The sequence below is a fragment of the Phalangium opilio genome, unplaced genomic scaffold, assembly GCF_054372755.1.
Source record: "Phalangium opilio isolate 3A_F unplaced genomic scaffold, DU_Popi_V2 ptg000061l_1, whole genome shotgun sequence".
In the NCBI taxonomy this organism is placed as follows: domain Eukaryota; kingdom Metazoa; phylum Arthropoda; class Arachnida; order Opiliones; family Phalangiidae; genus Phalangium; species Phalangium opilio.
Window position 1 is genome coordinate 7,614,259 of NW_028324178.1, and position 72,089 is coordinate 7,686,347.

The 72,089-nt window shown below is 35.3% G+C and overlaps 1 protein-coding gene and 5 long non-coding RNA genes across 21 annotated transcripts; 4 read left to right on the top strand and 2 right to left on the bottom strand.

The window, feature by feature from the left end:
- Positions 1 to 9,720: 9,720 nt before the first annotated feature.
- Positions 9,721 to 11,584, top strand: LOC149664250 (uncharacterized). Of its 2 annotated transcripts, XR_016368359.1 has the most exons (4): positions 9,721 to 9,998; positions 10,176 to 10,294; positions 10,440 to 10,580; positions 11,120 to 11,584. It is a non-coding gene; the product is annotated as an uncharacterized LOC149664250 (long non-coding RNA). The 2 variants fall into 2 exon arrangements; XR_016368358.1 differs by having other exon boundaries at positions 10,176 to 10,580.
- Positions 11,585 to 22,818: 11,234 nt separating this feature from the next.
- LOC149664251 (uncharacterized) lies at positions 22,819 to 23,248 on the top strand. Its single transcript, XR_016368367.1, has 2 exons — positions 22,819 to 22,851; positions 22,930 to 23,248. It is a non-coding gene; the product is annotated as an uncharacterized LOC149664251 (long non-coding RNA).
- A 1,122-nt stretch (positions 23,249 to 24,370) lies between these two features.
- On the top strand, positions 24,371 to 30,582 carry LOC149664252 (uncharacterized). Of its 2 annotated transcripts, XR_016368365.1 has the most exons (6): positions 24,371 to 24,509; positions 24,586 to 24,671; positions 25,003 to 25,166; positions 25,237 to 25,353; positions 29,217 to 29,339; positions 30,379 to 30,582. It is a non-coding gene; the product is annotated as an uncharacterized LOC149664252 (long non-coding RNA). The 2 variants fall into 2 exon arrangements; XR_016368366.1 differs by lacking the exon at positions 30,379 to 30,582 and having other exon boundaries at positions 25,003 to 25,131; positions 29,217 to 29,338.
- Positions 27,398 to 36,989, bottom strand: LOC149664253 (uncharacterized). Of its 5 annotated transcripts, XR_016368364.1 has the most exons (7): positions 36,631 to 36,988; positions 34,860 to 34,935; positions 33,463 to 33,576; positions 32,279 to 33,143; positions 30,125 to 30,223; positions 29,202 to 29,282; positions 27,398 to 27,507 (listed from the first exon to the last, which is right to left on the bottom strand). It is a non-coding gene; the product is annotated as an uncharacterized LOC149664253 (long non-coding RNA). The 5 variants fall into 5 exon arrangements; XR_016368361.1 differs by having other exon boundaries at positions 27,399 to 27,507; positions 29,793 to 33,143; positions 36,631 to 36,989; XR_016368362.1 differs by lacking the exon at positions 27,398 to 27,507 and having other exon boundaries at positions 29,191 to 29,282; positions 30,125 to 33,143; positions 36,631 to 36,983.
- Positions 36,990 to 48,032: 11,043 nt separating this feature from the next.
- On the top strand, positions 48,033 to 58,677 carry LOC149664254 (uncharacterized). Of its 2 annotated transcripts, XM_089841924.1 has the most exons (12): positions 48,033 to 48,152; positions 51,230 to 51,368; positions 51,480 to 51,587; positions 53,627 to 54,010; positions 55,062 to 55,124; positions 55,191 to 55,323; positions 55,391 to 55,678; positions 56,212 to 56,387; positions 56,559 to 56,885; positions 56,948 to 57,031; positions 57,242 to 57,364; positions 57,547 to 58,677. In XM_089841924.1, exons 2-12 carry the CDS (start codon positions 51,254 to 51,256, stop codon positions 57,741 to 57,743), a joined length of 1,998 nt encoding a protein of 665 aa, XP_089698050.1. In that variant the 5' UTR covers positions 48,033 to 48,152; positions 51,230 to 51,253; the 3' UTR covers positions 57,744 to 58,677. The 2 variants fall into 2 exon arrangements, with proteins under 2 accessions (XP_089698050.1, XP_089698049.1); XM_089841923.1 differs by having other exon boundaries at positions 56,212 to 56,885.
- LOC149664255 (uncharacterized) lies at positions 57,956 to 62,757 on the bottom strand. 9 transcript variants are annotated; one of them, XR_016368373.1, is made up of 6 exons: positions 62,484 to 62,757; positions 62,187 to 62,305; positions 60,835 to 61,390; positions 59,735 to 60,756; positions 59,498 to 59,556; positions 57,956 to 58,893 (listed from the first exon to the last, which is right to left on the bottom strand). It is a non-coding gene; the product is annotated as an uncharacterized LOC149664255 (long non-coding RNA). The 9 variants fall into 9 exon arrangements; XR_016368372.1 differs by lacking the exons at positions 57,956 to 58,893; positions 59,498 to 59,556 and adding exons at positions 61,906 to 61,981; positions 62,061 to 62,101 and having other exon boundaries at positions 60,438 to 60,756; XR_016368374.1 differs by lacking the exon at positions 59,498 to 59,556.
- Between the last annotated feature and the right edge of the window lie 9,332 nt (positions 62,758 to 72,089).

Here is a 72,089-nt window from a genome sequence, read left to right on the forward strand (position 1 = left end):
GATATAAGGTTGGGAGACGGTTTAGGTCCCCACTTGTAAACCTGAAATTAGCTCAAAACTTAAGTGTTAAGCTAAAAATAGGACTGATTACTTCAATTTCATTCTGATAATCAATATTTTAACTATAAAATTATAATATACATGAAATTTGAAAATGTGTGTTTAAAAGACCCCACTTGTCTGTTGAAATGACAGTGAAGGTCCCCACTTGTAAATTTATCGAGTGTGAAAAATGAAATTGAAATACCTGATGGAACCATATAGGCTTCGACACTAATTCAAAATCTAATAATTTATACACAAATGTCCCCAGATATAAGGTTGGAAGACGGTTTAGGTCCTCACTTGTAAACCTGAAATTAGCTCAAAACTTAAGTGTTAAGCCTTTAAAAGGTCCGATTACCTAAATTTCATTATAATAATCAATATTTAAACTATAAAATTAAAATATACATGAAATTAGAAAATGTGTGTTTAAAAGACCCCACTTGTCTGTTGAAATGACGGTGAAGGTCCCCACTTGTAAATTTATCGATTGTGAAAAATGAAATTGAAATACTTGGTGGAATCATAGGGGCCTTGACACTAATTCAAAACCTAATAATTTATACACAAATGTCCCCAGATATAAGGTTGGAAGACGGTTTAGGTCCCCACTTGTAAACCTGAAATTAGCTCAAAACTTAAGTGTTAAGCCTTTAAAAGGTCCGATTACCTAAATTTCATTATAATAATCAATATTTAAACTATAAAATTAAGATATACATGAAATTAGAAAATGTGTGTTTAAAAGACCCCACTTGTCTGTTGAAATGACGGTGAAGGTCCCCACTTGTAAATTTATCGAGTGTGAAAAATTAAATTGAAATACCTGATGGAACCATATAGGCTTCGACACTAATTCAAAATCTAATAATTTATACACAATTGTCCCCAGATATAAGGTTGGAAGACGGTTTAGGTCCCCACTTGTAAACCTGAAATTAGCTCAAAACTTAAGTGTTAAGCTAAAAATAGGACTGATTACTTCAATTTCATTCTGATAATCAATATTTTAACTATAAAATTATAATATACATGAAATTTGAAAATGTGTGTTTAAAAGGCCCCACTTGTCTGTTGAAATGACAGTGAAGGTCCCCACTTGTAAATTTATCGAGTGTGAAAGATGAAATTGAAATACCTGATGGAACCATATAGGCTTCGACACTAATTCAAAATCTAATAATTTATACACAAATGTCCCCAGATATAAGGTTGGAAGACGGTTTAGGTCCCCACTTGTAAACCTGAAATTAGCTCAAAACTTAAGTGTTAAGCCTTTAAAAGGTCCGATTACCTAAATTTCATTATAATAATCAATATTTAAACTATAAAATTAAGATATACATGAAATTAGAAAATGTGTGTTTAAAAGACCCCACTTGTCTGTTGAAATGACGGTGAAGGTCCCCACTTGTAAATTTATCGAGTGTGAAAAATGAAATTGAAATACTTGATGGAACCATATAGGCTTTGACACTAATTCAAAACCTAATAATTCATACACAAATGTCCCCAGATATAAGGTTGGAAGACGGTTTAGGTCCCCACTTGTAAACCTGAAATTAGCTCAAAACTTAAGTGTTAAGCCTTTAAAAGGTCCGATTACCTAAATTTCATTATAATAATCAATATTTAAACTATAAAATTAAGATATACATGAAATTAGAAAATGTGTGTTTAAAAGACCCCACTTGTCTGTTGAAATGACGGTGAAGGTCCCCACTTGTAAATTTTTCGAGTGTGAAAAATGAAATTGAAATACTTGATGGAACCATATAGGCTTTGACACTAATTCAAAACCTAATAATTTATACACAAATGTCCCCAGATATAAGGTTGGAAGACGGTTTAGGTCCCCACTTGTAAACCTGAAATTAGCTCAAAACTTAAGTGTTAAGCTAAAAATAGGACTGATTACTTAAATTTCATTCTGATAATCAATATTTTAACTATAAAATTATAATATACATGAAATTTGATAATGTGTGTTTAAAAGACCCCACTTGTCTGTTGAAATGACAGTGAAGGTCCCCACTTGTAAATTTTTCGAGTGTGAAAAATGAAATTGAAATACTTGATGGAACCATATAGGCTTTGACACTAATTCAAAACCTAATAATTTATACACAAATGTCCCCAGATATAAGGTTGGAAGACGGTTTAGGTCCCCACTTGTAAACCTGAAATTAGCTCAAAACTTAAGTGTTAAGCTAAAAATAGGACTGATTACTTAAATTTCATTCTGATAATCAATATTTTAACTATAAAATTATAATATACATGAAATTTGATAATGTGTGTTTAAAAGACCCCACTTGTCTGTTGAAATGACAGTGAAGGTCCCCACTTGTAAATTTATCGAGTGTGAAAAATGAAATTGAAATACCTGATGGAACCATATAGGCTTCGACACTAATTCAAAATCTAATAATTTATACACAAATGTCCCCAGATATAAGGTTGGAAGACGGTTTAGGTCCCCACTTGTAAACCTGAAATTAGCTCAAAACTTAAGTGTTAAGCCTTTAAAAGGTCCGATTACCTAAATTTCATTATAATAATCAATATTTAAACTATAAAATTAAGATATACATGAAATTAGAAAATGTGTGTTTAAAAGACCCCACTTGTCTGTTGAAATGACGGTGAAGGTCCCCACTTGTAAATTTATCGAGTGTGAAAAATGAAATTGAAATACTTGATGGAACCATATAGGCTTTGACACTAATTCAAAACCTAATAATTTATACACAAATGTCCCCAGATATAAGGTTGGAAGACGGTTTAGGTCCCCACTTGTAAACCTGAAATTAGCTCAAAACTTAAGTGTTAAACTAAAAATAGGACTTATTGCTTAAATTTCATTCTGATAATCAATATTTTAACTATAAAATTATAATATACATGAAATTTGAAAATGTGTGTTTAAAAGACCCCACTTGTCTGTTGAAATGACAGTGAAGGTCCCCACTTGTAAATTTATCGAGTGTGAAAAATGAAATTGAAATACCTGATGGAACCATATAGGCTTCGACACTAATTCAAAATGTAATAATTTATACACAAATGTCCCCAGATATAAGGTTGGAAGACGGTTTAGGTCCCCACTTGTAAACCTGAAATTAGCTCAAAACTTAAGTGTTAAGCCTTTAAAAGGTCCGATTACCTAAATTTCATTATAATAATCAATATTTAAACTATAAAACTAAGATATACATGAAATTAGAAAATGTGTGTTTAAAAGACCCCACTTGTCTGTTGAAATGACGGTGAAGGTCCCCACTTGTAAATTTATCGAGTGTGAAAAATGAAATTGAAATACTTGATGGAACCATATAGGCTTTGACACTAATTCAAAACCTAATAATTTATACACAAATGTCCCCAGATATAAGGTTGGAAGACGGTTTAGGTCCCCACTTGTAAACCTGAAATTAGCTCAAAACTTAAGTGTTAATCCTTTAAAAGGTCCGATTACCTAAATTTCATTATAATAATCAATATTTAAACTATAAAATTATAATATACATGAAATTTGATAATGTGTGTTTAAAAGACCCCACTTGTCTGTTGAAATGACGGTGAAGGTCCCCACTTGTAAATTTATCGAGTGTGAAAAATGAAATTGAAATACCTGATGGAACCATATAGGCTTCGACACTAATTCAAAATCTAATAATTTATACACAAATGTCCCCAGATATAAGGTTGGAAGACGGTTTAGGTCCCCACTTGTAAACCTGAAATTAGCTCAAAACTTAAGTGTTAAGCTAAAAATAGGACTGATTATTTAAATTTCATTCTGATAATCAATATTTTAGCTATAAAATTATAATATACATGAAATTTGAAAATTTTGATTAAAAGACCCCACGTATCTGTTGAAATGACGGTGAAGGTCCCCACTTGTAAATTTATCGAGTGTGAAAAATGAAATTGAAATACCTGATGGAACCATAACGAAATCACAAAATCGGTAACGAAATAACAGAATGAAAAAATTAGTAAAAAAATCACAAAATCAGTAAAGAATTCGCGAAGTCCATTACAAAATTCACGAAATCCAAGAAAAAGTCTCAGAATCCAAGGAAATCACAGGAAATATCTCAAAATCTAACAAAATCCGTGGGATTTTATCGAATCTTGAAATGAAACAAAATCCGACTAAATCAAACGATACCCGAAGAAATCAAATTGAATTTCGAAATCCCGGACATTTTATCCAAAACGTCCGACCCCTCGCTCTACTCCTTATCTCCGACGGCAGCTGATGCGATATATACACTGTTCCAGCTTCGGTTGTCAGTACGCGCAATGCTAGGTCGCTATGTGAGGTAGGTTTTTGCGTACTGCCAACAGAAGAAAGCAATACTAATATTTAGGATTTTAAAACGCGATATTCTGTATAGATAGTTTTCACACATGGAGGATTCATACCATTTACACAAGGAGGTAAAAGCAGACGGGTTTTTGTCCGCCAGATAGCCCGGTCTCCTGGTGTAAATGGTATGAATTCTCCATGTGTGAAAACTATCTATACTGAAAAAAATATTTGTTCGTCGTTACATAGAGACCTAGTTTGGCTTGTGCTGAAAACCAATGCTGGAACAGAGTATATATCGAATAATCATAATAAGTTGCCATAGAACGGTTTAAAAATTTATTTACAAAAAACCTTCCTCGCCATTCAAATCAATAAAACCACAGGAAAAAATGAATCTAATCTATCAAACAACAAAATAAATCCTCCTCTCGCAAAGACTTAATAACTCATATTTTTACACAAAAAACTTCTTCTGTTATCAACAAATGTTTAGCCATTAAAACCAAAAAATAAAAATATTAAGAATGGTGAAAATCGAGCTTCCTCAACTTAAACTCCATAAATTAAAACTTAAAAAGTATATACAACCAGGGCCGGAAATAAGCACAGGACACTGGACATTGTCCAATAAAATTTTAAAATGTCCCATAACTTTTTAAAAAACTAAGGGGGTCACTGGACATTTTGACCAATAAATTTTCCGAAGTTTTGATAGCTTGACTATGAAGATGCGACACTATTTTAGCACACTCCAGTGGACAATGTCCAATAAATTTTTTAGTCAAATGGAGGGTCACTGGACACATGTCCTATAAGATTTTTTTCTTATTTCCGGCCCTGTATACAACCCAAGGTTTACTCGTTCAGCACACGCAAAGTGAATTTGTTTACATTAGGATTCGGTGCCAATAGGGAATCTCAGAGCATGATTCTAGCTATGTCAATATCAGGTTAATGTCAATATACATTATGCATGACGTCACGAGTGACGACTTCTACACCTGCCCCCATTAATTGACGCAGAAAGACCCAGAACACGGCTGTTAAAGATTCCAAGCAGATGAAATCTATGAATTCCTCCCCAAATATTTGAGGAGAATTCTTAACAAACACTTCGATTTTGAATTTGTGTCAAACCCTATAAGATTGTTTTAGGTATTTCAACAGACGAGTGGGGTCTATTAAACACACTTTTTCTAATTTCATGTATATTATAATTTCATAGTTAAAATATTGATTATTATAATGAAATTTAGGTATTTGACCTATCTCTAGCTTAACACTTAAGTGTTGAGCTAATTTCAGGTTTACAAGTGGGGACCTTAACCGTCTTCCTACCTTATATCTTTGGACATTTGTGTATAAATTATTAGATTTTGAATTAGTGTCAAAACCTATATGGTTTCATCAAGTATTTCAATTTCATTTTTCACACTCTAAAAATTTACAAGTGGGGACCTTCACTGTCATTTTAACAGACAAGTGGGGGTCTTTCAAACACACATTTTCAAATTTCATGTATATTTTAGTTTTATAGCTAAAATATTGATTATCAGAATGAAATTTAAGTAATCAGTCCTGTTTCTAGCTTTACACTTAAGTTTTGAGCTAATTTCAGGTTTACAAGTGGGGACCTAAACCGTCTTCCTACCTTATATCTGGGGACATTTGTGTATAAATTTTTAGATTTTGAGTTAGTGTCAAAGCCCATATGGTTACATCAAGTATTTCAAGATAGTTTTTCACACTTGATAAATTTACAAGTGGGGACCTTGGCTGTCATTTCAACTGACAAGTGGGGTCTTTTAAACACACATTTTCAAATTTCATGTATATTATAATTTTATAGAAAAAATATTGATTATCAGAATGAAATTTAAGTAATCAGTCCTGTTTCTAGCTTAACACTTAAGTTTTGAGCTAATTTCAGGTTTACAAGTGGGAACCTAAACCGTCTTCCTACCTTATATCTGGGGACATTTGTGTATAAATTTTTAGATTTTGAATTAGTGTCAAAGCCCATATGGTTACATCAAGTATTTCAAGATAATTTTTCACACTTGATAAATTTACAAGTGGGGACCTTGGCTGTCATTTCAACTGACAAGTGGGGTCTTTTAAACACACATTTTCAAATTTCATGTATATTTAATTTTATAGTTAAAATATTGATTATTTTAATGAAATTTTGGTAATCAGTCCTATTTCTAACTTAACACTTAAGTTTTGAGCTAATTTCAGGTTTACAAGTGGGGACCTAAACCCTCTTCCTACCTTATATCTGGGGACATTTGTGTATAAACTATTAGATTTTGAATTAGTGTCAAAGCCTATATGGTTCCATCAAGTATTTCAATTTCATTTTTCACACTTGATAAATTTACAAGTGGGGACCTTGGCTGTCATTTCAACAGACAAGTGGGGTCTTTATACACACATTTTCTAATTACATGTATATTACACTTTTGTAATTAAAATATAGATTATTATGATGAAATTTTAGAAATAGGATCTTTACGGTTCCTTCAAATATTTGAAGATATTTTTTTAAACTCGAAAATTTTACAAGTGGGGACCTTCGCTGTCATTTCAACGGACAAGTGGGGTCGTTAAAATACATGTTTTCAAAATTTATTTTAATTCACTTTTTTTAATTAAAATATTGATAATTATGATGAAATTTACATTATATGTAACGTTAGTCCCATTTTAAAATGTGGGGAACTTGGCCATCTTTTTAATGTACATCTGGGGACATACAGTTTTTTAAATCGAGTTAATGTTTAAACGAAGTTAATTTAATGACGCCTAAAGAATTAGGAAAAGTAGTTTTCGTACGTCAAGTGTAATTAAATTATGAAAAAATCACCGTTCGGTCTGTGAGATACAAGATTTTATATTGTTATCGCTGAATAATGTATATTTTGTATTTCTAAAGTAGCGACATCTATCTGTGCTTATTGTAATGAAAACCCATTTTTGTGCCCCCACATGTACGCCGAAGAGACCATATGGTCCTCATTTCGTACAACTGGGTACCCGGGTGTGTGAAAACATTTGGCGACATCTCTCGGATATGTGTTAATTTCCATGGTCCCCACTTGTAATGTGAAAAGACCAAGTACCTTACAAGTGGGGACTTTTTTAAAAAAATTAATTTGGGCTCTAATGAGTCTAATTATATCATTTATCTAATTTATTACATGTGAGGACTTTAAAATGTCCCCACATGTAAGTCGGGTCCCCACTATGTGGGTGAAAAGATTGTCAGAATCCCCACTTGTCAATCGTATGCAGACGCCCACACAAACACACCCACACACACACAGACACGGCCGTTACAGAACCTCTCCTGGACTACGTCACACGGAGAGGTAAAAAATGTAATTAAGGGAGCATATCAGATGAAATACTTTTTAGATTAGATATTTATCTGATGACGTCATTGGAATAGAGCAGATAAGATAAAGAATTAGATAGTCGTCTGATAATTTTTTGTAATCAGTTTTTTTTGTATCGTTTATGGAAGTAGTTAGTTGTGCTCGAGACACCGTGCTGGATCGATTATGAATTAAGATTTATGAATAATTATTTACGTTTAACACTAATTTATTAATACTAATTTAAGTTATAAATAAAGATCATTACAAAAAGACGGTTTCGTTTATTGCTCCAGAACAATAATTTTAACACATCTTGGTTTCATTTTTGAAATTTTTTTAATTAGTTCAATCATGAACTGCGCCTGAGTTGAATCAGCTTCAATGGCTGCCTTTCGGATTATTTTAAGTTTTACATGAATGTCATCCTTTTTCCATTCGTCCAATTCTTCTCTCAACCGGTCGATTTCTTCTTGTTGGATCTTTTTCTCTTCGGCTTGTTTGCTAATTTTCCTATTGAGCCTCCAAACAGTCGACTTTAAATTCTTTATGGTTCGCCTGAGCTGCACTAATGGGTCCTCTTGAGGCTTATTTATTTCAGTGGTGCCAAAAGTGGATGAAGGGGTGGAACCAGTTTTTATTAAATCTTCCGTTATTAAATCTTCCGTTTCTAAATTAATTTCTTCGTCTCTATCTTCAAGATCAAAATTTGGATATAGGCGACGGCCAGATTCGCTTGTAGTTGGGACATCTAAGTTGTTGGTGGATTGGCAATCAGAATTTGGATTATTGTCAATGTTATCCAAAATTTCAACATCCGTTAAAGAATTTATAGGTTGGTCTTGATCCAATGGAATATTTTCAAGGTGTGACTTTTTAGCCGGAGTAGCTTTTGCCACCCGATTTTTCCTCTTAGGTGCAACTTTTTTAATCATGTACGAAGGATATAATGGAAAAACTGAAGGAATAACACCTTTTTTAGCCTTCTTGTGCTAAGTCCTGAAATTGAAAACATTTGAATTAGTTTTAAAATTTAAACGTTACATTTTGTATCATTAAAATGTAATTAAATACCTTCTTGATAATCAGCTTCTATGAAATGTTTATTACAAACATGAGATGCGCTAGAATTAAAATTTGGCTGAATATCTTTTCTGGCAATGGCTTTTAACCATGAATCGTAAAGTATTGGATCTTGCGGAAATTCATGAAATGATAACTCAGTTTTATTTCTGGAATTTGGTTTTCAAAACGGTACCCAGCATTTTTTCACCATTTTTGCTAAAGTTTATACTACTATATGTAAATAAAACTGTTTGATATTGAAAGAAGACGAACAATTGGCTTTCGAGTATTTTATTTCAAGTTTCGATAGGCCTATTAACAATTCAAAATTGGCGCAAAAACGCATAATTTACATTCGCGCCAAAAAAATTCGGGAAACAGATTTTCAATTTCAAATAAGGCGGGTGCAGATGCAACCAAGGCTTAGGCTTCTAGCCGCGAAATTCGAGTTTATCCGCTTTGAATGTTTCGATAACGATTGCAGCAAAACTAATGGACGGAAAATTATGAAATTAGTTTCAAAAGATAGCTCTTACTTGATTTTATAATATATGTAAAAAGTAGATTCCTAAAACATCTAAAAAATATAGAAAAATCCGACGAAAAAGTGCAGTTTTAAGGCATAGTTTCCCCATAGTAATGTATTAAGACGTTTGTCCCGGATGCGAGCGCCCCCTACCCGAGAATTGCCGCACTAGCTGGATTTCGCTACTTTTCCATTAACATAGGGCGCCCACGAAATCGGACGGCCTTACAGGCGACGGAGGAGATGATCTAAGTTGGCCGTGCTTTGGCAATGCATTGCGACAGGAATAACGTGTTATCGGGGCTTTTCATCCCCATCATTCCGATTTCGAGTTTTTTAAGTAAACACCTATTTGGTGATTCCACCAGAACGAACTCTAGTTGAGGTATTCCAAGAGTCAGATATCGACCACAATGATCATTATCGAAATGCACTGCCAAAGGCTGGCTGTTCTTTAGGCGGGTTATACTCCCCAACTTCCTGTTTAAATAAATAAAAAAGATGGCTGCCTTCGAATCGAAGTAGCTCGTAGAATTAATTACAATGCAGTTTGAAGATTTTATATTTAATTCTATGCGACTAATGTTTTTCAGAACTATATGTTTCAACCTTTTATAGTTTAATTTATTCGTTTTAACGTCACCGAAGCGAGAGAAACGTAAGTATTTTGAATAACAATTGTTTTTCATGATAATCGACCAAGGCTTAGGATTGTTTTCCTTACTGTTTCGCGTTATTAAATACATATTTTGCATTTTTAATTAAGGGGAATCATTCTTAAATGCATAGTTCCATTGTTAATTTAATTAAAATTGAAAAAACTACATAATTTCAGATTTTTCTTAACTACGGAGCACTGAAAGCCGTTGCTTATTGCAGTTTCAACGAACATCAATAATATTACGAGTTAGTCATTACACCCCCCTTAAACAAGTCAAATTAACTCAAATAACGGTAAATAAACGTCATATTAATTGAAACTAATCTCATTTTACCCGAAACTCCCGTCAGAACCTACTAACCTTGCATGTTTTAAAAGATCTTCATCCCCGTTCCGTTTCCACTGAAATTTTGTAAATAATTGTTATTATTATTGAAGCATATTGGTAGCGGCAATATTTAACATGATTGATAGCCACCATTGTCATTATGACTTGATGATAGGGGGTGGGGCGCAAGCCTTTCGCCTCAAAATCGTCTCTCAATGGAGTAGGCTGTCTATTTAGCGCAAAGAGACACGGTAGGTTCCTATTTGATGATAGACCAAGCCCCGCCCATACCTTACCTTATGTAGTTGTAAATAGACTAAGCCCCGCCCATACCTTACCTTTTGTAGTTGTAAATAGACTAAGCCCCGCCCATACCTTACCTTATGTAGTTGTAAATAGACCAAGCCCCGCCCATGCCTTCTGTAGTTTTAAATGCACCACGCCCCAGGATTTCAACCCTCTTTAATTGGAAATGATGAAGCTCAATTAGTACTATGGTGGGCTTTATCTAGTTCAAGGACGCATGGGAGGTTCTTGTTTTCTGTTACACGATGAAGCCCCGCCCATAGCTTCTAGACCACGGCCCTAGATTGCCAGCCACTTTAATTGGAAACTATGAAGCGTTGTTAACGATTATTGTTTAAAAATTCCCTATTTCCCTCTTAAAGGGACACGAAATTGATTATGACACAGTCAATTAGAATAACGTCACAGACTTTTGCGAAATCATTATACTCATTTAATTCCAATTCTTGTTCTAAAGACTAAAATTGCAACCTCAAATTTTCAGAAAAGTTGCCAACTTATTGCGTTTCTCATCATTGGTATATTGCAAAAGAGACCCGAGCGTAGTTGAAGCAACACTCTAGACGAAGCTGAAAACTCTTTGAAAGGATGTAACGAGGTCGAAAAGGTTGGTATTTAAAGGGACACGAAATCGAATAAGAATTAATGTTGAAATGTTGGGAATTAATCGTAATGAAAAAGAAGCAAATCATATTTTATTTCACGCAGTTTTGTTTTTGCAAAGAAGGCTTCTCCGGTGAATTAGAATTATTTGAAATATGTCACAGACACCACGTGACTCCAAGATACAAAGACTACCCAAGGAATGAGATGGACAACATAGTCCTTGTTATTCACGAGATTGCAACGCCGATTCTCCGAAGTATTAGTTTTTCGAAATAAAACTAACCAAGCTTCTTTGAACCAAGACTTTCTTTGGTCACGTCCTTATCATTGTTTTCAACTCGCTGATGCCAGTAGTATAGGGCTACACTTCGTACCTCCGTAGGTGTAGAATGTAGGTGTAGAGTGTAGGTGTAGAATGTCAAGGTCACAGTGTCAATGCCCTCTCGCCACGCCCCCTTGGGAAACTCGCGCGCGCCCCCTGGAAAACTCCCGCGCGCCCCCTGGTGGCTGCGCGCCCCCTCGCGGGAAAACTCGCGCGCGCCCCCTGGCGGCTGCGCCCCCTCGCGGGAAAACTTGCGCGCGCCCCCTCGCGGGAAAACTCGCGCGCCCCCTCGCGGGAAAACCCTGCGCGGGAATCTGGCAGACCTGTCTCTTCTACAACTGTCTCTGTGACGTCATTGGCGGGAAAATCTACAACTGTATCTATGACGTCATTGGCGGGAAAACACCGTGCGCCGCCTATTGGGAAACTCCTCCCTTCTACAACTGTATCTGTGACGTCATTTGAAGAATTGTATTTGTGACGTCATTGATAAGAGACGAGAATGGATAGCTTTAAACGTACATTGCCAAGGGTTAATGTCTGTTGGAAGTTGCGCAATCCATTGTAATTTTTAGTTTGACTCAAAATTTCAACCTTTTTTCAAGGAGTTTATTTTGATTATGGTATTGTTTTAATTAAAAGGTGCACGTAAAAGCGTAATTAATATATAAGAAAATCATCTTAGACGTAATAGTAGAAAGCGTAATTAACCTCTGAAAATCAAAGTGTTACTGGTGTGTTAGCGTCTATTTGTAAGCCTTGGTTAAATTCTGCCTATAATAATCCAACAATTGTGACGTCATTCGAAGAGTTGTTGTATCGCGTAACGTATATTAAGGGGTGGCGGTAGTATAGACGAGAATGGATAGCTTTAAACGTACATTGCCAAGGGTTAATGTCTGTTGGAAGTTGCGCAATCCATTGTAATTTTAAGTTTGACTCAAAATTTCAACCTTTTTTCAAGGAGTTTATTTTGATTATGGTATAGTTTTAATTAAAAGGTGCACGTAAAAGCGTAATTAATATATAAGAAAATCATCTTAGACGTAATAGTAGAAAGCGTAATTAACCTCTGAAAATCAAAGTGTTACTGGTGTGTTAGCGTCTATTTGTAAGCCTTGGTTAAATTCTGCCTATAATAATCCAACAATTGTGACGTCATTCGAAGAGTTGTTGTATCGCGTAACGTATATTAAGGGGTGGCGGTAGTATAGACGAGAATGGATAGCTTTAAACGTACATTGCCAAGGGTTAATGTCTGTTGGAAGTTGCGCAATCCATTGTAATTTTTAGTTTGACTCAAAATTTCAACCTTTTTTCAAGGAGTTTATTTTGATTATGGTATTGTTTTAATTAAAAGGTACACGTAAAAGCGTAATTAATATATAAGAAAATCATCTTAGACGTAATAGTAGAAAGCGTAATTAACCTCTGAAAATCAAAGTGTTACTGGTGTGTTAGCGTCTATTTGTAAGCCTTGGTTAAATTCTGCCTATAATAATCCAACAATTGTGACGTCATTCGAAGAGTTGTTGTATCGCGTAACGTATATTAAGGGGTAGCGGTAGTATAGACGAGAATGGATAGCTTTAAACGTACATTGCCAAGGGTTAATGTCTGTTGGAAGTTGCGCAATCCATTGTAATTTTTAGTTTGACTCAAAATTTCAACCTTTTTTCAAGGAGTTTATTTTGATTATGGTATTGTTTTAATTAAAAGGTACACGTAAAAGCGTAATTAATATATAAGAAAATCATCTTAGACGTAATAGTAGAAAGCGTAATTAACCTCTGAAAATCAAAGTGTTACTGGTGTGTTAGCGTCTATTTGTAAGCCTTGGTTAAATTCTGCCTATAATAATCCAACAATTGTGACGTCATTCGAAGAGTTGTTGTATCGCGTAACGTATATTAAGGGGTGGCGGTAAAGTTTTATCATTGCTAAATGAAAATGTGTCAGGTTCATAACGATACAGTAGAGGTTTGGGTCGGTAATGGCTTACTGGAAAAGGACTGATACGGGTGTAGAGTTATACTTACAAAGATTTGACAGCTCAAACGGAATCAAATACCAGTACTTAGTTTCAAAATACAATCACAGAAAAGTAAGCGTGTGTAAATACTCTCCTTTCAAATCATTCGTATTCAAAACAATTCACATCTAATTTTTCTATTAGTATCGTACTAAAGTCAACGTTAGAGGCAGAGACTACCCCGTTTACAGGCCAACACCAAACGCCAGGACTCGTCCTAACGTGTCTAAACCTAACCTACCTCCAAGTTATAACGTTATTACGTAAGGTGGCGAGAAGAAATTCCACCACAGAGTTTGTATTAGTCTTAGACGTCGATATGATGTCCAACTATAACCTCCACGAAATGTTCCTGGAGTATGCCTGAGAAAATAGGCTCTTTCTCGAATCTCGAAAAGATGATAAAACTGTTTACGTTGTACCCGCATTCGAAATGAAAGAAATAGCCCAAATACCCAAGGATAAAACGGACAACGTTTGGAAATGATGGGCGCCCACCTCTTTTACATTGAGCTTTGTTGGAAATGTCAGAAACATATTGACTACGAAGCCTGGTATAGAGAACCAATGACTAATAAGTTAGCTGTCATTTTTGAAGTCTTGTGGAGAGATCCTTGGGAACCTTCTTCTTCAGCAGAAATTCAGCGCCTTATCATGATGAAAGGTTTAGACAATGACTTTAATTTAAAAGTCAAGTAAGACCAAGATACCACCGTGTGTAGAAAGAAGAAACCATCGATAACTAACCCATTGATTGATATCTTTGTAGGTTTGCGAATTACACGTTGTAAGATACTAATTTTCAGTTTTAAATAACGCTTTTTGTCATCCATTATGGCCTGAAAATGGCCAACTCATTCCATAAAGAAAAGGATACCGATCAAGAAAAGAGCCGTATCTTATTTCGACAGTTCAAAACTGAACTAAAGGAAAAATATCCAGACTCCTCCAGGAAGTGCTACTGATCTCGAAGCTTCCATTTACATGAAAAAAAAGAAGTAATTTATCAGGTTAGTTTTAAAGAGTAAGTAAAAAGAAAATCAAATCTACCTTCCATTGTGTATAAAAACACTGGTCCCGGAAGCTTTGGAACAGATTTTGGCTGTTATGAAAAAACTGTCTCCATTGAGGAACTCTATTTAGATAATATAGGAGTTAAATGGTGTATATTCGTACAAGTTATTCTTATAATGACGTTATTTAATGTAAAGATTTGTATTTTAAAATAGGGATTTTGCTCATAAACTTGCATTGGTTTTGATAAGTAATCCAAATGTACCTTTTCATACTTTGGACCTATCAAATAACCTAAAAGAAGATAAAGGTAATATATTTACTAACGAAAAAAGAAATATCAAAGACAAATAACAACAATAGCTCTTCATTGTATTTCTTAATGAAATATCTCTTGTCAATTAATTGTAAAGAAAAACAGAAAATAAATGTTACCAATAAACATTGTGGTGAACTTTTTATGAGGATATTATTTCTGCATTTTTCATAATAGCGCTGAACTGCCTATCTGTACGAGGTTGAATTCAGGGTTCGTACAAACCTGGGAAACTGGGAAAACTAAGGCAAATAAATAACTTTCAAAAATTCAGTGTTTTTTCTTCTTGGCGGTCTAGTGTAAACATGTTGTACTGTGCTTTGGTGTGTTTTATTGTAGTTTTGTTGTGGTATAGTGTAGTTTTAGAGTGTTTTATTGTACTTTTATTGTGTTTTATTGTAGTTTTATTGTACCTTAGTGTATTTTTTTGTGTTTTACTGTGTTTTATTGTAGTTTTTTTGTATTTTATTGTAGTTTTATTGTACTTTTAGTGTATTTTATTGTGTTTTATTGTACCTTAGTGTATTTTATTATGGTATAGTGTAGTTTTAGAGAGTTTTATTGTACTTTTATTGTACTTTTAGTGTGTTTTACTGTGTTTTGATTTGGTTTTATTGCGTTTTACTGTGTTATGGTGTGTTTTTATTGTAATTTTAGTGTATTTCAGTGTATTTTGTTGTAATTTAAGTTATTTGTCATAAATTCACAAAGTTTCTGTAAGACTCAATATCATATTGAACATAATAATACGTGGAACAAAGTATTTAGTTTATTATTAGTTTATTTAGTTTATTATTATTATTAGTTTATTTAGTTTATTATTATTATTAGTTTATTTAGTTTATTATTATTATTAGTTTATTTAGTTCATTATTAGTTTATTATTATTAGTTTATTTAGTTTATTATTATTATTTATATATATTATGCATTTATAACATTAAAGTAAAACGAAATAAATTTCCTTACCTACATCCCCAATATAACTCCAAAATTATTATGATATTTTTCGTTTGAATCAACTAACCATTCCACGAACATCTGTCACGACAAAACGGAAACAGTAGGTGTACCATTTTTGAACGCTTTTCTCCCAATACCAGTTCAGTATAAATCTCTTCAACTAGAAAGTGTATTTTATTGTCCTTTTCGTGTATTTTATTATGGTATAGTGTACTTTTAGTGTGTTTTATTGTACTTTTAGTGTATTTTATTGTGTTTTACTGTATTTTAATGTAGTTTTATTGTACTTTTAGTGTTTTATTTTACTTTTAGTGTATTTTATTGTGTTTTACTGTATTTTATTGTAGTTTTATTGTGTTTTACTGTATTTTATTGTAGTTTTATTGTACCTTAGTGTATTTTATTGTACTTTTATTGTATTTTATTATGGTATAGTGTATTTTATTGTGTTTTACTGTATTTTATTGTAGTTTTATTGTACTTTTAGTGTATATTATTATGGTATAGTGTACTTTTAGTGTGTTTTATTGTACTTTTTGTGTATTTTATTGTGTTTTACTGTATTTTATTGTAGTTTTATTGCAATTTTAGTGTATTCTATTGTGTTTAACTGTGTTTTGTTGTAGGTTTATTGTACCTTAATGTATTTTATTATGGTATAGTGTACTTTTAGTGTATTTTATTGTACTTTTATTGTATTTTATTATGGTATAGTGTATTTTATTGTGTTTTACTGTATTTTATTGTAGTTTTATTGTAATTTTAGTGTATTCTATTGTGTTTTACTGTGTTTTGTTGTAGTTTTATTGTACCTTAATGTACTTTATTGTAATTTTTGTGTATTTTATTATGGTATAGTTTAGTTTTAGAGTGTTTTATTGTACTTTTAGTGTATTTTATTGTATTTTACTGTGTTTTATTGTAGTTTTATTGTACTTTTAGTGTATTTTATTATGGTATAGTGTACTTTTAGAGTGTTTAATTGTACTTTTAGTGTATTTTATTGTGTTTTACTGTGTTTTACTGTAGTTTTATTGTACCTTAGTGTAGTTTTAGGTTTTCGTGACACCTTAAGCAATATGGTTTTTGTTGGGGCATGCAAAAACATTTTCTAATTTAAAATAGTCTTTTACAACGTGATTACCGTGACACCAATCGGGAATATTGTGCGGTAATTGTGAGGGGCGCGTCATAACATAACTGTACTGTAGAAATGAAAGTTTATAATGCGCTTTAACTCGAAAACCTCTTGTGCCGAAAGATAGTTTAAAATGTTTGAATCGAGACACTCACCGGTTGCAGCGAGTGATTCTTCCAGTTCAGTAGCGATATGAGTTGGTAAACAACCCGAATAAAGATCATGCCGAGAAGCGAGTTCATACTCGTATAGTATATTAAAAGTTTCGCGCGACGCTTCTTTAGCCAAGGTAAAAAGAGAAGGTATATTCGATAAAGACATGACTAACAGTTGTTTTTATAAAGCAAAGGCAAGGTTGGTTGATGTCAAAGATAATTTGAAATAAACGTATGACGTCAAGGTTATCCGTGATAAAAATATATTTTTATCACGGTATAGGCGCTATATTATTCACCTTCAGGTATAACGAAGCCTCGGATCCTAGCTAGCTTAATAGTATTTTATGGAACGAAGTCTATAACCAACAACTGTTAAAGGAGCAAAATATAACACGGTATAGGCGCTATATTATTCACCTTGAGGTATAGAGAACCAACCTATTCGTTATACGTATATTTCAAATTATCTTTGACGCCAACTAACCTTGTTTTCGCTTTATAAAAACACCTGTTAGTTATAACGGAGCAAAATATAACACGGTATAGGCGCTATATTATTCACCTTCAGGTATAACGAAGTCTCGGATCCTAGCTAGCTTAATAGTATTTTATGGAACGAAGTCTATAACCAGCAGCTGTTGGAAGAATCACTCGCTGCAACCGGTGAGTGTCTCGATTCAAACATTTTAAACTATCTTTCGGCACAAGAGGTTTTCGAGTTAAAGCGCATTATAAACTTTCATTTCTACAGTACAATTATGTTATGACGCGCCCCTCACAATTACCGCACAATATTCCCGATTGGTGTCACGGTAATCACGTTGTAAAAGACTATTTTAAATTAGAAAATGTTTTTGCATGCCCCAACAAAAACCATATTGCTTAAGGTGTCACGAAAACCTAAAACTACACTAAGGTACAATAAAACTACAGTAAAACACAGTAAAACACAATAAAATACACTAAAAGTACAATTAAACACTCTAAAAGTACACTATACCATAATAAAATACACTAAAAGTACAATAAAACTACAATAAAACACAGTAAAATACAATAAAATACACTAAAAGTACAATAAAACGCTCTAAAACTAAACTATACCATAATAAAATACACTAAAATTACAATAAAATACATTAAGGTACAATAAAACTACAACAAAACACAGTAAAACACAATAGAATACACTAAAATTACAATAAAACTACAATAAAATACAGTAAAACACAATAAAATACACTATACCATAATAAAATACAATAAAAGTACAATAAAATACACTAAAAGTACACTATACCATAATAAAATACATTAAGGTACAATAAAACTACAACAAAACACAGTTAAACACAATAGAATACACTAAAATTGCAATAAAACTACAATAAAATACAGTAAAACACAATAAAATACACAAAAAGTACAATAAAACACACTAAAAGTACACTATACCATAATAATATACACTAAAAGTACAATAAAACTACAATAAAATACAGTAAAACACAATAAAATACACTATACCATAATAAAATACAATAAAAGTACAATAAAATACACTAAGGTACAATAAAACTACAATAAAATACAGTAAAACACAATAAAACTACAATAAAATACAGTAAAACACAATAAAATACACTAAAAGTAAAATAAAACACTAAAACTACACAAAGGTACAATAAAACTATAATAAAACACAGTAAAACACAATAAAATACACTAAAAGTACAATAAAACTACATTAAAATACAGTAAAACACAATAAAATACACTAAAAGTACAATAAAACACACTAAAAGTACACTATACCATAATAAAATACACGAAAAGGACAATAAAATACACTTTCTAGTTGAAGAGATTTATACTGAACTGGTATTGGGAGAAAAGCGTTCAAAAATGGTACACCTACTGTTTCCGTTTTGTCGTGACAGATGTTCGTGGAATGGTTAGTTGATTCAAACGAAAAATATCATAATAATTTTGGAGTTATATTGGGGATGTAGGTAAGGAAATTTATTTCGTTTTACTTTAATGTTATAAATGCATAATATATATAAATAATAATAATAAACTAAATAAACTAATAATAATAAACTAATAATGAACTAAATAAACTAATAATAATAATAAACTAAATAATAATAATAAACTAAATAATAATAATAAACTAAATAAACTAATAATAATAATAAACTAATAATAATAATAAACTAAATAAACTAATAATAAACTAAATACTTTGTTCCACGTAATATTATGTTCAATATGATATTGAGTCTTACAGAAACTTTGTGAATTTATGACAAATAACTTAAATTACAACAAAATACACTGAAATACACTAAAATTACAATAAAAACACACCATAACACAGTAAAACGCAATAAAACCAAATCAAAACACAGTAAAACACACTAAAAGTACAATAAAAGTACAATAAAACTCTCTAAAACTACACTATACCATAATAAAATACACTAAGGTACAATAAAACACAATAAAATACACTAAAAGTACAATAAAACTACAATAAAATACAAAAAAACTACAATAAAACACAGTAAAACACAAAAAAATACACTAAGGTACAATAAAACTACAATAAAACACAATAAAAGTACAATAAAACACTCTAAAACTACACTATACCACAACAAAACTACAATAAAACACACCAAAGCACAGTACAACATGTTTACACTAGACCGCCAAGAAGAAAAAACACTGAATTTTTGAAAGTTATTTATTTGCCTTAGTTTTCCCAGTTTCCCAGGTTTGTACGAACCCTGAATTCAACCTCGTACAGATAGGCAGTTCAGCGCTATTATGAAAAATGCAGAAATAATATCCTCATAAAAAGTTCACCACAATGTTTATTGGTAACATTTATTTTCTGTTTTTCTTTACAATTAATTGACAAGAGATATTTCATTAAGAAATACAATGAAGAGCTATTGTTGTTATTTGTCTTTGATATTTCTTTTTTCGTTAGTAAATATATTACCTTTATCTTCTTTTAGGTTATTTGATAGGTCCAAAGTATGAAAAGGTACATTTGGATTACTTATCAAAACCAATGCAAGTTTATGAGCAAAATCCCTATTTTAAAATACAAATCTTTACATTAAATAACGTCATTATAAGAATAACTTGTACGAATATACACCATTTAACTCCTATATTATCTAAATAGAGTTCCTCAATGGAGACAGTTTTTTCATAACAGCCAAAATCTGTTCCAAAGCTTCCGGGACCAGTGTTTTTATACACAATGGAAGGTAGATTTGATTTTCTTTTTACTTACTCTTTAAAACTAACCTGATAAATTACTTCTTTTTTTTCATGTAAATGGAAGCTTCGAGATCAGTAGCACTTCCTGGAGGAGTCTGGATATTTTTCCTTTAGTTCAGTTTTGAACTGTCGAAATAAGATACGGCTCTTTTCTTGATCGGTATCCTTTTCTTTATGGAATGAGTTGGCCATTTTCAGGCCATAATGGATGACAAAAAGCGTTATTTAAAACTGAAAATTAGTATCTTACAACGTGTAATTCGCAAACCTACAAAGATATCAATCAATGGGTTAGTTATCGATGGTTTCTTCTTTCTACACACGGTGGTATCTTGGTCTTACTTGACTTTTAAATTAAAGTCATTGTCTAAACCTTTCATCATGATAAGGCGCTGAATTTCTGCTGAAGAAGAAGGTTCCCAAGGATCTCTCCACAAGACTTCAAAAATGACAGCTAACTTATTAGTCATTGGTTCTCTATACCAGGCTTCGTAGTCAATATGTTTCTGACATTTCCAACAAAGCTCGATGTAAAAGAGGTGGGCGCCCATCATTTCCAAACGTTGTCAGTTTTTTCCTTGGGTATTTGGGCTATTTCTTTCATTTCGAATGCAGGTACAACGTAAACAGTTTTATCATCTTTTCGAGATTCGAGAAAGAGCCTATTTTCTCAGGCATACTCCAGGAACATTTCGTGGAGGTTATAGTTGGACATCATATCGACGTCTAAGACTAATACAAACTCTGTGGTGGAATTTCTTCTCGCCACCTTACGTAATAACGTTATAACTTGGAGGTAGGTTAGGTTTAGACACGTTAGGACGAGTCCTGGCGTTTGGTGTTGGCCTGTAAACGGGGTAGTCTCTGCCTCTAACGTTGACTTTAGTACGATACTAATAGAAAAATTAGATGTGAATTGTTTTGAATACGAATGATTTGAAAGGAGAGTATTTACACACGCTTACTTTTCTGTGATTGTATTTTGAAACTAAGTACTGGTATTTGATTCCGTTTGAGCTGTCAAATCTTTGTTCCTTTTGTAAGTATAACTCTACACCCGTATCAGTCCTTTTCCAGTAAGCCATTACCGACCCAAACCTCTACTGTATCGTTATGAACCTGACACATTTTCATTTAGCAATGATAAAACTTTACCGCCACCCCTTAATATACGTTACGCGATACAACAACTCTTCGAATGACGTCACAATTGTTGGATTATTATAGGCAGAATTTAACCAAGGCTTACAAATAGACGCTAACACACCAGTAACACTTTGATTTTCAGAGGTTAATTACGCTTTCTACTATTACGTCTAAGATGATTTTCTTATATATTAATTACGCTTTTACGTGTACCTTTTAATTAAAACAATACCATAATCAAAATAAACTCCTTGAAAAAAGGTTGAAATTTTGAGTCAAACTAAAAATTACAATGGATTGCGCAACTTCCAACAGACATTAACCCTTGGCAATGTACGTTTAAAGCTATCCATTCTCGTCTATACTACCGCTACCCCTTAATATACGTTACGCGATACAACAACTCTTCGAATGACGTCACAATTGTTGGATTATTATAGGCAGAATTTAACCAAGGCTTACAAATAGACGCTAACACACCAGTAACACTTTGATTTTCAGAGGTTAATTACGCTTTCTACTATTACGTCTAAGATGATTTTCTTATATATTAATTACGCTTTTACGTGTACCTTTTAATTAAAACAATACCATAATCAAAATAAACTCCTTGAAAAAAGGTTGAAATTTTGAGTCAAACTAAAAATTACAATGGATTGCGCAACTTCCAACAGACATTAACCCTTGGCAATGTACGTTTAAAGCTATCCATTCTCGTCTCTTATCAATGACGTCACAAATACAATTCTTCAAATGACGTCACAGATACAGTTGTAGAAGGGAGGAGTTTCCCAATAGGCGGCGCACGGTATTTTCCCGCCAATGACGTCATAGATACAGTTGTAGATTTTCCCGCCAATGACGTCATAGATACAGTTGTAGACAGGACTGCCAGATACCCGCGCAATGTTTTCCCGCGAGGGGGCGCGCGAGTTTTCCCGCGAGGGGGCGCAGCCGCCAGGGGGCGCGCGGGGGCCCGCGAGTTTTCCCGCGAGGGGGCGCGCAAGTTTTCCCGCCAGGGGGCGCGCGCGTGTTTTCCAGGGGGCGCGCGCGAGTTTTCCAGGGGGCGCGCGCGAGTTTCCCAAGGGGGCGTGGCGAGAGGGCATTGACACTGTGACCTTGACATTCTACACCTACACTCTACACCTACATTCTACACCTACGGAGGTACGAAGTGTAGCCCTATACTACTGATGCCTTCTTTTCAGACCATTTAATACAAGTACGGTGAGGTTTTTATTATTTTTAAAGTGTACATAATAGCTTAACCGTTAATTTGAATATTCTTAAATTATTTCAGGTTTCCTTTTACAAAGGGTTTCACCGCAACACGATCCCAACCAGAAAATATGGGATATCCAGTTTTACCCACTAATCTTGAGATTGATAAAAATTTATGGAACATTAATCGTTATTTTAATTGTGTTTGTTTCAACCCCGATATTATGAGCCTGATTAAATGAATTTATTATTAGATTAAATTTAAAGAAATTTTAAAATCGTAGAAATTTTACGTTTTCTTGCAAAATAATGAATCTCAGTTTTCAATAAAATATTTAGAGTGAAAAGAGAACGTTGTAATTGTTTCGAGGTAATAAAAATCTTTAATTTCTAGGTAATTGAGGGATTTGCTTCATTTAATAATAAGAAATCAACATTAGCTACTTGGGGGAATTAGGCAACGGAAAAGGAGTCTGTGAATAGGAGACGTCTTCATGGGAGACATGGACGTCTCGTTGGTTATATCTATCAAAATAGCTAATATGAGAGGCTAAAACACCATTTCCGCGCTAAATCAAGGTAGATTTCAAGTTTTAAAAGAGTTAAAACAGCCATAATTGGATCATGAAGCAGTACAGTAAGCAGACGACACGACAAGAGCAGCTTAGCTAGCAGCGATGATAAACTTATTTACAGCCCGCCTTAATTACAATCCGTAATTGTTGTCTGCAATGTCGTCTGCTAGCGTGGAGATTCCTTAAAAACACTTTAGTTTAATTATTTATCTATTTTAAATTAAACTGGATTTGCGAATGAAACTAATTACACTCGCGCTTGTTAATTGCTTACGTCTTTAAGGTTTATTTTTTATATTACCTCAAATTTCAATAAAATCATTTTACTGTTGAAAATCATTTTGATTTATTTACAGCCCTCTTAACTTTGATTTTTAAAATTACGCGAGTAACGCGATGTCTGAATCGTCGTCTGCTAGGAAAGTGTTTCCCGAAAAACGTTTAATATTTTTAATTAAGTGTCTAAAGTTAGCCGGGAGTGTGGCGCGCTCCTGTAAGCCCAGCTTCTGGGCGGCAAAGTTTGAGGGAATACGACACATGTCGGCGATCCTACCCTATAGGTGCCGACTGTCCCGTGTCCGCCGGAGGTCACTTACCCCAATTCCACCTTCCGTCACCTCCCAAGTAAACCTCATTTCCTTCCCTGCTTATCCACATACGACCTAGCGGCCCCCGTCTGTGCTGGGCCGCGTAGGGTCTCCCGCTCCATTCTTCCTGGTGCTCAAGGCCTAACGGCTAAGCACTAGTGCTCGTAGGTGGGAAAAAAAAAGTGTCTAAAGTTAAAATAAAATAAATATTTCAGATTTCTAAAGTGAATTCTTTTTACAATTCGTTGATTATTAACAGTTTTAAGGTTTATTTTACGTCTATATTTTATAAAGGTTGTTTAAATAGGCTTAACGCTATGACTGGGGTTAATGAAAAGAAACTAAAACTCAATTTAAAATTAATTTTAACGCATTTATTGAATTATTTCAAATATTCGAAGGGTCTAGTTTCGTTTTCGAAGACTAAAAGACAACGGGCGTTTAGATGTGGAGCTCGGAATGGAGAAATGTTCAAGGAAGGCGCGTCGACTTTCATTGTAATTAAAAATGACAGAATTATTAACAGTTGGTTTGTAAACTAATAAAATTGTTTTACTTTTCTCGTTGATATAGAAAAAATGGTTGATAATCGTTTGACTTGATGTTTGGAACTTAAGACACCAAATAAAAATGTCACTTTAATGGAACACAAGATTTGGGTAATAATAGTTAAATAGAATAGAAGCGGTAGTGGGCTTTCTTTTGCAGAGGTTAGAATGATAATATTAAAATGGTTAATTAAGGAACATTCCATAAATCTTTAGACTTGTTTACATAGCAGTACACGTTAAATTAAGTTCACTAGTTAGTTTGAGCCTTATTTTTAAGTATTTAGTTGCTAGGATTCAAAAGTCTAGGGTATTTTACAATTTTGCGCTGCTCCAAGTCTTGACGCTATTAAATTTGGTGCTTTTTTGGGGACACCTCATTTACAATTTACATCTGATGTTTTTGGGAAATGAACTAAAATTCTTGTATCGTGAATCACAGCAGAGGACGTTACAAACGCTTGAATGGCAAAAGATAAGAAAGGAATTTTTGATTTATTAAAGCCACATCAAGTGAAGCTTGCTCAAAGTCTTTCCGAAGATTCAGCACTGGAAACAAAACCCTCTAAAGGTCTGCCACTTTAAAGGGACAAAAGATAGTCTAAGGCTAGTGCAATTACAATGAACTCAGACATATTTGGGAAATCAAGTAAAATTTAAATATCGCGAATTACAGGGGGAGACTTAATTCGTGAGTGGCAAAACAGAAGCAAGGAATTTCGTGTAGATGAAGCTCAAAATGTTTTGACGGATACAGCTTTCTAAACAAAGAAGCCCAACCACCTTCCCCAAGGTTTGTCAGTAAAATGTCACATTAAACTATGTGGATGGCAAAGAAGAAATTTATTATAGATGCCTTTGTTAATTCTAAGACCTGCCTGCATAGTGGAATATTCATGAATTATTTCTCAATGATTTTGAAAATGAAATTTGTTTAAGATTTCATTAATAATTTTGGTTAGTTGAATAATCATGGAACACTCGGCTCTCCCCTGTGTAAGTGAAGGATGTTTGTTATAAACGTCACATAGACCCAAAAAGTATGCTACTTTATACCACAATGGAAAGGGAATCTATTTTTGACTTTAAATCATTGAGAAATAATACTGAAGGTATGGTGTGTCTTAGAATTGATGAAGGAATAAATCAATTTTGCTTTTACCCTCATTTAAAAGGAACACAATATATGAGTGAGAATCCTTAATTTAGAAATAGTGAAAAACACATTTGGAAAAAGTTTTATAATTTTTCCTCTCATAAATTTTTTTTATTATTATTAGTCCAATTTAATCTTTTGGTTTAATGTCTCCACCAATAATGTCCTGTGAAAAAGATATTAGAGCCATTAATCAAATAGTTCCCACGTGGTTAGAAATAGGCCTGTGCGGGTAGTGATTTTTGGGTTTCGGGTCGGGTACGGGTAGTTGAAAAAACTTGCAATCGGGTATAGGGTCGGGTACCCGGATTTCTAACGGGTACTCGAATAATTAGGCCTAGCTAAACTACCATTAGTCGGGTGCTTTTCGGGTAGCAAAAAATCATATCAGGTACTTATCGGGATGAAATACTTTTATTTGTGAAAAAAATGTGTCATGAAAGACTTGGGTATCATTATGGCGAAAAGTACAAAAATAAGACGCTAAAGGTGGAATTCATAAACGTCGGACGCAATTTAGTACAGGCAAAGGCAGGGCGTCGTGCGCAAACTTCCGCCTTTTGCGCACGACGCCCTGCCTTTGCCTGTACTAAATTGCGTCCGACGTTTATGAATTCCACCTTTAAGCTATTAGCGAGGATTGAAATAATGAATAATACTGAGCATTGTGGAAAAGTTTACTCAAACTTAAGTTCTTCTAAGTTCAAGAAACTTTGCCAAACCAATGCCAGATTGTCCTAAGCCTTGTCACGGGTAATGAGCGGGAAAATTTAAATATTCGAATAATTTCGGGTATTAAGAAATTAAGTTTTCGGGTATCGGGTCGGGTACCCGACCCGATACCCGACCGGGTAATTTTCGGGTACCGGGTACTCGCACAGGCCTAGTTAGAAATAAGACCGCTTCCCCTCCAGCTGTTTTTTCTTGAAATTTACTTCGCCTCTAATCGTCGCTAGGGGTGCTCAGTTCATGCTTTATTTGGAAAGTTTTCTCAGTGAGCTGACTGGTGTAAGGGCTGTCCGAATTAAGGTAACAGGCACAACACGCTTAAAGCTGCATGTGGTACATGTCATTGTTATCCTCTTAATGGTTTTCACTCCATTCCCTAACCGGACTGTGTTATTTAGGAAAGGTTAACGGAATGTACAGTCATTTCAAAATAATTCAAGAACGATGGTGGGGGCTTTCCTAAAAATATTAAGGCAGTAGTTTTTTTTTCTATCACTTCGGTACAATTTTGCTTTTATATAAAATGAGTGACCGTTTAAAAGGAGGATGACAAAAAGCACCATCAAGTGACCAAATAAATTGAACTGCGACCCTTTGAGATAAATTATCCCCCCACCCCAGCCAAGTTTGAAGCGGTCTTAATTTTAATCGCATAGGCCAAGTGTTAAGCATTTCCCACCATGGGTACATACAGCTAGCTTCTATCAAACCTATGCGCTGTAAAAGGTAGCTACATGGGCCCATAGTTGCAGATGCTTACCCTCATTATCAAGCAATTACATATTTGATAAAAGAAAAAACAACAATAATTTAATTGGAAAGATATAGATTAGATTCAAAGTATATATATGTATCTAACATGAGTGAATCCTTACTCAATTTTTGTCATTAAAATGTAAATGGCAATATTTACTTTAACCTATATCTGCCAAGTTAATATTGATAAAGTATAAAAATTCATTACCTGACAATTTGTTTCAATGAAAAAAGTACGGGCAGCAGTGTAAATTTTTTCTATTAATTTTATATTCCATTTTGTTTCATTTCCCTCTTGGTCTTCATCTAGAATATATACAACAATTATTTCTCATTAACTATACTGGATTGATTGGATTTGGACAAATTTAAAGAATCATGGCAATCCTGTAAATAACTATTTTTTAAACCAAGTCTTTGCTCCTGTGTGCCCAAACATGCTGGTTAATCTTCTACACACAAATTTTGCCTTGCCTATGACAGGAAGAAATCAGAAATTGGCAACGAGGGCGGAGCTAAAACTTGCCTTTGCTAAGCTTGGCGTGCCCAGTAACTCCAGCCCTCGACTATGGGAGCATCTTATGGTATTATTTTAAACTACATCACAGCTGAGACTTGCTTTAAAAATTTGTGTTGCCAACGGACATAGCACTTTTTATGGATTTTTTTTTCAACTGTCCATAAGTGTCCATGGTTGTTTTTCCCTAGCGGCCATAGTTTGTGCAGTTCCCGTGGTCAAAGTTGTACTAAATGGACTATTTAGCATTAGATACTATTTTCTTACCTTTTTATGGATGAGATTTTAATAATAGTATTTTCGCTTAACTTATAGCGGAGTGGTTAATGCGTTAGCTTTTTGAATATTGGATATTTATTGAATTCCGAGCCATGCATTTTCTAACGTCTGATTATTATCTAATATTTCTTAATTTGTAATTGATAGTATGATTCTAGACTATATTTTTAACAAGTTTAGAAAGTTTTAAATTATGCCATATCTACCTCATTTATTGCAAAAAAAGTATGTTTAAGAACAATGTCACAAAGATGATAAAAGTGTGAATAAGTGTTGCTTTTCATTTAGTTAAATAATAATTCAATTCTATAGTATCAAAAAAACCTTGTAGTGGTCGGTAATCGAACCAAGGTACAGAAATCAAAACTATAATGCTTTAGCTACTCGTCAACTATAATGCTATTAAAACCTTATAAATAGAAACAATAGAAAATCGTATGTAATCCAAAATACTACTAGGTTTCGTCGTACTTTCATCACGAATACTGGACAAACTATGATAGCTAGAGAAAAACGGTCAGGGACAATTTTGATCAGTTGACCAATTTAAAAAAATCCAAATTGCCTTTCATAAAGAAACAACCGTCCACTATTGGTAAATATAGTAAAGTCGAGATACAATGTTACATGAAACCCTAATCCCTTACGTGAAAGAAGATGTGGGATTAGTGTTTTCTCATGGCATTAGTATGTTTACTTTGAATGGACGCCTTGCCTCGGCCTAAGGTCATGTTTCACTTGATATAATATTCAAATTAATCATTACATGATTTTTGGTAAATTTTCATTTTCATTTTGACATTCCGTTAATATATATAGTCAAAAATACTTCTCTGTTTAATTTTAGAAAAAAGAATACTTTTCAAAATTAGTATAAATTAGTGAAATACTTCAAAGTTTGGTTTATAGTATCTTTGTGAAAATTATATGAAACAATTAAGCATTGTTAATATAGTATATTTCGCCCTAATTTTCACTTGATGCGGCAGGCTTGGAACCAATATTAATGAAACGTATTCTTTTCATTATTAAAGGGAGTAGAAAGCTTGGATTCGGAGGTAGATTGTTACAGTTCATGTTTCTTTCATCCCTCCCTAAATGTTGGGTGCGATTTCGCCTACAAAAATCTAAATGACTTTGTACCGCCTTTTATGTGGACTTGAACAGGAAGAATTATTTTTAAGCCTAAATATTTTATACTAACATTTATTATTTATAGATGCAAAAGGAACATCATGAGGCCACCATTCTGGTTTTTCCTCTTCACGAAAGAAACGTGATGATCCTAGTATAAAGATATATATTGAATTAGAATCCTGAAAAAAATCTAAAACCATGAAAGGTGGTATATTTCTGCAGTCTCAAGCCTATACACACTGACGTGGATATATCATGGATAAAGAATGCGCGTGAGGAAATTTGTTTTCACTCTACAGGATAGGCAACTCCCTATCTCGAGCGACAGCTTATTCTGTATATACTCTGTTACAACATCGGTTGTCAGCACGCGCAAAGCCAGGTCTCTATGTAATGTAGCCTTGCGCGTGCTGACAAGAGACAAAAAACTTCAGGATATTTTAAACGATTTTTAAATCCTGAAGATCCTGAAGTTTTGTCTCTTGTCAGCACGCGCAACGCTAGATTACATAGAGACCTGGCTTTGCGCGTGCCGACAACCGATGTTGTAACAGAGTATATACAGAATAAGCTGTCGTTCGAGATAGGGAGTTGCCGATCCTATAGCGTGAAAACAAATTTCCGCACGCGCATTCTTTATCCATGGATATATCGTTACCCAAACTTTGGACTTCCACCAATGAAATGTAGTAGCCCTTTATTCTTAATGAAGTCGGTTTGGAAAATAAATGCTTTTCATTTATGTTTCACTTCAAAGTGCATAAAAATATATAATACGAGGTGTGAAATAGTTTACAAAATTGCATGTTTGCCCAATGGCGCTAGCGGGTGAAACTATTTTACAACGACAATGTTTTGTTACGTTATTCAAGTTCTGTCCACTGGCATAAAATACATCCCTTTAGATCGAATCTGTGGTGTAAAAGCCTCTCCCGTTTGTCCTTATCCGGGAGGAGGGGGGATGAGTTTTAGTATTGTAATAGTACTCACGATGGGACTTCATAATTAATGTAACAAATTCCCTCATTTGGTTCGAAATGAGGGTGTCACTCGGTGGTATCTCACACAACTTTATGGCCTCCATTTGCCCTGCAATATTGAAAATATAAAAAATTACCAAACTATGAAGTCACGTCCGATATGGCTTTCGTTTTCCACCTTAATCGCTATAGTCTTGTTTAGTGAAACTTGAGTACTACTACTTTTTCTACGAGGGTTAACATTCTGTACTCATACGACTTTAGATTTTCGTACCACATCAAGTCCGCCTGAACAAGACTATTCTACTATCACACAGATTTCTTGTACACATTATAGTGCCTCTTTGCGAATGTTAAAATGAAATGTCATTCATCAATTTTATGTATTTATGAAATAATTTATTCATTTCAATATGTTTTATTAAAATGAATAAAATACAATATGCAATTTACAAGACTAACACATAATTTTTAGTATTGTACAATTTTCAAACAGAAGTATGTTTTGCAAATTTAGGTCCTTTACAAGCGTGCAAGATATAAGTCAGATATGAAAACATTTAAAAGTGACATCTTATCTTAATGAAAGTTTCAAATTTGCGTTAACTTTTTAAACTATTAAAGTAACACGAACATTTTTACTTATGAAAATCCCTTTTTAATTAGAGCTTCCTATTAAAAGTGCATTTATTTCTTTAGCAGCGTAAACTTCATGTTTATCCTAAAGGGACTTGCTCACAGCCAACATATCCTAGCCAAAAAATTACACCTCAAGAGGTCTTGAAGAATACCTAAAGCATTCTTCAGGACCTCTTCAGGTTAAGTTTTTCGCCAAGAGTACCCTCTACACTGTAGAATTTCATTTGATAATTTGAAAATCCACCAGCGCTTTAGTAGTGGCTCCGGGCCCCGCGGCAGGCGGGCTAAGCAGTTTAAGCCTTGGTAATCAACTTAATATACTTTTCCCAAGAAGCTCGCAGGCTTAACCATAACTTAAAGCAAAGCGCGGGTCCAGCGGATCCCCTAAAAGTTGACTTTCCTTACGAACTCCAGTTTTGGCTTGGCGAAGGCAGGAGACATTTGTGGGCGCGATTTATAAGTGTACTTATAAATCCCGCCCACTAGCCTTTGCCAAGCCAAAACTGGAGTACAGGGGGAAAGTCGCCTTGTAGGGGACCCGCTCGACCCGCGCTTTGCTTTAAAGCTATTAGTGAAATCTATGTTAATTTAACAATGGGAGAAAAGTTATGGGACTCTTTGTAATACATTTTGTTAAGTTTCAAGTTATCTCTTCCATGGGAACGTTATTTGTAAATTTCTTGAACCTCCACAGACTTCAGAACTATAAGCTTGAATGAACACTTTGCTGATAATAGCAACAAGTAGAAAATAATTTTTGTGAAATAATTAAAGATAATATAAAAAGCAATAGCTGTACAATAAGTACGTATGCACTGAGATGTTGAAAAATTATTAAATATATGAGCCAATTTGGTTTCCTGGCACATCTATGATCTTTGACGATATTGTTGTACGCCAAAAGCCGCACTGGCTTCCTTACTTTTCCATAACCAAATAAATGAAATATCTTTAAACAGAAAATAGATTTCACGGACATTTGAGCTGCTAATTTCCCCACTGTATGAGACATATTAAACTTTAAATCATTCATAAAAACGTATGTCGGACGTGAACGTCTGAGACTATCTCTGACACTCCGGTTAAAAATTCGTTAAAGGGTTCAAAAAGCCACTTCCGAACCCCTCGCATACCCTTCCCAGCTAGGCAATCTGCCTTCTAGTTTTGAACTGCGGTAGGGTTGAAGCAAATGAACCATCGAGCACAAACGTCTATAGACGCAAACCATATGTGAGATGCCAAGTGGTACGTCAAGGCCACACCCGAACGGTTCCTACAACGTTTGTACTATTACCCCTCTCCCAGCCGTAAGGTTTTTGGACGTGCTTAAAACTCGCACGGTCGGGTAAAATTGAGCAATAAGGTGTGAACATTCGGGTTCACGTCCGACGTACGGTTTCCATTGGTGGTTTGTCATTCAAAAATGAAATAACTCATGCATGGACAGATACAGCATAAAATTCTTAAGCCCCTGCGTTATGAAATGAATTCTGCTAGATGTCGCTAGCCATTTGTATAACATTACCATAAATGTTTTATCGCAGGTAAGTTGACTTCAAGACAGACACGTATGCAGTTAAGTTCCTGCGATCTTAATGAACTGCTGGAGAAACAACATTTTTAATTTAAATTTGAAAATAGGAGCAGATAACTGAACTTGAAAAGATAATTTAATGTTTTGCAAGTGACGAATTTTGAAGGAAAAAAATCCCCATAGACCTCCTGAGTTTTAGGATCTGAACCACCTTGTATAGAGCTACAAAGTCCCAGGCACAAAAGCAATTACACCTTCAATCTTCAATAAACAACCCCTACCATGATTTTGTGACCTGTTCTATATTTTAAGGTTTTAAGAGACATCTAGGTACACATCCGCAATGGCATACGCGAAACAGAAGGGAAAAAAATTAGCTATAGGAAAATTGTCAAAACTATAAGAAATTATTCAAATACTTGTTTATCTCCAATTGGAAAATTCGATTCATAGAATCGAATACTCAATTCGAATTAAAAAAATAGTATTAGAGTATTCGCACAGCCCTAACCTACCAATCTCTCTATATGGGCGGCTTGCTATCGCTTAGGGGACATCAGCTTACCTATCAAACAGCGCAATCGTCTTGAAATAAAAAAAAATACTTAGCATATGACCATAGTCCCTCCCCTTTTCAATCGAAAAAAGTGTTGAATGTTGTCAAGAAACACACTCGGAACACAATTAATTCCAATAATAACGCTGAAATGAAGTTCAACGAGCGTTGAAGAGGGCTAATCCTTGACCTTAGAAACGAATGAGCCGCGCAATTTTTAGCGTCCTCTGATTGACAGAAAATTCCTTTTTCCGAAGATATTTCCATCATCAAAATTTGATTCATCAACATTTGATTTATCTAAAATCACAATAACTTTCAAAATTTATAATAAATTAAGGAGAAAGTTCTGGTGAATTATTCTAATCTTTTAATGCATATTTTAACACCATTAATCAAGTAAAAATAACTTGTTTTTCTACTTCATTATCCCTTTAAGCTATAGTTTTAAGAAAAATAACATTGAAATAGACTGATAAATTGAAAAAAATTGACAAATAGTAACTAATTCTCACAGAATTTAATTAAAAAAGTGACTTAATATCAACCCTGACGTTAGCTACCTATTATAAAATGGTTCTCACTCTACATATTTTTTAAACATGTATTAAAATCATACCTGGGAAATCTCTCATTTTTACGTCTTCTGGCGTGAATTCAGAAGCAACAGCTCCTTTCAAAAATTCTTTGGAAAATTCCTCTAAAATTTCAGGTTTTATTGTGGAACCTGTAACTATATGAAGAAATGAATTTTAATTGTTCATCAGGCTCTTTGAACAACTTGCATTGCTCCTGCAGTTTCAATCCACCTTATTACCGATCCATTTTCCAAGGCTTAGCGAGCAACTTTAAGTTCGATATCGGTTGCATAGGCTCTAATCGTCTGGTAGCTCAGTTAAAATCAATGTTCAAGTCAAAATCAACTAAGCCTTGACACACGCATAGGGAATAAAGTGGATTAACCTTATTAATGATCAGCTCCACCATCCCATTAGCAGGCTAGCAGCACTAAGAACTACTGTAATCGACGAGGCACCCATGTGTCGCTAAAACTTGCTCAGACTCATTAGTTTCTCTGGTCAAGGATTACACCGTTTCAACACTGTTAGCTCAATTTCAGCGTAATTACTTTACTACATTTAATTTATGAAATGCAACTAGATCGCGCTTCTAAAGGATATCCAACATTTTTCTACAAGTAAAACCAAATTTTCGGGGTTTATAGAGCTTCTAGAGTACTTCTACTACTACACAGTTTAAAGCAAAGCGCGGGTCCAATGGATCCCCTACAAGTTGACTTTCCTTTCAAACTCCAGTTTTGGCTTGGCGAAGGCAGGAGACATTTGTGGGCGGGATTTATAAGTGCTCTTATAAATCCCGCCCACTAGCCTTTTTCCAAGCCAAAACTGGAGTACAGGGGGAAAGTCCCCTTGTAGGGGATCCACTGGACCCGCGCTTTGCTTTAAATTGTGAGCACACCAAGGTTTAGTGAGTAACGGTACTTTAGCTTTAGATGCTCTAAAGAAATCTTAAAAGTTGTTTTCAGCTTTACAAAAGTTTTGGATATCCTTTAGAAACACGTTTGGAGCACAAACTAGTTTGATTTCATAAATTTAATCAAGTAATTACGCTGACATTAATTTTAAAGAGTGTTGAAGCGGACTAATCCTTTACAACCGTGGGAAATAAGGCGGTGTCACAGGGCAAATGACCAGTTTAAAAATTTATTTGGAGGGTGTCTGTTGTCCACAGGGCCACTAAGAAAATTCAAGGGTAATCCGAGTCAAGACCTCAATTATATTAATTATCTAGTTCTTTAGTTTAGCAGGCGAGGTGCCCTGGTCAATGGTCATGGGCCAGGGGTGTCGCTGTCCCAATATCCATGATAAAAAAATCCTTATTTCCGACCCTGTCCTTGACCACAGAAAATAACGTATCTTTATAGCGACAAATGGTTGGCTAGTTCTCAAAGTCGCCGCTACGAACAGGTCATCAGGAAAAAGGCTAATTACTTACTGTGACTTTTCACTTTCCCATTTTCATAATATAGGTATAATCTGGGGGAATTTGATCTTCGGTATGCAGCATCCATCTAAAAGGAAAAAAATATTTTTTGTTAAGCAGGCGCACTTCAACAAATTCGAATGGAATCTTTAGGTATGGTTGATTTGATTTCAGGATTACCACTGGAAATTTTAAATACTTTAAAGGAAAAAACTTGAAAACATTGGAAAAATTATAAATCAAGGAACAGAGGACCCTGTAACACAGTGTTTTGGGGTTAAGACGTCAGGAATTTAGCACAAATAGAAGAAGGCTCAGAGAAACCAAATTTTAATTCATCTCCCTTTCAAAACCCAGCCGGCTCGGTCATAGAGTTTCGCACATGCGCAACCAACGCAAAAGAGAGAAGGAAAAAAAAAAACCAAAAGAAAAATTTCAAATACGTTTTACCTTTTACTTTATTTAACTAACCCAACCAACAATGGATTCTGATTAATTAGACCACAGTGAGTTCGGAAAACATAGTGAAAAAATTCTAAACCCGCCGCAAGTTGGTCAAATGTTCTTTGGAAAATTGCATGTACTTACCAACATTAAGACCGTTGCGCGCCTAAACGCGTTCTGCACTCAATCTTGAAACATTATAACAAGGACTCGCGACGGAAACATAGCTATGAAATTCTAAACACCCGCTGAAACATTTACAATTCTCATACCAGGATAGAAAATTATTTGAAGAAGGCTCCAATTTCAAAAATAAACAACGATATTTTTCTAAAATGCCTAAATTATTTCGGAAGTAAATGGGGATAAACAACAATATTTTGGAAAAGGCGTAGCATTATTTGGGACACTTACTAAATGTAAACATAAATAATTTTGAAAAGGCGTAATATTATTTCGGAAACTAACTCGATGTAAAAATCAATATTTTAGAAAAAATATAATATTATTTGGGAAGTAAATGAAGAAAAAGATCAAAATTCTGGAAAAGGCATAACATAATTTGGGAAGTAAATGTTGTTAAACAACAAAAGGCGTAATATTATTTCGGAAGGTACATGAAGATAAAAAACAAAATTTTGGATAAGACGTAATATTATTTGGAAAGTAAATGAAGATAAACAAAACACTTTTGGAAAAGGCGTAGTTTTATTTGTTAAAGTATTTTAAGAAATGCTTCATTTACTTTCCAAACAATATTATGCCTTTTCCAAAAAATGTCTATATACATTTATTTAGTTTTCCAAATAATATATCACACCTTTTCCCTAATATTATTGTATGCTTATATTTAGTTAGTTTCCCAAATGATATTACGCCTTTTCCAAAATATATTTATCTTCTTGTACGTTCCGAAATAATATAACGCCTTTCCAAAATCTCGTTGTTTACCTTCATTTCGTTCCTAAATAATTTACGCATTTAAGCAAAGTTTCGTTTATTTTTAAAATTGAAGGTTTCATCATTTATTTTTCTATCCTAATATGAGAATTGTTAATGTTTCAGCGGGTGTTAAAATTTCATAGCTATATTTCCGTCGCGAGTCCTTGCTGTTATGTTTACCCCCTTAGTAATTTTTCAAAATTGATTTCAGAACGAGTTTATGGCGGGCAACAGTCTTAATGGTGGTAAGTACATACAATTTTCAAATTTAAAAAAAAAAAATTTTACAACTTGCGGCGAGTTTAGAATTTTTTTCACTATTTTTTTAGAACTCCCCGTAGTCTAATTAGTCAGAAACCAGTGTTGGTTGGGTTAGATAGGTAAAGTAAAATCCTACCCAATTTACGGACATTCAGGAAGCCGGTGTGCCCTTCCAACTCTAACCCTTTTGGATTTCCTCCTTAACGGATCATGTGACGTCTGGCTCCTCTGCTGTGCGTCGAGGTAGGTGCACGCGAGATGCATACCGGACTGTCTTGTTTAAGTAACTATCCCTTTCCTCTTTGACTCTTCTTTTCTCTACATCCTCCCCGCGTAAGGGCTGCCAAAAATCGAGCTTTTTCGAAAATTTAAAAAAGCACGCGGTTTTAACCTGTTTAAATAGAGATGGCAGATACCCGGCTTAACCCTTTACCGGGTTACCGATACTGATATTTACAGAGTATGATCCAACGGCTTAAGTACTAAAATTAATACCAAACAATTAAATTCAAAGAGTAATTTCATGAATTATATACCTACTACTATGGTTTTTAAGGATTTTTTTAAAAAAGAGTATCATTTTTTTTAAAAGAAATAGTTTATGCTATGAGGCCCTTGTTTCCCTATGCTTCTAGTCACAAAGTTAGGAAAGCGAAACTAAATTCATTCAAAATTGAAAAACAAAATTGTAAACGCTTTTAAGAAATTTTATTTAAAAACTTCATGGAATTTATTTCCTTTACCTCAAATGGTGCATATTTTAAAATGCCGATGCAAATGCTCGCAGCAAGTCTCGGCTGCATTTTAAAGAAATGTCACAAGATGCTCCCATAGTCCAGGGGTGTAGTTTACTGGCCAGCTAAGCTTAGCAAAGGCAAGTTTTAGGTACACCCTTGTGGACGAGTTCTGGTTTGTTCCTGCCTTTGGCAAGGTAAAAGTGTAGTGTAGAAGTATGCCCCAACTTAGATAACTTTGTTTCGGTGGTAAAATGCCTGCTAGCTTTGTTCGAGCCCCATGTTAAAAAACGAATAGCAAAAGCGCCCCTAGTTCCGACTTAGTCCGTTAGGTGTGCTTACCAACCCAATTTCCCTCGTAATGCTTTTTCAATGTGGATCCAATGTTGGAAGTGGACTCAGTTTCAGAGCATTCCAAATATATTTATGGAATATTTTTGTTGGTGAATTTTAAATGATAAGTCAAGTAAGTTCTAATTTACATTTTGAGATCTTTTTCATAATTTTTAAGCTATTTCTTGGCGAATAATACACATTCAAAGTTGGAGATGTTTCCAAGGCGGAGAAATTGAATTAGACGGCGGATTACATGCCTTGATCAACTTTCAATAGAAAAGCTGTAAGAGTATCAATCTGAGAGCGCCCATTTCAAATTTCTACACCTTGAGAACATCTCCATCTTTGAATTTCACAAGTACCTTAAGACTAAGAAATTAATGACGCTTCAAAATGACAGAAAAATTTTCCCTATCTAAAGAGACCCATGGATAAAGTGAATGCCTCTATTTTGTAAACTTCTTTAGTCTATTTTTTGAATAAAGGGATGACACTATGAACCTTTAAAATATAAAGCACCATTTGTATATTATAAAAAAAACTGAGAAACTATCATGTGGCGCCATTTTTCAGGGTTTTAACCAGTATCGGGTTTTTTTTCCCGAAAGAACCTCATTACGCACCTTAAATGTCAAACCACATAACTAGATTTGCCAAACAACATAACTAGATTTGCCAAACAACATAATTTCAAAAGCGCATAGATAACCAGAAAGTGAAGAACGAGAAGCCTAAACCGCAACGTGAAAAATGAGTTCCCCCATAGTCGATTCAAGATTTCCGTCCCCCTTACAGAGCGACGGGAAGATTTGGTCTTATGCCGCGGCGGAGAGTTACTTTCGCGTAGTTTTACACAAGGTACATGCGTAAGTTGGCTCGAAAATATAGTTCACTTATTTCTTTATTTTCATGTCGTCTGCTATAGTTTAATTCGAAGGCCTAATATAATCTAGTCATTTAGGTAGTCAGGAATCGGCACATTTGAATTTTGCAAACATTTTAGAAAGCTACGAAAAGGATGACTTTTTCCTGATTGATAAAGACGGAAAACTTAAAGGTGCAATAGAATGCATGAAAAACAATATCAAAATTCAACTTAACGAAACTTGAAAATTCCACGACGATTGAACCGAAAGAGCGCTAAAGAGCAACCGTTAAGCCTAGTTAAGCAGCCGATTTCTCAATTGTATTCCCCACTATCCCCAGGAGCCGCTACCATCGTAAACTACTTTCCGCTTGTCACGTGACATTAACGATGACCTAATATATCTCTGATTCGATTGGTAGTTGAAAACGAGGTTCACCAACCACCCATTTGTGTCCCCCCTTGCTTCTCATTTTACACGAATACCGTTGCTAAAGGCTGGAAAGGTTTAATGTTCTTCACTTTCTGATCTATGCGCTTTTGATAATTTGATTGCTCTGCATTATTTTTATAAATACTAATTATTGTAATAGTAACTATTTCTGAAAATACCTTCATTATATTGTAATTTACTAGTATGGTTTTAATATTTCAATTTCATGTTCATTATTTATGGTCGTCACAAGTCGTTACTGGCTTATTGTACCAAACTCTCTCAAATAAATAAACCAAACGGTCTGATACTATCCGGAAACCCCCAGTATTGTTGCCGATACTGATACGGTACCAGTTCATCCCTAGTTTGAACCATAAGTAAAATAGTTGATATATTTTGGGGAATTATGCTCTGTAAGATATTTATCCGGTGCTTTAAGGAAATGACACAAATTAGATTAGTTTTTAAAAGACTTGTTTTGTGCTAAAAGTCCATAAAACGGGCGTTGGTTCCTATTAAATTTCTTTCCCTTTTAATTTTTTACTTTTCTTCTCATGTAAAAACAAAATGGTTTTAACCATGGTTAAAATATGCCCCAAAATAACTCTGCAATGTTCCCGGCCAAATATTAATAGTTCCTACTTGTAGCATGTACTGTTCGCCCTTTTTTATTTCTTTCTTTAATCAATATTAAAAGAACTGTACTTGATTTATGTAATATTCCTTTTCCAAGCTTGAAACTATCTATTTATATGGCTAAGCTGTGATTACTGTAAAAAAAACAATTTTTTCTCTCTCAAACATCAGTCTTTTTTTTTGTATTGCAAGGCGGTCTCTATAAGTCACTAGCTATCTGTACCAATTAATAATAAATAAATAAATATTAACCTGAAGCGGTCTTTCTGGTTATTGTCAACAATATTCTGTATGTTCTTCTTCATAAAAATTACACGGATGATAGCAGAACATATGGCTAAACTTTACGGTTTAGCTCGCGCATTCAAAATACAGTTTTTTCAATAAATATCTTTTCTGGGAGGTTAATTATACGATAATTAATTAAATTTAAGGTGCGGAAACTAACTTACATCAATATTTTCCATGTTTTTTTTAATTTATTCCCTCTTATTCCCTTATTCCATGAGCGGCTAATGTGCGCCTGTTTTTGTTATTGCCAAGGCTTATCAACTGCATAAATATCACCTTTTCCAAAATATTACTAAGTATTGTCAACTTCAGTCTCCAAGAAATGTTACGTTTGCGGAAACTATTATAATCAATATTAGGTTTGGTTAGGTTAGGTTCGTGAAAATATTTATTAAAATAGTTTCCGCGACTTAAATGTAATTAATTATCGTATAATTAACCTCCCAGAAAAGATATTTATTGAAAAACTGTATTTTGAATGCGCGAGCTAAAGTAAAGTTTTTCCCTATCATTGGAATCTATAAATACCTTTGACATAATACTTCGATCTTGATTTTTACAAAATCGTTTGTCCACTTTATCCTTCGAATTGGTGGCCATTTTATACTACTAATTTTAATATATATTAATAAACTGACAGTTTATTCTAACTTCGTGTTTGGGAACTTGGGACTGGACTCACTGGAATACGGATGTTAAAGTGCTCCCACAATAGAATTATGAAAAACTACTAACGTAGGGAAACAGTTAAGCCATATTCACACTTGACACGTTCAAACCGTTCTCAACCGTTTTGGAAAAGTCGAATCTATTTGTCAAAATATTAATTTTTCTCCAGAAATATTTATATGGTTAACAGCTAAAGATTAAATTTTGACCTTTCCAAACCTTATGAAAACGGTTTCAAAGTGGTAAGTGTAAACACGGCTTAGGTCCGAGAGAAATGGGCGGCAAATATTATGAGGCTTTAATGAGCCTTGAAGCCCTGAGTAGTTGCAACTATAGGAGTAATCATTCCATTGAATTTGAAAATTTCCCGCGCTAACTTTCGTGGGATAGGTACATAATAATGTGTAAAACATGCACTCAAATTTCTATAATAATATGTCCACCACTTTTGCCCATTTTTGATTCAGAATATCTTATTTTGTATTTGTGTTAAAGTCACCAAAATTTAGACACATTCAATAGGGATAAGGTCCATAACTTGTTATTATTATTCACGAGTTACTTTGGGCGGAAATTGATCAATATTTTAAAAAAAAATGCGACTTATATTACGTCATTTATATTCATGGTAAAATCTTATAAATTTTCGTGCATACTAACCAACTACTATAAAACATATTATCAAAATTTCGTAACTAAATTACTAAAAGTTTTGACACAAATTGACAAGAATTGTAACGCAATTGATCATTTAATATCTGCGCTTCTATTTGTAATAAAATTTTAAAAATTTTCAGACATATTAATTATAAAGTAGAGAGCACATTCCCATAGTAGCATTATTGCAGCCCATTTATTTTGGTCACAAATAAACACCAAACTTCGACATATTTTGACATTTAATACCTCAATTTCTATTAAAGTTAGGTTTATGCCAATTCAAGTCAATATTAACTATGATGTGTAGAACCCTTGATCAAAATCTCATGTTAATCCAATTTATACTTTTAAAAATATAGGTGACGGAACTTACAGTCTAAAATTGTGTCCTTGAACGAAACATTTCTAGGATTTCTCGTTGTGGTATGAAGAGCAAAGGGTATTGATTATCTCACGCATGTTACTCGCAAGTTACGTTGATTTTTCTTTATTTACAAATTAGAATTTGCTTAAAAAAGCCCTAATTAAGCGAATTTAACCTGGTTTTTTTTTGTTTTAAGTTATGTAATGAAGGCTGGCGCATTGAACGGTGCAAAAATTATATCGCAATTCGCACTACATTACTGATAATTTGTCATCTTCAAAGCTAATCATTGTGCGATGTCGAAAATATTTTTATCGAATTGCCCGTTCTCGTAATAGTCGGAAAAGAGAGCTTTAATGTCAATTACAGTTGAATATAACTATTTAAAAACCCAAAAACCACGAAATATTTAGACGAAAATTTAAACTTCGAAACCTATGATGGTTCTATGCTTAGAACACTATTTCAACGGATGCCCATAAAATATTTTATCGGTTTCGTGTTTTTTTTAATTATTTTGCTTATAATTGCTTAATTATGATGTTAATTTTAACTAAATAGACTACAAAAACCCGGGGAATCCGATAAACTCGCTTTTATCTTCGTGAGAATAACAGTTAATTAGCTATTAACTGAAATACAGTAAAATCTTCAGAAATTACGCCTAATTGTCATTAAATTTAATTGTAATTTTTAATTTATAAACATAATGATGTAGTTTAAATGTCGTCGAATATTTTGAACCAGGCTTAAAGTTTTTATCTTTAATTGTTAATGAGATATTAATTTTCAAAGTTAAAACGTGTGAAAAAAGGCTCCTAGAGGAATAAACCAGTTTACCTTCAAAGCGTGAGGGAAATTAAACAACTGCATTCGATTGACCGTGGCTTTGTGACAAGTTAATATGACGCATAATGTAGAAAAAAATATAATTAAGGCTAAATAAGGCCTAATTAAGCAATTAAAATCAAATATTTTAGCTGACTTTTATAGAAATAAGTGTGGCGCGTCGAATGAAATAAGAACCGAGGCAAAATTCGTACTAAAAGTGGGTTAAAAACCAGTTTTTATTTCGGTTGCGTCTATTTATGCAAATATTTTAATTGCCTGCCTAATTATGTAATTTAATTTTGTACAAAAAGGTGTTGTTAGATCAAAAACGGCTGAACATACGATGTCGCGTGTGAGTTCGTTGGATTCCCCGCCCTGAAATTAATCAGAAAAGTTAGTTTAAATGTCAATTAAAGTTGATCAAAGGCCTCATTTTAATAAAAAGTCAGGCGTAAAAAACGCTGGAATTTCTTATTTTCATGAGAGGTTCATTTGGCGCGAAGAAAAGTAGCCGAGACAATTTCTAGGTCGGTACCCGCTGTTACAGTTTTCCTATATCCATAGCAAATAGAACATAAGGGAATGGAAAGTGAGGTGGCGGGTTGAGATGGGTCATCTTTATCTCCCGGCCCATAAACTGTGACTGGAACAGGATGTGTCTCGTGCCTTCTACCAAAAGTATCTACTTTTGCTTCTACCCTTTCCACGTAAAAACTAGCTAGGTAATATCGGAAATCATTATTTTTGATAAAATCGGCAATAATCTAAATCTGCTGCTACTCTTTTTTTATATTGAGTCTGACTGTGATACAATAGGTAGCTAACAACTGGCTACGGGGAAGAGATAGTCTGACGTCACGCAACCCCCCTCTGGTTGGTATTTTTGCGCGTAGAAGACTGTTTCCAACTGTTAGGGGGGATAAAACTCCAGTAAGAGATAGAACAGGGTGTGACGGTCACGTTTCAGGGTGTGAATGTTAGCTCCCTACAGAAAATGAAATTTGAAATAATAGAAACACTACCTTCCCCTGTGCGAAACGAATTGAAATTGAGACTACCTAGTTTGTACGTTGAAAGGCTAGAATGGAAGGTCACATCACTTTTAATTCCTTTTCAACTATTTTCCACAGTGGTCACATGACTCACGTCGTGACGTCAGCCTCCCTCCGAACTTCCAAAGTTCTCTCGAGACGAACGAGACTACTACGAGTACGAGACAGTCGTCAGACAGTCATAGACTCAGTCGAGTCCTGACCTCAAATGCCGATGGTTATCCGATTCCGATCCGACATCCGTTATTAACCTTACAACTTTAAATTTTGCGTTTTTTATTTCCAAGTTTTAAATGTTCGATAAGTTATGATACCAATGTTATTCAAATTCCGTCAACTTTTTGGAAAGAGCAGTTAAAGTAGATATCGGCTGAGTCGGCTCTCACATTTGCCAAAATAATATTAAAATTTTAGAAAGCCAGGAAAGGCTTAGCACCACGACATGATGATGATTGACAGTCACTAGGCCTAGGCCGCTCTGCTCTCTCTCTCACGTGCGCAGTCGTCTTTATTTTTGAAGCCCAACAGATTTCTTGCAATAATCTCAACAAACTATATAATTCAGGTAAATGTCGAATTGGCTAATTGGGTTTTATTCATAATGTGGTAATATGACCTCCCCTTAGAATTTATGTAGCTATAGAAAACGCTGGTGGTAACCTTAGTGAGTGTGAATGTAAAATAAGAATGGTATGACAGTACCGTCCATTATTCATTATTGTGTACATTTTTTAGGCTCAGCTGCACCTTCAAGTGCCAACAAAGAACCAGATTCTTGCGCGTCAACATTTGTAGCACCTAAAAGTTTGTACATTTTTCATATACATCACATTTTGTCTGTAATGAAAGATAGGATACAATAGGGAGCTAACAACTGGCTAGGGGGAAGAGATAGTCTGACGTCACGCAACCCCTCTCTGGTTGGCATTTTTGCGCGTGGAATACTGTTTCCAACCGTTAGGGGGAACTAAACTCCAGTAAGAGATAGAAGGGTGTGACGTTTCAGGGTCAGAACTGTTAGCTCCCTATAAGCCCTGAAAATAAGTGAAGTTCTTTCGTGTAAGCGTTGAAAGGAGGCATTTAAATTAAGGTCGCTTACTAGCTCTTTTAGTGTATTTTATTTACCGATTTCAAGCAATATTGTGGAGATATAATACCAGGAGTTGAAACGTTGCTAAAGACTGTTATTTGAAATGATGTTCTCCCATTATTATTGCTACGTGTGAGGGCTCTGAGAGCACCAAATAAATTAAGCTATGAGTTGGCAATACTGTTGGAATGAGTTGCTTAGCGTCTGCAAGTCTTTTAACGCTTAGATTACAAAGTACTTCTGGACCAAATTTGGAAAAAACAGACTGTTAATGCCACACCTGCAATGGCGGAACCTGGTATCAGAAACTTACAAAATTATTCTATAAGCAAGAAAACCTGTAACGGGTTTATTATAGGGGTTCACTGGGTACGGTCTGGCGCGAACACTTGACTGTAATTATCATGCCAAGACTAAACAACAAAGTGACATGAGTTATTAAAGCTCTCCCATATAGAAAAAGTGATAAGAATTCAGTTTGACACCCATTATTGTACAAAAAGGGATTTACGAGAGGATTTCCATGGTCAGTTCCATAACCTGTCGGCAGCCTTTTGGTAGTGGCTCACATTCCCTGTTGTCAGTCGCACTGCGTAGCCTTGACAAAAAAGGGGAGGGAACCTCGTTAATCCCGTATAGGAACCATATTATATTACAATATTTATTTCAAAATCACTTTCCTATAAGTTTCAAATAGGTTAGGTTTTGTATAAGCAAAAGTAGATAGGGGGGAAAGTAAACCTTGAAGCTCCCTTGCACCATGAAAACCTAGAAACCCCATTCATGTCCCACAGTTCTGCCACTTGCTTATGAGAGGCATTTCACATTGGCTGACTTAAACTATTTTTCACAACCTACTATCGTGGATCATTGCGGTCTCCATGAATTACTTTCCAGAAAAAAAAAACGATAACAGGTTGAGGTGTTTTTCAAACGTCATTGGCAAGCTCTTATAGTAGGTACGGGCGAGGCTAGACAGCTTGTAAAATTAGACGAAATATACCGTCGAAGGTGGAGGAGCTTCCTCTAGGTTTAAGTTTCAAAACCTGGTACCACTTGTTGTGCAGTGTTGACGTTTTTAAGTTAATAAAACATTACAACAAAGTTTTGATATATCTTGTAGTTGCTTAAAGGATAATTAACCAGGAGAACAATTATTTTCTTTTTATTAGAAGAGGTGTGTTAAAATGCACATAATTACGTTATCAAACCTTGCCAAATGTTTCTCACCAATTGTTAATAAATTTTCTCAATATTTTTAACTACATTTTGATTCCGTAAAGGCGCAGAAAGGCACCGGGCAATCGTAGTGTATTATATTTTACTAATGATTTTACTCTGCCTTGTTTTGTAGCAAACTTGAAATCACGCCTAGCTTTGTAAAGCCTTTCTGGGACACGGCCCGCTTGGATACTCGCCATGAAGGCCGGCCAGCTTTCATCACCCTCTAGGTTAAAGCGCGTACTGTCAAAAAGTTGGAAAAAACATCAAACCAAAACAACTTGGGACTAGCTGAAATTCCTTTCTAATGCTATTTATATAGGGAATGGGTTAAAAAGTCTGTTGTATATCTGTAATTAGGAAGATTTTTTAAAATGTTTTTGATTTTTATCAGCTCTAAATTTTGTATGAGGTGCAAAGTAAGCTTCGAGCTTCATTTTGAGCCAAAATACACACCCATTATTTCAATCTCAATAAATTATTTAAATAGAAATTGGAATTTCAGCTCGTCCCAAGTTGTCTCGGCTTGATGTTTTTTTCCAACTTTTTGACAGTACGCGCTTTAACCTAGAGGGTGATGAAAGCTGGCGGGCCTTCATGGCGAACGTGGGCCGTGTCTGAGATCAGTGGAAAATTTAAAATAAAATTTGACTTCACTTTTGTGTTTAGTAACTTCATTGTAAATGAACGGGAATCTTTGATGAGTTTTGTCAATATTATTTTTCATATCGAATGGAAAAGTTAAAAATAATTTATAAGGACATTAAGGCCTTATCAGTATGATTGATGTATTATTCATTTTAGAGCATATTTCAACATGGAATAAACCATATCAGCATGATTATAGCCATAATGAATCAACTGCTGAAATGCCAAAACCTCTCTTAATTCCTGGAAAACATGGTCTTAAGGAAGTGAAATTAAGAAAATCAAAGAAACCTAGATCAGAATTGGGAAGTGCTGCCGCCATACATGGAGAAAAAATAGGTAATATAGTAGGACGATAAATCCCCAATTCGAGTTAAGCACGCATGCTCGTTGTGATTTAAATAAATAAGACCTTTTGTAGATGAGCAGCCACAGGAGGTTAATAATACATCTGAACCACAACTTGAAATTGGCTTACATACTGAAATATCTGCTTCAAACAGAGCAAGTACGTCTTTTTTATTATTTGGCCACGAGTTTATTATAGTGGAGTTGCATTGGGGATGAAAATTTTCTGAGAGCCCCTGTTTTTGCTTTACGTGGTGTGAATGGTTTTCCCCTTCTTGGCAGTATGATTTTCGGCCACTTTCTTTCTCACAAGAAATAAGACTCCCCTTCTAGCTGTTGTTTTTTTAATTTTGCGACAAGCTAGGCTTGAAAACTCCTCATAACACTGATGTCCTTGCCATAGAAAAAGTGATTGCTTCGGCCGCACTATGGGGAGGCTTTTTTTGTAACGTTCGTGGAGCTATAAGCTTCTGTTTTAGCCTAGTGATAGTGAGAATTTCATTTGTTTATCGCATTAGTGCAAATATATTCTAGAGTTTTAATTTTCCATACGGGAGTCGGGGTTTTGCGATTTTTGATATTTGGTCCAGACTGACGGACAACTTTATCACTGGGTATTGATGCCATTTACCTCACTAAATAAAATATATTTTGAAATTTTTTCTGCCTTGACTACTCGGTAGTTTAAATACAAGACGTCCAAATTGATCCCGTAACGCCCTGCCTTCCTGTTAAGAAAATGTCTGTGACACTTGCAACATTGCCAGATTTTAATTTTTTACACTTGAGTTTTAATTTTTAAATTATAATAGGTTCAAATTTCACTCTATTTAAGTCTATTTCACAGGAAAGTAGTTTAGGTTTCCTAAATAGGGAGACAGATGACGCCACTTACTAATGATAAAGTTAGCAAAATGAAGGGCAAAGTACAAATTTGAGAAAAATTCAAGACTTGCATACATATTTGATTTATTACACTTTATAAATAGATTAATTTCGGTACTATGTGGGGCAGCTCTGATTAAACTTTTTCCTCTTATTCCTCTTCAGCTATTCAACATTGTGATGAGAGTGAAGGTGTTAGTGTAACAACTGTGCCATCCGTTACCCAAACATCTACGTTTTTGGTAAGCCTTGATCTATTGATAGAAACAGTAACAGTATTTATTGTCTCAAAATGCTTCATTTTCATATTTCTGTGTTTGTGACCAAATCAATTTAAGAACTAGCGTGGTAAACCCTGAAAATATAAATCCTGTCATTTCAAAATTATATTTCTAGCCTAGTTTTGGAAGACAAAGAGCTAGTGGAAATCTTATTTGACCATAGTTTCTTATTCATTTGTGTTTATATGCAGATGGAAGATTTGCTGGTTTATAAAACAGAACTCATCCAAAAACGGGCGATCCTTCCTTGTTCCAATCAATATCAAGTCTTCGTTGTTGGTGGCTTTGACTTTAATTTAAAGTGTATCAATGTAAGTTTGTTTTATACCTTAAAAGGAGGGTGAAGTGGAAAATCAAGTGATTTTTTATTGATTCTTTTGCAAATTATAAGACCAGTCTGCATAGTGAAACATTCAGGAAATACTTCCGAATGATTTTAAAATTCAAATTAGGTTCAGATTTTAAGGATGATTTTTAAAAAGGACCTCCGACCAATTGCGTAACGCCGTGCCTTTTTATTAACAAAATTCTCGTGGCACGCTCCATGTTGAATGAAATTTATAACGAGATTTGATAGAATTAGGCGCGCGGCGTAACAATCGTGCCGCGTGCCACGAGAATTTTGTTTGTAAAAAGGCAGGGCGTTACGTGATTGGCCGGATGTCCTTGTTTAAAACTATCTTTAAAATCTGTACCTATTTGAATTTTACAATCATTAGGTGTTATTTCATGAATGTTTCACTATGCAGACTGGTCTTATAATTAGTAGAAGAATCGATAAGAAATTACTTGATTTTCTACTTCACCCTCCCTTTAGCAATCTCAAAATCCATAGCACTTCCCTTATATTTAAAGTTATTTTACAATAAAGCCTTGCGGATGGTTTAAGTTTTTGTTCCCCCAGGTTGGATGATCAAATTGACAAAAGAAATGTGCGTGCAAACCACGAAATGTCAGAGAAATAAATTGTTGACTGAGAAGTCAGGAAATTTAATGTTTAATTCAGGGGAATTTTGTAAGGCTTGAGAAAGTTTGCTCTTAAGGGGTTGCTTCTAGGCGTTCTATATAATCCTGTAGTTTGACAAATCTGGTCCTATGATCTATCTTATTTTCCTATTAATACATCACATGAAAGAGTTGGCGCCTTAAATATATGAAAGTCACCTGAATGTAATAGTAGAACATTGAATTTGATGTTATTGCCCCTGAAATCGTTAAGGAAAGTAAGTAAAAAAAACAGGGAAAATCTATGGAAATCACTTTCCCAAAAGTTGTATGAAACCTGGAAAATGTTGTGAGGTGAAGTAATAATTGGAAACATTTTTAAGGGAGAAGGGAAGGGATAGTACATTTTTTATTTGATTCTAGTATTAAAAATAATTTGTGTGTGCATAGTAAAAATCGAAAATGATTTTGCAACTTAAAAAAAATGGAATAACTGACCTCTTTTTGAGCATGACGTCACTCAAAAGTGAAGCCACACAACGGCGCCTTTTCTACAGTGAAAAACGTTATACAAGTTTAACGTAAAATAAATTATTTTGGATCGCTCACACGCAAGTGATTTCTTCACTCGCGAGGAAGCACGCTTTTATTTGCTTCAAGTCTTTCTATTTTCAAGTCGCTCTAGTTTGATGTAATTGCGGAAAATAGACAAGTTTTTGCATATTTTAAAAAAATAATTCATTTTTATGCACACACTTATTATTTTAGTAGTCGAATCTATGAAAAATAAATTTATTGAAGTCTAGCGTTTAGTTGATTCTTCTACTAAATATAAGACCTCACTGCACACTGCAGCGTCAAGGATATAGATAAGAAATATTTTAAAATAAAAATATCCGTATTTTGTCGATTTCATTCAATACTCGACCTCCAACCAATCGAGTTATGGCCAGTTTTCCAGCAAAAAAATTTACATGTCACGCTTTCTCGCCCTCCACGATTATTACATTGTTATCTGGAAGGCAGGGTCCTTGATTTATCAATGAAGTCTGAATTAAGCTTCATCCCGATCACCTGCCCATAACGGTGACTTTGAGAACTACTGTAATCGACGAGCCAACCAGGTGTCGCTAAATAGACAGTATTTTCTGTGGTCAAAATATAAACACTCTTTAAAGTTAATTCCACCGTAATTACTAGATTCAATTTATGAAATCGAACTAGTTCGTACTACAACCATGTTTCTAAAGGATATCCAACACTTTTGTAAAGCTGAAAACAACTTTTAAGATGTCTTTAGAGCATCTAAAGTACCGTTGCTCGCTAAGCCTTGGTGTGCTCAAAATTCAGATTCTGAAAATCGTAGCCAAAGCTCGGGGAAAGTGTTGATCATTGTCAAGAAACCTGTTTGGAACACTATCTAGTCCCATTTCATAAACTAAATCTAATAATTACGTTGAAATTCATGAGTGTTCAAGCGAGCTAACGGTTGACCTCAGAAAATAATGAGTCGAAGCGATTTTTAGCGACACCTGGCTGGCTCGTCGATTACAGTAGTTCTCAAAGTCGCCGTTACGGGTAGGTGGCGCTGATCTTATTGCCTATTTTGATTTTTAAAATTGATAGTACATGTTTCCTAAATGTTTCACTGTGCGGAAAGGTCTTATAATTACTAGAAAAAGCAATTCAAAATCACTTGACTCTCCTCTCTTCAATGGGAGGTAATGTTAGTTATTACACTACCAACGAGATATACATCTCGAGATATATCTCGTTGTTAGTGGTTACTATTAGAAATTGGTTTGAAGGGAGAATTAAAATAAAGTTTTTTTTTGTTATAAGTGACGAGCTAGGGCTAAAACAGCCTTACAGGTCCAAAAAATTACACACATATATATATATACTATTTTTGGTAATGAATTGACAATAGAAGTTAATTTAAGTTTCAGAAATTTTAAAAAGAAATTATTTACTATGGGGAATTAATTAGAAGGGATAGCCATACAACTCGTGAAATGCAAAACGAGGGGTATCTTTCGTTTGATTATTAAAATGAAAATTTACCTCTTTGCAAGTGATTATACAGTAGAGTTTATTTGGAGCATCATTTAAGCTCTCGTTCTCCAAGAGTTTGAAGTAGCCAATAAGGAGATTGAGGCGAGACGTCGTTTTTTTTTTGGTAAAGTAGTTTTAGGTACTCCGACTCGGATTATATCCCACCCGAAGGCTCATATTATTTTGTATTGAAGGCTTTTATTTTAAAAAATTTGAATCTGTAGATGCTGTGCCACTGTTGGTGGTGTTAATGCACACATCAATTTTTTATTTCACTGTTCACTTCATAAGGAAAGAATAATATTTACTCATTTCTAATTTGAAACTCTCAGAAGAATGTAATAATTGATTGGGTTTTTTTGAATTCAAAGATTTTGTATACTTTTAGGTAAATTAAACATTCTTCATCAGGATGATTCCCAAAATTTTCACTGACTGTTCAAAGATATTATACACATGTTCGTGTAAAGCAGATGAACTTGATTTGGTAACCCTAACGTCTCAAAAAACAATCAATACGTATGAAGGTATTTTAGCAAAATCTGTAATATTTGCATCATGAATTTATAATCGTAAAACTTTTATGAATTCCTCGTATAAATTACAAGGGTACGTGCTTAGATTTCTTTTTTTTTCAGAATTTTCGTCTCAAGTTCAGTACTGCCTTCATGTGGAAGCTGCTCACCCACTAATTTCCAAATTTTTGGATGACCGGGGAGTTTCGATTGAGAAATTGGTCGAAGAAGGTAATTTTTATGTGTGGCTGTAATATTTTGGTGGACAATTAAAGGGAGGGTGGAGTAGAAAATCAAGTGATTTTTTATTGTTTCTTCCGCAAATTATAAGACCAGTCTGCATAGTGAAACATTCAGGAAATAACACCTAATGATTGTAAAATTCAAATAGGTACAGATTTTAAAGATAGTTTTAAACAAGGACATCCGGCCAATCACGTAACGCCCTGCCTTTTTACAAACAAAATTCTCGTGGCACGCTCTATGTCTCGCGCCACGATTGTCACGTCGCCCGCCTAATTTGATAAAGTCTCACACAGAAACTCACAAGACCCGCTACAAACTTCAAATGAATGTTTGTCCAACTTATTACCCAATTACCAAAAAAAAAATTCTAAATAATCCGGTTTTCTGCTTAAAAGAGATTATATCTCTTTAGGTGGGGTGGCGTAGCGGTTAGCGCTTTCGCCTCGCAGCAAGAGGATCCCGGGTTCGATCCCGGACTGTGGCACCGGGTGAAAATCTGGGAAGAAATCCTTCTGCGTAGAGTTTGCAAGTTCTCTCCCCGCTTGTTAAAAGGAGTTTTCCTACGCGGTTTAACCCGGTTTCTCCTTTCCATCAAAACTTGCAGAGGTTAACGGTAATAGTTAGTATAGGGCGCTGTAGGTTAGCTGTGGCATAGGGGCTAGCCACCACCCCTTTATGCACCTGTAAATAAGCCACAGTCTTAGTGTGGAAATCCCTTCATAGGCAAAGACATGAGTTAATAATATGTTAGCTCCCTATAAGTTACTCAGGCAATTCATTTTTATACTCCAGCGTTTTCTCCCACGCCACCAGCGTCCCAACTATATGCGACGCTCTGCGGCCGCCACGTGAACGAAAATCTTATTCACTCTTCTTTCCGGTTTTCCCCGGAAGCGCGTGTAGTGGAAGCTAGCCAATGATATCGGAGCTATTTAAGCAGCCGAATATTTCGCTCAGTAGCCTCGGTTAAGAAAACAGTTAAGAGATCAGTGGATTGGATTTAGCTCAGTTGTATAATTTTCTGGTTTCAACTTTCAAGTCACAATAACAACTCTTATCTTTAGAATTTTTTATCAATATTTGTAAATTACATTGAATTCCTGCATTTTTTTTGGTCAGTACTGACACAAACGCCATGATTTAATGTTAAATTGTTAAAACATAAACATTCACGACTAAAACACTCCCTTGATGAAAAAGCAGCCGACGACTCGAGATCGAGGAGCCGTACAAGCAGGATTTTTTTCGACAATAGAGAGCGCAACATTCGGATTTTTTTCCCGCGCGGGCGAAATGAGAAGAAATCGCTGGATACATTACGCCTATGGAGCCTGAGTAACTTATAGGGAGCTAACATATTATTAACTCATGGCAAAGCTTATTATTATTCCATTTTAAGCAATCGAGGAGTATTTTAATAGCAGTGTATTGCAGTGTAGCAGCATTGGCTAGGAAACACAAATTCATTTTACCAACATAGTTTTGCGAAACAACGCTAGAATAACTTCGAAAACAAAAAATACTTTTTAGACTGAATTTTTATAAGACACTTTCTATACTTAAAATTTGTTTAATTAATTAAGAATCAATCAACCGGAGTATGAGCTATGGGCAGACGACGCTCGCCTAAAAAAGTCGCGCAAATAAATCACTCCCATGTAGCGACGTTTCAGTTCTGATAAAATTTTCCCTTTTACCAAAACATATTTGTTTTAACCCTTCGATTTTCTGAACTTCTCTAATACAGACGGCACTTTTAACTACAAAGGGGGAGTAGTATCATTACTAGAGTAGCTATAAAAAAATTACAATTTGGGCCTATACCGAAGCAGTATTTTTTATGACTTCAATTTATTGACGGTTTTTCAAATTTGTGCTTTAAAGGGTAATGAAAGGAGCCCAAAGTGCTCTACTTTTTACAGTCGCACTTAAACAAATTGACGTAGTATGAGATTTCAATAATAAATCCATTATTCTCCTTTATCCATTGTAACCAGCTACCATTTTTGTTTTTTTTTCAATAGAACTTGAATTGGATTCAAACCATGTTCTTGAGGTACCATTTTGTCACGGGATTTGCATTGTAGCCGACAAGGACAGTTTTGGTACTGTTGTTCTGAAGAATGGAAAGTTAACGTGCTTGAACTGTCGTTTTGGGCCAACAACGTGCAAACATACAACTACGTTGCGGTGCATGGCAGAATCTAATGAAATTTGCACGACTATGGTGGATCAAGAGGCGTATTCTGTACTACAACCAGCAATGGCATATTCTCGTAAACCAGTCAGCACCTTGAAAATTCCATATGAGATGTCGGATCAACACAAATCCCTTTGCAAGGAAGGGTTCAAGTTAATTGAAGACAACTTCGTTCCAACTTCTCCAGCACATTGCTGCATGAACGCTAGTAAGTTTCAACGTAGTATTGTTTTATTGGTTGGGACAATTTCTTAGACATTTAGTTTGGGAAGTTCCATGAAATATATTGCGCTCCCACAAATTTCAGGGCGGAAGGCGCAGATGCCTGAAAGCCCGTCGAGACAAGCACATTTTTTACTTTCCTTTCTCGCAGTGCTGAGCTAGAAAGATTTTCCAGCGTTGCTAGACTATCAAAAACACACGGCAAAACTTTTAGCCTTTTAACCATTAAAAACAACTTGGAAAAATGAGAAAAATAATTTAGAACAACTTTTTTCTCTATTTACTTGGCACAGCAGAAGCAAACAACTCAAAGTGTGGCGTTATTCACCGAGGAAGCTGTGCCGAGTGAATGGAGAAAACAAATGTTCATTTATATCATCTTTTTTTTTCAAATTATTGTGAGATCTGGCTTACGAGAAAAAAGAAAATTTTGCAGTGTGTACAAACTATAGTCTGGTTATGCTAAAACCTCTGTCAGACGCCCAAAATTACATATGTATATGTACCTTTCTATTTATCTGCTTTAAGGGGATTATAAGACTCAAGGCTTTGTTTATGCATTGCCCTCACAACAAACTACCTACCGTCAGAAGTGCATAGATAAATATAAGAGGGTTGTTAGATGGAGCCTAACAAGCACAATCTATTTCCTGTTACCCCCTTTAATCCTTACCACCAATTAGCGGATGATTACTTATATACTACAGGGAACAGGCGTTAATAGGCACAAAAAAGAATATTTCCGAGTTCATTGCAAAAAATTAACAATTGCCGTGGTGCATTCCCGAAATACATGACGTCCACGAATTGGCCAATCTCATTCCCAATAGGCTGCCTAGTAAAGATGGTAAGGGGTAGGATAATTTCATACACAAGTTAGACGGTGTCTACAGCAAAGGCTACGGAAGGCCACACCTTAAACCGTTCTTATATTTATCTGTTTGCTTCTGCTACTTGTCAAGGGCGGGTAGTGTAAAATTTACTAACCTACCTAAGCCATACAAAAATCGTGCCTATTATTACCTAATTTTTTTCAGCCACAACATGCATTAGGAAAGATTTGCCTTTTTTTTTGCGGACTAAAATCGCGACAATTTCAGGTAAAGTAAAAAAGATAATCATTCTTCCTAACGCTATTTATAATAACATAATTTAAATTTTGTTAGTTCCTTTGGTAACATGCGGGTGTGGAGCACTCATAAAATATGATGGAAGAGAAGATTCCATCTTAAATATGGGTGCATATTGTGTCAGTCATTTTGTCTATCGCCGTTTTCTCAGAGAATTTCATTTTGGACGGTACTTTCAATTGTTGTAATTAGTTTAAAATTGTGTCAGAAATTTGAGAAGTATTTTTTTCCACCAGAAACTCACTTTACAGTTCGTATATGATCTACACAGCCTTATTAGAAGATAGTGGATATACTGATGCGAAAAAAGAATTATCCTACCAAAAATATAGATCTGGATGGGATCATTTTCTATCTTTGTTGGATATAGATTTTGATGCTGGGTTTTCATGCGACTACTGTCTTTCAAATCCAGAAATTATTCTTTGCGATGGAACGACAGTGTCATTTCGACGCAAATTCTTGGATTGGGAGGTTTTTCTACAGGAAGAAGTGAAAACGAAACCAAAGCCAGTTCGTGGAAGATAAGTATCTAAAAGAAATATGCATGAAGTTATTAACATTGAATTTTGTTCTTATGAGAATGAAATTGCAAGAAAATCTTTTTAGTTTCATCGATTTAGATTGATAAAATAATTCAAAAGTAATTAACAAATTCAAACGTTTTCCATTTGTTTTATTCAAAATTTCAACGTTTTGAAAGTCTATGTATGTACATCTTTATGCACCTAAAACCATTTACTAACGTCAACAGCATGTGTCTCAGCACGCGCTTTCAAGAGTCACATGCTGTAATTGGCTGTAGATGCCAATAGAAAATATACACACCTCATTCATCAAAAGTGGTTTACCATGTAAAATAAATGGGAAACGTTTGGAAAGTTTTGATAATTACTTTTTAACATATAAAGTGATAAAACAATGGTTGTCTGGCCATATCACTCTCCCTTGAATAAAGTCCCATTTATTTTTTGATTAGGACATCATTATTAATATACAAATGTTAATTGTTCTTGATTTTTCAAAAAATGTAAATGGTTTTTTTTCCTATTTATACTAGGTTCCAAGAGAGAGTCTTCCTTTCAAATGGAAAAGTAAGGAAATGGATGGATTTGTTCGGAAATTCGACAAAAACGGCACCAATGCCAGTAGCTCAGTATCTTGAGTTGAAGTGTGGCATCTACAGTAAACCTGAGCTGCTACAATTTATTACGGCAGTGACCGTTTTCGAAGGTGCTGACGTTTATTGTAACGCCCTCTATAAGAATCTTATCGGAGTTATGGCAAAAGACTCTCCAATTTCCGCCAGTATTTTTCCTTCTGATGATTGCATTGCAACACTAAAATCTGCAATTAATGGCCTTGAAATTAAAACAAACATCAGTCACATGAAAATTTTAACAGAGGACGCTCCAGTACTAGCCGAATTTTTGAAGGAATGTTCTGAAGAGAATTTTCCACTCCTCATGCGACCAGTTCTTAGAATCCTTATTGATTATAGCCTAAAGCCATTTGAGTCAGTGTACGTTTCTCAGCGCCTACAGCAAACACTCTCCAATTTCGATGTAAATTTAGAAAAGGTGACGCATTTTCCTGCGTTAAAAATGTTATGTGGAAGGCAAAATTACGATGCTGACAAAAATACAAGGAAAAACAGCAGTTCGTGCAATAAAACTTTCAGTGGACATCCTATACTTCTTCCAGGTGTTTTTACGCTGTATTGCAAACATGGTAATGACTGTTGCATATAAAGATTTCGAACTATGAACTTTATCCGAATGTATTTTTATAAGGTATATGCTATGGTTTTCAAGTCATGCCTAGTTGTGAGTCAGTGGATGTTCCATTCACTATACTAACCACTCGATTCCGAAAAAGTAAGTAATATATAATTGAATACGCGAAACTTTCATAAAAAGGGGGGAAATTTAACTATAATTAATTTCAAAAATATTGTAATTAGAAACAAAATGTAATAAGTAATACTTGACCCAAATGTACAGTACCAGACCACAATCGGAATTGTTTATCAAGTGGTTTCCCTTAACAGAGAACAATTTCGCATAATGTACTATGAATTTTTTTAGTGCCCAGTGCAGTAATTTATGATCACGCATGCGCCTTACACGCATACTGCCTGAATAGAGAGCCTCAGTTATTCAAGAACACCAAATTCCTCATAGATAGGTTGCATTGGAAAAATCATACTGGTAAGTAAATTTAATGATTTTTTGGCCATGAACTATAGTCCAATTCACCCGACATCATAAATGCCAGTTTAATTTGTATGAGGCTAAGTATTTATTCTGACGCCTCAACTTCAACTTTTTTATGAAGTGCTGGTGAATTATAGTATATCGAGTCTATTGTTCTAAGGACTTTTATATTTCAGGCTGTGCTATAGGGTACTGTTTAGATAAGTACATTAATTATAAAAATATAAACTCTCAAATCAATGAACAAAACAATGCCAGTCTACAAAAAATAAAAAACTCTTTGTCGTACATGACTCAAGAAAACTTCATGCTACATTGTAAGCTATACTTATGGTTAGTAAACCAATCTAAGAAACATAACATGCCTATATGAATTAAAAAAATTATACTTTGAAACAAGGCATAACGCGAGACAATCTGGTGAACTTAGGTATCGTTATAATGACCAATTTTTTAACCAATGTATGAATGAAAGGTCAAACATTCATTCATGAAGTCTATATTATTAATTTATATTAATTAGTATAAACCTTAAAAAAACTGCTTTTTGTTAAATTTTATTATACACATTGTGATGTAAAGAAATTTTTCTTGCCAAAAGGTTTAGCGCGTGCACATGCCCTAAACCTTCATTATTAATTTATTATCGATAATTTTTCTTCATCTGTTACATTTTAAGTATAGAAAAGGTAATATAAAATACTTAAGAACGATTATTAATTTTAAATGGGGTTTAAAAATGATTCCAAAATACTATCAGCCAAGTTTCATTCCTTCCTTTAATAATAATGACTTAGTAAGGTTGTTAAAAATAGCGTATCACCTTTTAAAATACTGAAAAAAAAAATTAAGAACATTGGCCAAACCTTTTATAGTTCATATGACTGAACATGGTCCAATTTTCAACTTTCTTTAGTAAAATTAATTTAAATACTCAGATAAAATTTGTTACAACTCTATTCTTACATGGGTATTATTTTTATAAATCAACAACAATAATCAATAACAAGAAACACATTAGTAATCTGACTAAAACCAAAATTTAATTTTATATGTGATATAAAATAATAAAACTAGAGCGCGTCTCTAGTGGCCCTATAGAAGAAAACTTTCTGGTTTTAGCTTTTAAATGCCAACTGCCACTTGTGGCTGAGAAATCTATTGTTTTAGCCATGCAAACTATTTGTATTCACTTTTTGTAATATGAAGCAAGAATTTATACATATAGAACTGTTGTTATCACTGTCCAAAAAAGGTCGGATTTCAAACCCAATACTAATAAATTCATGATACAAGCTATAACCAAAGTCTTAAATCTTTGTGCAAATTTCTATAAAAATTAATTCTTGGCCAGGTTAAGCATACACATTGATTTCTGGGTGATATTTTTTCTCTTTTAATTAGTTGGTTTTAATACAGTTTGTTTAATTTAATCATACTTCAATTGGTTTTTCAATAAAAAATGGTTCCAAATTTTATTTCAACCCACTCAGCTACGAGTGCAGACTTCAAGAAAACAGTATCTATATATGTAAAGAATATGAAAATCATTTGAATGAAAGATTCTTTGAGACAAGGTGAGTTGAAATTATTTTTTAACTAATTAACGAAAATTTCAAGCCAACTATGTTCATTAACATAGATTTAGACTAATTTATTATAAATATAATTAAATTAAGCACTTCTAAGCATGAGAAAGGTTGGAATCGCTTAATATTTTATTAACAACATGGTGCATAGTTTACAAATCAATTGTTAATTATTTCTATGTCATTTTTAATAACGATTTCTCAATTAAAGTAACAGGCGGCTCCATTATCACCACTAGTATGCTGGCTAATCTTCTGGACACGAATTTTACCTTGCCAAAGGAAGGAACAAATCAGACCTAATGCACTAGGTTCCATTGGTTCCTGCCTTTGGTTTAACTAGCCTTTGCCAAGCTTAGCCAACGTGTTGCAGAAAAGGCATCTTTCAGGGGCATCAACGGTGCCGCCCTTTGCTTTAAGAGATCCAAATCTAAGCACTGGCTGTCTATAGAGTAATCTTTGACCATACATGGCAACGTCATACCCTCTATCTTAGCGATATTCCCCCCTTCTGAGGGCAAATAGTATTCTCTCTTACAAAGTTGCCTTCAACGTTGGGGATACGCAGTTCCATAGAGCTCAGTTCAATCCCCCTCTCTACCGAAATTACTCTATTAGTCTTCGAAAACGAAACTAGACCCTTCGAATATTTGAAATAATTCAATAAATGCGTTACAATTAATTTTAAATTGAGTTTTAGTTTCTTTTCATTAACCCCAGTCATAGCGTTAAGCCTATTTAAACAACCTTTATAAAATATAGACGTAAAATAAACCTTAAAACTGTTAATAATCAACGAATTGTAAAAAGAATTCACTTTAGAAATCTGAAATATTTATTTTATTTTAACTTTAGATACTTAATTAAAAATATTTAACGTTTTTCGGGAAACACTTTCCTAGCAGACGACGATTCAGACATCGCGTTACTCGCGTAATTTTAAAAATCAAAGATAGGAGGGCTGTAAATAAATCAAAATGATTTTCAACAGGAAAATGATTTTATTGAAATTTGAAGTAATATATAAAATAAACCTTAAAGACGTAAGCAATTAACAAGCGCGAGTGTAATTAGTTTAATTTGCAAATCCAGTTTAATTTAAAATAGATAAATAAGTAAACTAAAGTGTTTTTCAGGAATCTCCACGCTAGCAGACTACGTTGCAGACAATAATTACGGATTGTAAATAAGTTTATCATCGCTGCTAACTCAGCTGTTCTTGTCATGTCGTCTGCTTACTGTACTGCTTCATGATCCAATTATGGCTGTTTTAACTCTTTTAAAACTTGAAATCTACCTTGATTTAGCGCGGAAATGGTTTTTTAGCCTCTCATATTAGCTATTTTGATAGATATAACCAACGAGAAGTCCATGTCTCCCATGAAGACGTCTCCTATTCACAGACTCCTTTTCCGTTGCCTAATTCCCCCAAGTCGCTAATGTTGATTTCTTATTATTAATTGAAGCAAATCCCTCAATTACCTAGAAATTAAAGATTTTTATTACCTGGAAACAATTACAGCGTTCTATTTTCACTCTAAATATTTTATTGGAAACTGAGATTCATTATTTTGCAAGAAAACGGAAAATTTCTAAGATTTTAAAATTTCTTTAAATTTAATCTAATAATAAATTCATTTAATCAGGCTCATAATATCGGGGTTGAAACAAACACAATTAAAATAACGATTAATGTTCCATAAATTTTTATCAATCTCAAGATTAGTGGGTAAAACTGGATATCCCATATTTTCTGGTTGGGATCGTGTTGCGGTGAAACCCTTTGTAAAAGGAAACCTGAAATAATTTAAGAATATTCAAATTAACGGTTAAGCTATTATGTACACTTTAAAAATAATAAAAATCTCACCGTACTTGTATTAAATGGTCTGAAAAGAAGGCATCAGTGAGTTGAAACCAATGATAAGGACGTGACCAAAGAAAGTCTTGGTTCAAAGAAGCTTGGTTAGTTTTATTTCGAAAAACTAATACTTGGGAGAATCGGCGTTACAATCTCGTGAATAACAAGGACTATGTTGTCCATCTCATTCCTTGGGTAGTCTTTGTATCTTGGAGTCACGTGGTGCCTGTGACATATTTCAAATAATTCTAATTCACCGGAGAAGCCTTGTATGCAAAAAAAAACTGCGTGAAATAAAATATGATTTGCTTTTTTTTTCATTTCGATTAATTTCCAACATTTGAACATTAATTCTTAACTTGAAATTCAGCTATAATTACAAACAACTAAAAATAATAACTCTTAAAATATTTGTCACCGCTATTTCGTGTCCCTTTAAATACCAACCGTTTCGACCTCGTTACATCCTTACAAAGAGTTTTCAGCTTCGTCTAGAGTGTTCCTTCAACTACGCTCGGGTCTCTTTTGCAATATACCAATGATGAGAAACGCAATAAGTTGGCCACTTTTCTGAAAATTTGAGGTTGCAATTTTAGTCTTTAGAACAAGAATTGGAATTAAATGAGTATAATGATTTCGCAAAAGTCTGTGACGTTATTCTAATTGACTGTGTCATAATCAATTTCGTGTCCCTTTAAGAGGGAAATAGGGAATTTTTAAACAATAATCATTAACAACGCTTCATAGTTTCCAATTAAAGTGGCTGGCAATCTAGGGGCGTGGTCTAGTACTAACTACAGAAGCTATGGGCGGGGCTTCATCGTGTAACAGAAAACAAGAACGTCCCATGCGTCCTTGAACTAGATAAAGCCCACCATAGTACTAATTGCGCTCCATCATTTCCAATTAAAGAGGGTTGAAGTCTTGGGGGCGTGGTGCATTTAAAACTACAAAAGGTAAGGCATGGGCGGGGCTTGGTCTATTTACAACAACAAAAGGTAAGGTATGGGCGGGCCTTGGTCTATTTACAACTACAAAAGGTAAGGTATGGGCGGGGCTTAATCTATCATCAAATAGGAACCTACCGTGTCTCTTTGCGCTAAATAGACAGCCTACACCATTGAGAGACGTTTTTGAGGCGAAAGGTTTGCGCCCCACCCCCTATCATCAAGTCATAATGACAATTCTGGCTATCAATCATGTTAAATATTGCCGCTACCAATATGCTTCAATTATTTACAAAATTTCAGTGGAAACGGAACGGGATGAAGATCTTTTGGCCTAAAAAAACAGGCAAGGTTAGTAGGTTCTGACGGGAGTTTCAGGTAAAATGAGATTAGTTTCAATTACTATGACGTTTATTTACCGTTATTTGAGTTAATTTGACTTGTTTAAGGGGGGTGTAATGACTAACTCGTAATCTTCTTGATGTTCGTTGAAACTGCAATAAGCAACGGCTTTCAGTGCTCCGTAGTTAAGAAAAATCTGAAATTATGTAGTTTTTTTCAAGTTTAATTAAATTAACAATGGAACTATGCATTTAAGAATGATTCCCCTTAATTAAAAATGCAAAATATGTATTTAATAACGCGAAACAGTAATGAAAACAATCCTAAGCCTTGGTCGATTATCATGAAAAAAAATTGTTATTCAAAATACTTACGTTTGTCTGGCTTCGGTGACGTTAAAACGAATAAATTAAACTATAAAAGGTTGAAACATATAGTTCTGAAAAACATTAGTCGCATAGAATTAAATATAAAATCTTCAAACTGCATTGTAATTAATTCTACGAGCTACTACGATTCGAAGGCAGCCATCTTTTTTATTTATTTAAACAGGAAGTTGGGGAGTATAACCCGCCTAAAGAACAGCCAGCCTTTGGCAGTGCATTTCGATAATGATCATTGTGGTCGATATCTGACTCTTGGAATACCTCACTTTTGAACACGCAACGGTTCACGCAAAATTAGATAGCGGGGCAGATGCTTCTTTTATTAGCTTAGATCAGTGGCAAAAGATTTGTAAATTTAGAAACTCTTCACAATTACCTGAAGATGAACATTTAGATTTTGTAGTTTGGGGCGACGGTCGTTATACGTTTACAAAAGGTTCGCACGAACTAAACTTCTCTCTTAAAGATAAATATAATGAAAAATATTTTAAATTTCAATTCTACATTGTCCCTTCCCTCACTAGTGACTTTATATTGGGACAAGATTTCCTTGAGGAATATAGGGTCAAATTAGATTTTGAATCTTCACGTTGTTTAGTGGGTAATTTGAAGATCCCTTTTTCAATTCCATCAGAAAAGGACCCAGTAAACCAGGAGATATTAGATAACATCAGGGAAGCGGTTTCCGCAGCTCCTATTTCTAATGACCAACGTCTACAACTAGAATCCCTTTTGTTAAAATTCCCTGAATTGTTTTCGGATAAAGTAGGAAGAACAGGACTAGTCTTCCATAAGATTCATACGGGAAATAGTCCGCCCATAAAATCTCAACCTTATCGTGTAAATGATCAGAAGAAAAAGGTAATCGAACAACATGTTAGGGAAATGTTAGATGACGGGATCATTAGACCCTCAGTATCTCCTTGGGCTTCGCCCGCTGTTTTAGTTCATCAAACAAAACGGGGAAAACCCTATCGGTTTTGTATTGATTATAGAAAACTAAATAGTGTTACTATAATAGACCCGTATCCCCTGCTTAATATAGAGGATATGCGAGCAAGAGTGGGAAGACCTAAATTTATCACTACCCTTGACTAAAAATCAGGGTATTGGCAAGTGGAAATGCACCCTAAGAGTAGAGAAAAAACTGCTTTCGTGACTCATATGGGAAAGTACGAGTTCAATGTACTCCCTTTTGGGCTATGTAACGCCCCTAGCTCTTTCCAGCGTTTAATCGACGAGATTTTTAGAGTCGCCGATTACTTTCAATTAATCGACTATTTAGATGATTTAATCTCTCTTAGTGTGGATTGGGATCAGCATTTAACGTGTTTAGAATACGCCCTAAATAGGTTAAAGGAAGCGGGTCTCACCCTACAGTTAAAAATATGTCGTTTCGCTCAAAAAGAAGCTACCATATTCGGTCACATAGTGAATGAGAAAGGAGTGCATATAGATCCTTCTAAGATAGAAGCTATTCAGAAATTCCCTCCTCCTAAAAATGTTAAGAAAATCCAGAGATTTTTAGGTATGGCACGTTGGCATAACAGGTTCATTAATCACTACTCTGAAATAGTAGCTCCTATTAATAAACTTAAAAGGAAGGATCAAAAATTTATTTGGGGTATCGAACAGCAACAGGCGTTCGAAAAGATCAAGGAAGAAATCTGTATGGCTCATCCCTTAGCTTCCTATAGAAGGGATTCCCCGTGCATTCTCACTACAGATGCTAGTGATGCAGGGTTAGGTGCCCTTCTTTCCCAAATACAAGATGGTGTAGAAGTTCCTATAGCTTATGTTAGTACAGGACTAAAAGATGCGGAAACAAGGTACTCCACTAGCGATAAAGAGTGTTTAGCCATTTGTTGGGCAGTTAAGAAGTTTAAGCCCTTTCTAGAAGGTCGTAAATTCACTGTCCTCACTGACCAGCAGGCTCTACAATAATTATTTAATATTAGGGAACCAAATTCTCGACTAGTTAAATGGGCCATGTACTTTCAAACATTTGACTTTACAATTAAGCATAAAAAAGGAGTAGAAAATGTAGTAGCTGACGCGTTATCGAGAGCTCCGATAAACGTTTTAAGCATTAATTTTAGCTCATCTACTTTTAATTCTACTAGTAACCAGGATCCAACTAGTAGTAGCACAAGTACAAATTCTACCGGTAGTAGTAGTAATTCAACGTCCTCTTGTGATTCTGATGAAGGTCAGATTCGTCCTCCAGGTCCTAGAATCTTATATTCCGTATTTACCTTAGAAGATGTAAGGACAACTCAAAGGGAAGATCCATTCGCTTCCCCTATTATAAATTCCTTGCAAGGACCTAACCCAGTTAGGCATAAAATTTTCGAACTAAAGAATGATCTTCTCTATAGCAGACCTTACAGGAACAATCCTGAAAAAAGTTCTCCTCGTTTAAGGCTAGAAGCCATGAGGTTATTACATGACCACCCACTATCAGCTCACAGGGGCAAAGATAAGACCCTTAGCAAAGTGACTTATGGATATTGGTGGCCTACTATAGTTAATGATTTCCAGGATTATGTTAGAGGATGCACACTATGCCAACAATTTAAGGCTAGAAATAGGAAAAAGCCAGGGCTAATGCAACCCTCTGAAATAACAAGTCCTTGGGACCAAATTAGTGTCGACATAATGGGACCTTTCCCTCAAAGTAGACACCACTTTAAATATTTAATAGTCTTTGTTAATTATATGACAAAATTCGTGGAAATGATACCACTTAAAACCATTACAGCAAGGACTTGTGGCCGAGCTTTTAAGTGTATTATTACTAGGTGGGGAGCACCGAAAGCAATCCTTAGTGATAGAGGGTTATAGTTTACCTCGAAACTTTGGCTGCAAACTTGCAGAGCTTTTAGAATTAATCCAAAGTTTACCATCCCCTACACACTTAAGGGAAATCCCACTGAAAGAGTAAATAGAGTAATAGGCGAGCTAATATCATTCTATGTAGGGAATCACCATAATAGATGGGATGAATCCCTTGACCTTCTTCAATTTACAATTAATTCTGCACCCCACGAAACTACAGGAAGATCCCCCTTCTTTTTGAATTTAGGGCGGGAGCCACGTCTCCCTTGGGATTTAGACATTAAAGAACCCATTCAGGACCCTGATGACCCCAGTCGTAATAAAGCTTTAAAAGTTCTTAAAGAACAATTAGAATTCAGTAATGAATTATCTAAGTTAGCCAAAGCTCACCAAAAGAAATACAATGACTTCCGCCATGACCCTCTAGAATTTGAGGTAGGTACTTTAGTATGGATGGAAACGCATCCTTTATCAAGTACGACGGGTCAGCTTGTGAAAAAGCTCAGTCCCAAATGGGCTGGTCCCTTTAAAATAGTAGCTAAACATTCTCCCGTAGTCTACGAGTTAGAAGATGCTAACTCAGGGCAGAATATAGGGAAAGTTAACCTAGAGCATCTGAAACTCTACTGGACAAACGTAGCCGTCTTCAACAATGCCGAAAATGCACCCACTTCTCAATCGAACGTTGCAGATGATCCTGAGCCTAGTCCCGCAACAAACGGTGGTATCATTGACCACCCTCCTACGGCGAATTCCTCAACTACTTCATCTGAATCATCATCATCTTCTACGTCATCGTCACCTCAGGACGGTCAGGAAGTCGATCAACCGATCATTCCTGCTATCCCAGATGTCCCTCAAACCTCGACATCAAGTACTCTAGAAGATCAAGCAGAGGATGAACCGATCCCTCCTGCAGTTCGAGATGATTCACATCAACCAACGGACTCTGATAGTGAACCGGGCATGGCCGTTTTTGAAGACCCTCCTTCCCTACTCCATACTAACCACGATATGCGAGCTTTCCAGCTCACTCATCCCACTAATGATAGTCCGCCTTCTGCGGCAGGGGAGGCTTCCCCGTCTGATCATGAAAAATCAGTCGAGGAACCAGAGCTACACAAGTCAACTTCCAGTTTTCAGAAGAAATTCTAACGCCGGAACACAAATCAACGTCGAGTTTTTCGGAAGAGATTCTAACGCCTGAGCAACCTTCTGAACAATTAGTATCGGAACCGGCGTTACACCATTCTCCTTCTTCTGGTTTTTCGGAGGAAATTTTGGCTCCTGAACAGATTCCTCAATCGCAATCCCAATCGCTGCGTGCGTCTGACAGTTCATCGACCACGTTATCGGAGTCTATGAGAACTCCTAGATTAAATAGGGCTACCTTACCCGATAGTTATGTAGAACCTTTTCGACTGGGATGGCGACGGGAGGTGTGTAAACGGGCGACGGTTCAGCCTGGAGGTAATGAGGTCGATATCTATTACCGATCTCCTGACAATAAACGATTACGGTCGAAATATGAGGTCCAAGTTTACCTCCAAAATAATAAGATCACGAACTTAACAAGGGAACATTTCTGTTTTTCCCGAGAGCCAATCTCTATATTCCCATGGGAGTTTATCTCCCAAGCATCTAATCGGAATTACTAAAACACTTTATTTTTCAGATGGCGGAAGGAGGATATAACCGTCCTATTTATTTTGAACCCCCTCAGGGCATGTCAACTAAGCCAACCCCTTACTCGCGAAATATTACCACGAAAACTGACCTGTCCTTAGAAGTACTCAAAAATCTCCAAGGCCCTATGAGCCTACAAAAATGCAGCTTATGCGGACAGGGAGGTCACAATAGTATCGATTGCTATATTCCACATGAGCACCTGAAGTTTCAAAAGAGCTCAACAGAGCCGCAAGAAGAAATCAACGAAGTCGTTGTACACTGCGCCACGTGCGGGAAAGAGGGGCATGTTGCCCGAGAATGCTATGAAGTGGAGTAAGAGATAACAGGCCCCATTACGGCATACGCCAAAATTAAGAAACAAACACAGGAAGAGGAAGAACGAGAAATAATTTCGGGACCTGTCCCAACATTCAGAAGCCAAAGAAACCAAAGTTTGGCTCTCCCTCCGATTCCTTGGCCTCAGCCTCCAGCCCGGTTCCCGGTCAATCCTGCTCCTCGTCAAAATCTTGCCTCTCACCAAAACCTTCCTCCTCCCGATGCCTCTCCCCGTCAATGGTGCCCAGTATTGGAGCCGGAAGATGAGGAAGAGCTTCATTGGGAGCGTTTTGGAAGCTTAGGCTGGATTCAAAAGGGACGTACTAAAGCTCTAAAAGAAACGATTCCGAAGAAGAGATTGATCCCTGCCAAAGTTCCGGGAGCCAAGAAAGCTCTCATTTGGTCAAATTCCAAGTACCTTCGATTCCATATAGTTGGCCACCATATGGTATCGGATTGCCCTCATCCACGATGCGCCGAAGCCCTTAAACGAAGGGATAAGAAGCAGAAATTTGCCTTATTGGACAAACTATCCGAACTATAATCAAAACAAAACAAAAAAAACATTTTGTGATAACCCCTTCAAATACTCTCAAGGTTCCTTGGGGTAACCTTTTTGATTTGTTTTTTGTTCAAATTAATGATCAAGGTTCCTAACGAGGGGAGGGGATGTAGCATAGGTACCAGAATCCTTGGAGCTTCCACTCCTTGGATCTGGCAGGGCTTTTGCCCCCTTGCTACATGCTCTTCCTCCCTTTTTTTCTTACTGAGATATTTTGAGATATAGTTGTTAGTTGTGCTATTGACGGTCGACCAGAATAGTTCGCTCGGTTTTAAGTTAAAGTCTCCTAAGACGGAGCAAGTCAGTATTAACCAAGTTTGGTTACGGGATTGTTATCCCTTTGTTTTTTCGTCAATAAAGTAAAGAAGATTAGTCTTCTTATTTTGGATATTAAACTGCAAGTTGTCTTTATTCATTTTATGGCCCTCGGGAGCTTTCTCCCTTAGTTAAATTCTACGGAGGGTTACAATACTCTCATTAATAATGTATTATGTGCGGTCTTTTCGAATACAAAAGAAGGCTGTTATCACCTTTCTTATATTTGATAAAGGGGTTCGTTTCTTCTTTAAGTACAGTCACTATTATTGAACTGTTTATATAAGTACTTGTGGGGTATATAAGTACTTGTGGGGAAGATTTTAGAAGTGTTGGTTGAGTTGCTATTTAGATGACAACATTATGAAAACTTGATGTGTTTAAAACCTTTTGAAAGGAAAATTCTCGGAAATAAAAAAGAAAGAGTCAACTTGATTAAATTTACACGATATCCCTCAAAATAATAAATGCAAGATAAAATGTTTCAGGAAAATTGTTGTTGAAAAATCTGAGATAAGTAATTTTTTATTTCAATTAATTTATTGGAAACTAATCCATTAGCAGTAAAATCAGGTGATTGAATTAAATTCTAAAGAGTAGTAAAATACGGATTGTCTTTAAAATTCAATAGAACGAGGGCGAACGATCCAGGTGGCGACTACAAATATCATTTAGATCCCCCGCAAACACGACTCTACCGTCCGGGAGAGACTTTCTGATATCACCAAAAAACTGAACCCGATCACCCTCGGCGTTGGGGGCGTAAACATTAAAAAAATACGTTCTTACAGCAAAAAAATCGGTAGTGACCAATAAAGCCCGACCGGAAATTAATTGAGAAACATTCAAGACCCGTATAGGCCATTTTTTAGTAAACAAGATAGCGACCCCCCGAAAGCCACTCACTAGATCATGAGAAAAAACAATTGACCAAAAAATAACAATTTAAAGGCAGTGACATGCGACACATTCCAATGTGTTTCTTGTAAAAAAACAATGTCCATGTCCTTAATGAATTCGACTAATAAAGCCATCTTACCAACGTCGCGTAAACCATGAACATTTAAAGTAGCTATTTTAAAAACCATGCACCCTACTTTGTCTGTGAAGGGTCCGGCGGTTTATTCGGAGTAAACCCACGAGCGTTGGCCAGATTCGGATTCTGTTTCCTCAGGAACTGGGGACGTTTCTGCGACAAGTCAGAGGTGGAACCAAGAGAATGTTTAGTTCCCCGATTGCCTCCCCCCACTGACTCAAAAGGGCTAACTTCCGCATCGGGGTCACCGTCGACGAGCATATCCTCACTAGTACTGAGATTCTGGCCATGATGGCCAGAAACGGCAACGGTGACGTTAGGAATCTCCGCATCAGCAACTCCATCGGACATGGGAGCAGGGGGCAAACCTTCCCCATTGCGGACAGGAGAGACTTCGGACTGGAGCACGACATCGCGTTCAGAACCGATAGCTACCTGACCCAACTTCTCTGGGCAGTCACGGGCAAGATGACCGTGTGTTTCACACCGACGACAAACATTACGCGGACAACTTTTGTAAATGTGACCTTCAGCGAGACACCCGTTACAAACCCGATTTTGCGCCTCATGGCGAACGCGATAAAAGGTTTCGCGCCCGAGAACATCCGCGATTTTCAAGCCGTACGGAAGTGACGAAACCCCCTTGGGCAAAACCACGCGTACGCAACGCTCACCAAGATACAATCCATCAAATTTACACCAGACGACCTCCCCCTTGATTTCGCAACCAAGGGAGAGCAATTTCGCAACCACGGCATCAACGGACAGGAATTCAGGCAACCCATGTATTTTAATAATTACCGATCTCGAGACGACTGATTCAGCAGGACACATTACATCCATGATTTCCACCCCAGCTTTGACACACTCTTCAGCATCTTCCTCCGACAAAAACGTAATAAAGTAACCTCCAGTACCAGGAACCACAGACGAAATGGCATCAAGACCAAATGATTTTTTAACGGCATCAACAACAACAGCAGTGGTTTGCACCATACAAACAACGAATACGCTTCGTCGAAGCGCCTCCATGATGGAGGACTCCCCGAAGGAAACCCTCGAGACCGAGGCTTCGCGGGCGAAAGCCGAAGTCCGTAAAATCAAAAACAGCTAACAAAATCAGCCGCAAAAAACCGACTAACAAGGCGGAGAAAGGACCGCCGAAAAAGGAAACCGTAAAACGCAACAAACACGGAGAGCGAAAAGAAACAACCGCACTCCGCGAAAGCAAACAACGATCATCCCAAACCCGGACATGATAACCACTACACCATAGATCCGTGGTTATTCCTGGTTTCTGAAGAGATCTAGCTTATTATTATGTCCAATCACGATGGTCAAAACATGTATCTACCAGGGCTCGAAACTGGGACCTTCCGCGTGTAAAGTGGAAGTCATAATCACTACACCATAGATACTTGGTTGCTCTGAGTTTTCGAAGAGAAGAAACTTTTTATTATGTCTAATCACGATGGTCAAAACGTTTTTTTTCCAGTGTTCGAATCTTGCACATTCCGCATGAAAATCGGAAGTGATAATCACTACACAATAGATACGTGATAATACTGAGTTCTCCAAGAGATCTAGCTTATTATTATGTCCAATTACGATGGTCAAAACATGTATCTACCAGGGCTCGAACCTGGCACCTTCCGCGTGTAAACCGGACGTGATAACCACTACACCATAGATCCGTGGTTATTCTTGGTTTCTGAAGAGATCTAGCTTATTATTATGTCCAATCAAGATGGTCAAAACATGTATCTACCAGGGCTCGAACCTGCGACCTTCTGCGTGTTAGGCGGACGTGATAACCACTACACCATAAATACGTGATAATACAAAATTTTGCAAGAGATCTAGATTATTATTATGTCCAATCACGATGGTCAGAACATGTATCTACCAGGGTTCGAACCTGGGACCTTCCGCGTGTAAAGTGGAAGTCATAATCACTACACCATAGATACTTGGTTGTTCTGAGTTTTCGAAGAGAAGAAACTTTTTATTATGTCTAATCACGATGGTCCATACGTTTTTTTTAGTGTTCGAACCTTGCACATTCCGCGTGAAAATCGGAAGTGATAATTACTACACAATAGATACGTGAAAATACTGAGTTTTCCAAGAGATCTAGCTTATTATTATGTCCAATCACGATGGTCAAAACATGTATCAACCAGGGCACTCAACTACTGACTCTCTATTAACAATTAATGTAGCTTGTAATTTGTCTAAGCATTTTAGTACGTAACACGAAAGTAGCGTACTTACCTTGTTTTACATCTACGATTCATAGTAACAGAAGTATATAACACTTCTCTTCGAGAGATGTGTACCACCATATAGCGGGGCAATATAACGTCATTCTACCCAACATCCCTTAACATTTGGAGCAAGGTTACTAAACCAAATCATATACGCGATAAATAGTTCCCCCTCATCATTAGTCTATTTGCGTTAAACTTTTTGACAAGACGCGCTTGTGTATTTTTGTCTCACCCCAAATGAGGTTAGGGAGTTGATTGCTGAGGATTTAGTACCAAACAGTTATAGAATTAACCCCGTGCACGGTGCGATGCCCATCTGAAGTTTGTTGAGCGGGAGATCAAACAAAAAGGGGTGAGCCTGGGAAGAATGACGTTACGTAACTAATATATTAAGATGATACAGAGTGACATCCTTCTTCTATTATCACCTTCTGATAATAATAAAACATGGAAAAACTATTCTAGAGGGCCGGTAAGCCCTTCTAGATAAGATCCCACACCCTCCCGTAATGTTAAATGAAAATGCACAGATTTTCGCCGATTTTCCCATAGGAATAACACGGGGTTTT

Coding starts and splice junctions, on each gene's coding strand:
- LOC149664254 (XM_089841923.1), top strand. CDS start 51,254: ATGATTCCCAAAATTTTCACTGACTGTTCAAAGATATTATACACATGT. Junction 55,679..56,211: donor CCAAAGCCAGTTCGTGGAAG/ATAAGTATCTAA, acceptor TCCTATTTATAC/TAGGTTCCAAGAGAGAGTCT. Junction 57,032..57,241: donor AACCACTCGATTCCGAAAAA/GTAAGTAATATA, acceptor GAATTTTTTTAG/TGCCCAGTGCAGTAATTTAT.